At 43.3% G+C, this 72,089-nt stretch overlaps 1 protein-coding gene across 7 annotated transcripts; it reads right to left on the bottom strand.

Moving 5' to 3' along the window:
• Positions 1-9,287: 9,287 nt before the first annotated feature.
• On the bottom strand, positions 9,288-33,265 carry LOC140725211 (EEF1A lysine methyltransferase 3-like). 7 transcript variants are annotated; one of them, XM_073040360.1, is made up of 6 exons: positions 33,089-33,265; positions 32,621-32,770; positions 25,135-26,614; positions 15,609-15,903; positions 13,260-13,371; positions 9,288-9,769 (listed from the first exon to the last, which is right to left on the bottom strand). In XM_073040360.1, the coding sequence occupies exons 4-6, from the start codon at positions 15,777-15,779 to the stop codon at positions 9,357-9,359; spliced, it is 696 nt and encodes a 231-aa protein (XP_072896461.1). In that variant the 5' UTR covers positions 15,780-15,903; positions 25,135-26,614; positions 32,621-32,770; positions 33,089-33,265; the 3' UTR covers positions 9,288-9,356. The 7 variants fall into 7 exon arrangements, with proteins under 7 accessions (XP_072896461.1, XP_072896459.1, XP_072896460.1 ...); XM_073040358.1 differs by lacking the exons at positions 25,135-26,614; positions 32,621-32,770; XM_073040359.1 differs by lacking the exons at positions 25,135-26,614; positions 32,621-32,770; positions 33,089-33,265 and adding an exon at positions 17,845-19,751.
• Between the last annotated feature and the right edge of the window lie 38,824 nt (positions 33,266-72,089).

Below are 72,089 nucleotides of genomic sequence, written 5' to 3' on the forward strand. Positions count from 1 at the left end.
GCAATGTACCAATATTTAGCCAATGAAGAATGAGCAAGATGATAAATTTTAGTTTAGCTGCCATATTGCTTTCTGCCAGTGAGTGTAAAAAGTACATGAGTTTGTTAAAAAGTACAAATCTTATAAAAAGTATTATTTTAAAAAACAGTGCTTTTCAGCACCTTCCAACCCTGGTGGGATATTTGCACATTTCAAAGTGACCACCGTTTATTCTCATAAACTCCACAGCCATGGTTCAATGATTCAATGGTTCAATTTAAAATTAGAGTATATATATACATAGTGTACAAGCTGAAATTCTTACTCTTCACAGACATCCACATAACAGAAGAAAAACACGAAGAATGAGTGACAGAGAACAATAAAACCCCAAAGCCATCCTCCCCCTCCCATGCAGAAGCAGCAGCAAAGCATCACCCCTCCCTCACTTGTTCCAGCAAAAGCACCAATCTCCACCTCACCATCCACCAAGCAAGCAACAGGAAGTCCCCAAAGATAATGATTTGGAGTCCATTAAAAACTGCTGTCCTTTTCAACACGTCGACATCCCAGACAGGCTCTTTTTCTCTCACTAGCGAGGGAGAGAGAGGTATCACTTCTGCCACGATCACTGGGGAGACTAACAGCTTGCTGTTTTGATGTTACAATCTGTAGTGTTGCTTATTTCGACAGCAGTGTACATTGCTGTCTCGATGTTTCAGTCTCCAGCAGAACTTCAGTCAATGACACTGGCGAGATATCAGGTCATCCACAGGGCCACAGGACTGCACCCTGAAGGCACACATCTTCCAGGCTGCTCCTGGAGGTATTGATAACGCTAGGCTGCTCGGCAAGCTCCAAATGTGGGAACCCAGTGCCAGGAAGAACTGTGGTTTGAGTGCATCATAGACTCTGACAGGACCCTAGCCACCTTGGAAAAGAAAGAAAAGACATTAAAAGGAAGAAATGAAACTGTTTCACTGTTTCGTGATTTTCAGATTCTTTATCTGGTGATCTACTTTAACCAAATGGTTCACCCCCCCCCCCCCCCCGTGATCTAGTAATATAAATCTAATTGATGGCTCCATCAAACCATTTTGATTAAATCCTCAAAAAGCAGTCATAAGTGAAGGATATTTCATGCATATTTCACAGTTATGCAGTCTTAACATGTGTAGGTTGATTGCTGGAAGGGAGGAAGCACAGGTTCTGGTTTGCAGACCCTTAACTCAGCCCTGCCCAATGAACCAATCTTTCCCATTTCCTCGCCTTACTTGACAGGTTCTTGCCTGATACATTTCAGTGGTCCGAGTTTTAATATCCTGTGACCATCACAAACAAAAGAGTTGTGACATACCGCCATGAAATCCCACTGGTCTTGATGATGCACATGTCGTCCTTCAAAGATTTCAGGGAAGATCTAAGCAAGACAAAAAGTTCAGAGTTCAATTCCACCATGCACTGTAAGGTGACAGGAGATCTTCCTTGTGAAACGTCTGTGTTTCCTCCAGGTGCTCTTGATTCCTCCCACATTCTACAGATGTACCAGTTAGTAGGTTAATTGGTCATTGTAAATTTTTCCATGATTAGGTTAGGGTTAAAAATCGGGGGTTGCTCACAGTGCCACTTGAAGGGCCAGAAGGACTTGTTCCATGCTGTCTCTTCAAATAAAATAAAGACAATGGAATGACTGCCTACTCTTCCTAGCCTGACATTCAACCTTTATCTTGTTGACACATGGGGAACTACTGGGTCAACGCGCAACAGCTGAAAATTGTTGTCAGCTGTTCAGGTTTTAAAGTACAAGTTTGACTATCTTGGTGTGAAAAGGAACCATAGCTATTTCAAGTGACCTCAGTAGATACCTGGCAATCTTCCCCATACCATGTTTGAGCATTCTGCTGAAAGGAGACTGGAATAAATACACAAGTTGTGCTAAGGGTTTATATTACAATGAATATAATATGGGCTCCTGTCAAAAGTGTTTTTGACAAACATTTGTGATCAGTCACCAAGTCTATTAGGCTGTTATTCTACTTACACCTCTTTATATGAGCTGTCTCCCCTCTACTCTCTCAGTCCGGATTCAGGGTCCCAGCCCGAAACATTGACTGTTCATTTCGATCCATAAATGTTGCCTGACTGACCTGCTGAGTTCCTCCAGGAGTTTGTTACTTAGCTGCAGTTTTACATCTGGATTACCATGATCCAGAATTACATCTCTCACCTTTAAGTGCAGAGAGATAAAGGGAGGGAATGCAAAAGGCAATCAGATGTTAGACTGAGAAAAGCAAGGGAGGATGGCTTGAACATAAAAACTTAAGAAATAGGAGCATTGTGTCACCCCACTGTTCAATGTCACAGTTCATCGTTTACCTCAGTATCGCCCTCCGGGAGAAGAAAATTCATTCTCCTCTCTGCTGAATGGCTGATCCTTTATCTTGAATGTGTGACACCACAGGTTAGGTAGCACTTCACTGCTAACCAGTTCCTCCTAGAAAAAAGACTAGTTGTTTGTCAACTTACTGTTACGAATTTTGTTTGACATTAAAGTGAGATTTATTAAGTTAATCTAAGAAGATACTTAATTATCAGTAATGCCAACTGTGCTACTCTGAACCACATTGGAACATTGTTTCCATCTACTCTTGCTGTTGTCCCTTGACCACAGCCCTGCCTGTATGGAGATCCCAATCATCAACCCTCTGCAGTTACAGATATTGTGGAATTTGCATGGCTAATCACAAGTATCCACTCAATTATTCCTGCTTTTCCAAAGCTATATCCACACCCTATCCCCATGTCATTTTTCCTAAAGAGATCCAAACTCACAAAGAATCCTCCATATTCTTTTGCCCAATTCTTATAATTTGGTCTGTCTTGTCATTGTCCATCATCTTTCTTAAATACAAATATGCAGATTAGGAGAATGTGCAAAGAAATGGCAAATTCAATACAGTCTCGTGAAGTGTATGTTAATGAACCTTTGTAGAAGAAATGAAAGAGATGACTGTTTTCTAAATGGAGAGAAAATATAAAAATATGAGATGCAACAGGATTTGGGAGTCCTTGTGCAGGATTCCCCAAAGGTTAATTTGCAGGTTGAGTCAGTGGTGAGGAAGGAAAGTGCAATGTTAGCATTCATTTCAAGAGGAATAGAATATAAAAGTGAGGATGTAATCTGTAACTTTATAGAACACTGATAAGGCCTCACCAGTGACTGTAAGAGGAAGAAAATCAGAGAACAATAGAATGTTTCCCATTTCTCTTCTTATATTTGCCACACTTGGAAGTGTTCTGTGATTTTTGCTTCATGTCAAAATAACACTGTAATATCTAATATGATGTTGGAGCAGTGCTATGTAAAGATATTGAAGAAACTCACTGCAATCAAGCTGGTATAACCACTCTTGTAAGGACTTACTCTGTCCTGTATTTTAATGTTTAGTTTAGGTACCACAAGGAGCACTTAGCTCCAAAAGAAAGATAGCTGAGATAGATGGAGAGCAATCATCCCTGCCTCAGAACATTTCTGAAGAGTTTCTTCACATCAGTGCCCCAAGTCTAACCTTTTTCATCTCCTTCTATACTGATGAATGTTATCTACCTTTGGGTTAAAGAAGAGAATGTTCATTTATAATATTTTTTGATCATGAAACTCAAAATTGAAAGAGCCCATGACTGGATGCAAAGCCCAATTAACGGTCAGGTAATACTTCCAGCATACAGACATGAGGATACAATGTCAGAATGGATCAGGAACTCAATAGGGCAAGCTTCATAAATACTGTGGCTGTAAGAACTTACCAACACACATGTAACATATGAATTGTGTGTGTGTGATTGATTGTATGCTTCACTATTATCTTACAGTACTGTGCAACAGTCTTAGGTGTATATATAGATAGATAGATAGATAGATAGATAGATAGATAGATAGATAGATAGATAGATATAAAGAGAGCTTGGTTGCCGAAGAGCTTTGCACAGTACTGTAGTAATTTTACGTACTGCACTGTACTGCTGCTACCAAAAAAAATAAATTTCATGACATATATGAGTGATGATAAACCTGATTCTGATATGGGTCTCTACTGTGGACTGAAAGTGGGAAGGGGGTAGGAAGAGGGGAATCATGGTTGGGAAAAGGAGAAAGGAGAGGGGAGGGAGTGGGAAGCACCAGAGAGACATTCTGTAATGATCAATAAACCAGATGTTTGGAATCATTTGACCTTGCCTGGTGTCTCAGGGCTGGGTGAGTCTGCACCTGCACCACTCCCCGCCCTGACACTCTTTCTCCGCCACCTGTCCCACGGCGCTCCCCACTCACCATTCCCAATATCCTTTGCTCCTGCCAGATTTATAAACTCGTTTTCCACTCTACGTTGAAAAGTCTAGTACTGCGCACAAGCTTTTGGTACCCAAGCTATATACAGAATATGTGCCTCAAATGTTTGCACAGTACTGTTTATGTGCTCTAAGTGCTCTAATTTCAGTAGCTGGGGACTAAATTAAAATACAGACCAAAGAAAGATAATAATCTCTAGATTATTACCTGGATCATGTTCAAGGTGGCACAGGGTTAATAAGATCAGAGAGTTAAATGCATGGCTCAAAGGCTGGTGTGGGAGTAGTGGCTGGAATTTATGGGACATCAGCACCAGCACTGGTGAAGGAGGGAGTTGTTCTGATGGGACCAGGATTCTGGTGCATCACATAACTAGGGCTGTGGTAGGGCTTTAAACTTAATAATCAGTGGGGGGGGGGATTGAAAATTACTACAACAGCTTGGAAAAGTATGGATAAAGTAAAATAGAAGGAGCGTGTAGGAAAGGTTACTGCATTCTCCAGAATAATGACTAAGGCAAAGCTTTTAGAAAGAGATAAGAATTTAACTTCATCAGCACACTCAAACTGCTGGAGGAACTCAACAAGTCAAGCAGCATCTATGGAGGGAATAAACAGTCAGTGTTTTGGGCTGAGACCCTTCAACAGGTCTGCATTTTTCAATCAAAATTTAACTTCAGGCTCCATGGAGTCAAAATAAACAAGAAAGGTGGTGAATACAGGACTGAAGGTGTTACATTTTAATGTACACAGTTTATGAAATAAAGTAGGTGACTTTGTAGCGCAGTTAGAAATTGACAGGTAAGACATTGTGGACACCACACAGTCATGGTTGAAAGAGGATCCCAGCTGGGAGCTTAACATCTTTCGATACACATCGTATCGTGAGGACAGGCAGGTGGACAAAAGGGGTGGTGTGGCTTTATTAGTAAATTATGAATTCTAATCCATAGTAAGAAACAACAGAATCGAAGAGTCTAGAATCCTTGGGGCTGAGCTTAGAAACTACAAGTGTAAATATCCCTGATGGGAGTCAGGCCTCCAAACAGTACCCAGGATGTGGGGCACAAATTACAATGGAAGATAGAAAAGGTGAATTGAGAAAGTGAGGCTACAATGGCCATGGGGGGGCGGGGGTGGGTAGGGGAAAAATTCAATGTACAGGTAGAGCCGAAGGGTTTGTTTCTGTACTGTACTTCTCTAGAAAGAACCCTTAGGAGGTAGTGACCGTAATATGATAGAATTCACCCTGCAGTTTGTGAAGGTGAAGCTAAAATAGGATGTATCAGTTACTTTTGAGTAAAGTTAATACAGAGAGAGGAGCTGGCCAAAGTTGATTTGAAAGTGACACCAGCAGGGATGATGATAGATCAGCAATGGCTGGAGTTTGGGAACAAATCAAAAGACCACAGGATCAGTTTGTCCCAAAGAAGAAGCAGTATTGTAAAGGGAGGATAAAGCAACCGTGGCTGTCAAGAAAAGTCCAAGACAGTATAAAGCAAAAGAAAGGGCACACAATACAGCAGAAATTAGTGTGAAGCAAGGGGATTGGGAAGCTTTAAAAAACCATCAGAAGGCAACTAAAAAATCTATAAGGACAGGGTGGAGAGTCTGTAGAATTCATTGCTACTGATGGCTGTGGAAACTAAGACATTGGATACATTTAAAGCAGAAGTTGATAGGTTCTTGATAAAATCTCAAAGGTTACAGGGAGAAGGCAGGAGAGTACATTGAGAGGGAAAAATAAATCAGCCATAATCAAATTGCAGAGCAGTCTTGATGGATCAGATGGCCTAATTCTGATCCTATGTCATATAGTCCTATGGTTCGGCCATTAACAACTCACAAATGTTCATGCCATCTGCAAACTTACTAATCTCGCCTCTTCCATGCACATCCACACCATTTACGTATGTTATACACAATAAGGTGCAAGCATTGATACATGTTGGACTACACATGGGCACTCAACTGTAAAAACAATCCTCAACCATCACCCTCTGTATGTTATCGTGAAGCCAATTTTGGATCTTTTTTTAAGTTCCTCAAGATCCCATGCTTTGTCAAATCCGATGGGAAACCTTGACAAAGGCTTTAGCAAAGTCCATGTAAATCATATCTACAGCACCCTATCATTATGCATACTTTTTAATCACCTCCTCAAATAATTCAGTTAAATTAGTAAGCCAGCATCTGCCCTTGACAAAGCCTATCTCCAATTCGTCCTACCTCTAAAGTGATGATTACTTTTCTCCATCAGATGTTTACTCACAGGTCTATAGTTATCAGGCATCTCTATGCTGCCTTTTTTCAAAGAGCCATCATGTTTATAACCCCCAGTCATCTGATTTCTCACTTGTGGACAGTGAACAATTAAACATCTCTGCCAGAGTCCTAGCACTCTTTTACCTTGCCTCCTGTAGCAATTTGGCATAACTCACATCCACTCCTAGGAATTTATCTCTCTTTAAACCTACTTTTGCCATGAGTACCTCCTTTTTAAATGGAGATCTGCACTGGACTTTCACCTATCCCTTCACTAGTAACAACCTACGAAGTCTGCTTCCTTAATGAATACCATGAAAGGTATTGATAATGGTCCTTATCTATACCTCCTGGCTGCACACAAAGGATGCCTCTAGTTGTTCTTAATGGGACCAACATTTCCCTGGCATTTCTTTTTTTGCCCGTAATGAAATTCTTTGGATTTGCCTTAATCCTGTTTACAGTAATTTTTCATGACTCCACCTCCCCCCCCCCCGCTTACCTTCCTAATTTCCATTTCAAACATCCCCTATACGCCCCTTAGACTTAACTGCAAGTATACTTCTCAGTGGCAGCTAGCAATAACAAAATTATTTACATTGTCAGACCATTCCAGACCTTTTCTACAAACTAATGAAATCTTTGAAGGGAATATGACCTAGTGATTAGTGAAGTCCTGTGCTGGACTGCGCAAAGTTGGTTTATTCAAAGCCAATTTCACTTCAGTTGAGCAGAAAATGGGTAATTAATCATTATTTTATTTCATTCATTCCAAGCCTGTAAACATGATACACATGTTAGTATAACAATCAAAGTAAAATCAAATTTCACAGACAGGATTCACTGGATTCAATGTGGTCTAATCCAAACTCTTCAATATTACAATGACACACCAATGGCGGAAATAGGCTGGTTTGGAACTGAAAGAAGTTGCATTAATGTAGCGTCTTTCTCCACGTCCCAAAGTGCATTAACCACTAAAGAACTTTCAAAACATAGCCCTATTGGAAATCTGGCTGCCAGCTTCCCACAGATAGCTGTGAGCCACTAAATATACAATGTGGTTAGCAATGGATAAACGGAGGCACACCCACTTCTCCAAAGCACTGAGTTCACCTAAGATTACGGCTTGAATCCCAACACTGTCTCCTGGGACAGTGCTGTGCTCTTTCAGCGCTGTACTGGGGACACCAGCCCAGATGTTGTGTGCCAAGCTTCTGATTTTGTGACTTGTTAACAGAAGTGAGAGTTACCACAGCACTCACACTGACAAAACCATATCTGGGTGAAGGGTAAAAGGGGGTCACAGGAAATACAGTTGACAAGATTGTAATAAGAGGTCATAAATGTAACCTACAGAACACAATGTACTCTATGGTTAATCATTAAAGCTTATTGTCTTTCCTCAGGGCGATCACATTTCTAAAGTAATTAATTAAACACATTCTCGGCTAGGTGTCTTGAACCTGAAAGGACCTGACCATGTGTACTGACAACAGCTCTTTATCCAGGTCATTTTGACTGAACAGATGGACAACACTGAATACGTGCCCAGAGGTGGACGAGGGACTTGTCCTGGGGTGGTTTTCGGGTGAGCTGGCTATGCTTGTCAGTAGCAGGCATGTAGCTCAGCAAGGGAGTGGAAAATTGACTGGCAGTTGGTGCTTTTTTCTTGGGAGCCGACTTCAGGTCTGCATTGGTGCTTCGATCAGGTATGGACATCCAACCAGACCAGATATCAAGGTCTGGGTCGAATATTCCATAAATATCACCTGAAAGGGTAGGGAATGGAAAAAAATAATTTAACAGCCTCAGATCTGTCCAAGCAGAACTCCGTTCCCAAGTTTGTCTTTCTTAGTTTTTAATGCTTGGTTTATCTGGGTTTAAAATCATTCGTTAGCTAGTTAAATGTTTGGTTTGTTGGCAGGTTTGTGGGATTGTTAATAGTTCAGTCCATTGGTTGGTGATATCTTGCATGTAATATACAAGGGGTGATTGATAAGTTCATGGTTTAAGGTAGAGGGAGTCAGTTTTAGAAAACCTAGCACATTTATTTTTCAACATAGCCTCCTCCTACATTTATACACTTAGTCCAGTGGTCCTGGAGCATATGGATCTTGGACCTCCAGAAAGTGTCCACAGATGGGTGATTGATAAGTTTGTGGCCTAAGGTAGAAGGAAATGAGTTATTTACTTCAAACTTTCTGCGTAATCACTCAAAGAGTTGAACTACATGTGCATGTAATTAGAGACGTATAAGTCATTTCCTTCTACCTTGGGCCATGAACTTATCAATCACCCATCTGTAGACACTTTCTGGAGGTCCAAGATCTGTATGCTCCACGACCACTGGACTAAGTGTGTAAATGTAGTCAGGAACTATGTTGGAAAATAAATGTGCTAGGTTTTTTTTAAATTGACTCCTTCTACCTTAGGCCACGAACTTATAAATGACCCCTTGTGTTGCACTGCTGACATGCTGTATCAATAAAGTTTCAAGTGTACTCTTTATACAAGCTTTTTGTTCTGAAAATAATTAGATTTGCAGTTTGTCGCTCTTAGCTCTTGTGGGTCAAGGAGTATTTATGAAACATATGACGAAAGCAGCATTTTTTGTTCAAATACAATTTTAAATGATTAATAAGAACCGTTTCCACACACAAAAAAAGTTCCCAATAAATAAAGACCAATCACCCTACAGATTAACTGAATGTTTATTCAAGTTATAATGGCTCAATAATCTTCTGACTGGCAACTCCTTTTGCCTACGCAGGCACATCGTCACTGACAGTTGAATTCAATGTGCTTAACTTGTACACGCTGATTTCTTTATCCTCAACTCTGTGAACAAGTTGGCAGTTGTAGTACTGAGGCAAAAGCTCCTCATGGAAATAGATGGAGTGATTTCCTTTCCGTAACTTTGTTGAGAGGTAGATGATAGCTGTCCCTTTGGAGAAGTGTAGCAGAGTCTTTAATAGCAAAGGGTAAGTCAGGGAAGTATACACTATATCTGAGCCCAAGATAAAGTCATAGCTAGTTGGAAAGTTGACGTGATCCTTGCCCCAGTTTAGAGCACAGACTTTAGCTCGATGTCTGCAGTCTGAGGGGATATTGATGGAGATATTATATTCTATTTGGCTCAAGACGTCCTCTTTGTCTGTCATTGTAACTTCCCCACCTGACAAATAAATAATATGATATTATGCACCCTTGTAACAAACGTCAGGTTGAGCATCGATTTAGCAGAGGCAGAAAGGGACAACCCTTTACAAAACAAGCTAAAACTGTTTATCATTATACCCTAGCTACAGCCCAGATCATGATCTATTCTTTGTCAGCAGAATGGATGACCTCTGCTGATGTCAGTCTACCTTTCGCACAGACATTCACTGTATTCTTGTGTTTGCCATGGAAGTATGGAAGATTTATTCAAATTAAGATCTATGTTGCATGCACTGAGCATTCAGTTTCCTATACTCAGCCTATTGATTCAATACAAAGTCGATAAATATCTGCAAACAGAACAATGGAAAAGAGCAAGTGTGATAGCAAACCTGTTAACCATTCCAATGTTTGAGTGTTTCATGGTCTGGGCCTCTACTCACTGGGATTCAGAAGAATGATGGATGACCTCTTTGAAGCCCATCGAACGTTGAAAAGCCTCGGTAGAGTGGATGTGGTGAGGATGTTTCCTATGCTGGGGGAGTCTAAGACCAGAGGACACAGCCTCATAATAGAGGGTGTCCTTTTCGAACAGAGATGAGGAGGAATTTCTTTAGCCAGGGAGTGGTGATTCTGTGGCATTCATTGTCCTAGGTGGCTGTGGAGGTCAAATCATTGGGCATATTTAAGGCAGATGTTGATAGATTCTTGATTAGTCAGGGTATGAAGGGATATGGGGAGAAAGCTGGAGATTGGGGCTGAGAGAGAAATTGGATCAGCCATGATGAAATGGTAGAGAAAACTTGATGGGCCAAATGGCCTAGTTCTGTTCCTATATCTAATGGATGCAAAAGGCACAACAGTATACTTGCATGATCTTTAACTCTGGGGCAGTACAGTAGCGCAGCTAGCAGAACGGGTGCCTCACTGCATCAGGGACTAGAGTTCAATCCTGCCTTGGATGCTGCCTTAAGTGAGTTTGAATGTTCACCCTGTGATCATGTGGGTTTCTTCTAGTTGCTCTAGTTTCCTCCCACATCCCAAAGATGTGTGGGTTGGTGGCTTAATTGGCAGGATAATCTGAGAAGTGGTGGGTGTTGTCGAGAATATGGGGAGAGTAAAATATGGGATCAATATATGATTTATGTAAATGGGTGGTTGATGGTGAGCATTACCACAATGGGCTGAAGGACCTGTTTCCCTGCTTTCTCTCTATCCTTCTGTGAGGACGTGAATCTTGATTACAGGATCCGAGGATCAAGCTAAAACGATTATAGAGTTCTATTCCTGCTACCGTAAGCATACATAATAAATCTTACGCAAACTATCTTCTCTTGGCAGCATCCAGTTACTGCTTTAGTTCATCACTCGGGGGTTTTATTTCAGCAGGTGATAATGCCACAAAGTCCCTTGAATCTGCAGGAAGAACTAGCATTGGATGCATCTAATAAACTTGCTCAGATGGAAATTAAAAGGATTCAAGGCAAAATAAACTGAGATGGAATTGATCTCTGACCTTTTCTTGAAGATACTTGGGCAAATGTATTCTCTAGAGCTCAGCAACCCTCTGATCTTGAACATAGTGATAATATTTCAAATATTCACACTATAATTGGATTTAAGAATTTAACACCAGTCTATTCTGATTCAAGTAATTAAATTCCATGAGCTTGGTGTTGGATTCTCAGAATATGGAAAACAATTTATTTAAGTACTGATATAACCCCAGCTGTCCTTGTCACACATTTTTTAAAATAGGTTGCAACATAGAATTAATGCTGATGTAACTGATACCTGCTTACTTGAAAACTGGAATTCAAAGATGATCCAAAAGCAATTAAACCTTTCAAAGTTACATGAACCCTATCAGAGTTCTGCCGATATGTTCAACCAAACCAGCTGGTACTCTTGTTAAAAGATCACCTGTTGCTCAATTGGCTGGTGTGTGTGTTTGCAATGAAGACCCGTGTCAAAAAAGACTATATCATGACTCAGTCATTTCACTTCACCCCAACAAGTTCCTTGGGAGGTGGAGCTAATCTTCAGAACTAATGAAAAACTATTCAACCTGTGGTTATTGCACTCCACAAGAAACATCACCCAAACCTCAAAAGTTGAGCTTCAGTACACAGATGACTTACAATTTGTGCACCCTCAGAAGTCATTGTTGATCCATTCACTGAAGGATTCATAAGAACATAAGAAATACATAGAATCAGGAGCAAGCTACCTGGCCTCTTAGCTTTACTTCATCATTCTCTCAGATCATGACTGACCTTTAACCTGAGCTATTTACTAGCAATATCCCCATATGCATTGATTCTCCCGATGCCCATACATCAGTCAATAGCTGCTTTAATAGTACTCAAAAACTGAGCCTCGATGGCTTTCTGGGATAGAGAATCATTCTCTGAATAAAGACATCTTTCCTCATCTCAGTCCTTTACCTCATCAAACTCCTTGTTCTGAAATAGTGCCCCGATCCCAAACACCTCAGCTACAGGGAACATATGCCCACATCTAAGTGGAAATCAAACAATAGCAGATGCTCAAAATCTGAAACAGAAACAGAAAATGCTTCTCAATACACAGCAGATGAGACAGCATGCTTTGGAGTCTCCAATGTTCTCTACAACTTGAACTCAACTTTGTCCCTCTTTGTCAAACTAACTTTGTTTCCCTTTTCACAGATGCCACCTTACCTATGAGAGTTTCCAACATTTTCAGTTTTCCTTTCCTTTCATTGAGCCTGCCAAGCCTGTCAGAAGTTAATAAATTTCAATTACGTCTTCTCTTATTCTCTGAGAATACATTACTGGTCTACTCAGTCTCTTTTCGTACAGCAATCGCGCCGTCCCCTGGAACAATCTCATGAACATTCTCTGCACTCTCTCTATGGCAAGTAGATCCTTTATGTTTCTAAGAAGACCAAAGCTGTAAACATGGCTCTGTGCAACCGTAATAAAGATTTCTTCACTCCTATAACTAAATCACCTTTTTAAAAATACTAACATATCGCATGCCGTCCTAATCAATTGCTACACATACATGTTGGCCTGCAGAAACTTGTGTCACTGTACAGAGACAACATGCAAACTCCACACAAACAGCATAAGAGCTCCATTTGAACAGATGTCTACTGACCCCTGTGTGGCAGCACAATTGCTGCATAATTGTATCACCTATGATAAGGTTCTAACATAGAGGTTACACTTTCATACAGTTTTGGAGTGACATAATGTTACTAAAAATAACACTGACCTTGACAGTGGGATGAAATTCTGTCCATACTTAGAATGTATTTATGCTATATTTCAAATATTCCCCATCAGTATTGAGTGCAGATGAAACACACACAGTACAAGTCTTGGACTGGTCAATGGACAATGTTTAGCAGAATAAATACAGTCCAAAACATGCATATATATTGTGAATACACACAATGGCCACTGGCCAGATTATTTTTCAAATTAGCCACAGAGGTTCATTATCACCACATAGCTTACCAAGCAGGGCAGCGAGAATCCCCACGATTCCAGTGCCAGATCCGAGTTCAATCACCTTCTTCCCGGAAAAGTCGATCTTTTCCTGCTCAAAGTACTGGCAGAGAACCAGAGCCTAGGGAACAGGCCAAATGCAGTTATGAAAAGTGGTGCAAAAACTGTACTATCAACAAATAGTATGGCCAAGGAAGAGGGCATTACTGGAGCCATCCCCTTCAGAGAGGAAGAACACTTGGATTAGGAACCGTTCTTACCTTGTTAATCTCACAGCATTTCCCAGTGGATTTAGAACAACACAGGCCCACTTCAACTGAAGGCACTTTCGGCAGTGGGAAGGAGGGAAAGAGTGATGCACAAGAGAACAGCGTCACATCAGGACTAGGAGTAGAGAAGGGTTGCTGCAGTCATGGGACTTAAACACGTGGACTAACAATTTAACCTTAAGGGTGTAGTGGGTTGTTATGGACGACTGCAGCCAATGATGATGGGTTATATGGGGCCAGATTTCACAGCATTTAATGACAGCAAAACCATTATTACATTGCAGCTTATCAGAAAACTCTTTAAGTTGCTTTAATGGATCTAGACGGAATCGTTTATAACCTCCACCACTTCAGTCAAACTGTAATCACTTGAATTTTGTGAATTTTGATGATTTAACTACCATAGAAAACCACAAAAAATTCTGAAATTCCTCATCTTAAATGCATGCTCTAGCTAAGATTTTAATAACAGAGTATGTCCTAGTTATTTTTAGCAAACTAATTCACCCTTAGAATTTGTTCAAGTAACTTGCTTACATGGATATTTCAAAATATAGATCAATTTTAAATTACTTCTTGTAAGAAAGTTTATTATTCCCCCTGAGTCATGTGAATTCCTTACTGTTATTGGCTGATGACAGGTGCTGGACCCTAGGAATCTCAACAGCAACAGATACTGGGAAAAGGGAAGCAATTGTAATCTTGAGGGGAGCATTCAGAGTTCCACTGAACGTGTTGTCGCTGACAGCAAATTGAGACAGGCAACAGAATTTTAATAAAGAAGGATTGGTGAAGGACTGAAGGATCACAAGGAAAGAACTGAAAGTGAGGGTAGGAAAGAAGAGGAAATTTAGTTTGAGGTACATCAAAGTGCATTTAACAGAGTTCATGGTGCTAGATGTTAACATCGTGCATATGAAGAGAAAATTCTAGCCTGTACCCTTTTGCGCTGGATCACCTCAGTGGTATGAATGCTGGAAGCCAGACCACACAGCTGGTGAGGAATTTAGCTCATTTCATCCATTAATTGTATTTACATACATGCCCTGGAGCACAAGAATAGATCATGAGATGAAATATATGCAACAAGACAAACACCATCCAGATAGATGCTCAAAGGGTGTTGCAGGAGACGCCTGAGGTCCATAAGAATAAAGAATCATAATACCCCATAGACAGGATCAAAGGTGCCAATACTGAGATGCCAACTTTAGTTAAGGCAACTTAAGTGTCAAGTGAGGGGCTGACAGATTGGAGCTGGGAGGCGATTGCATGCTCAGAGACCATCGGGGAGTAATTGAGATTGGATTATCAGGGAGTAGTTTAGAGGATTGGTGAGCATTTTTAGGATGGTGATGATGAACTGATAATGCTTAAAGAGATGATCTATTTACACAGTCATGAAAAGAAGATCATAGGTTCTATTCTTAGTGTGCACTCAGTTCAATTAGGACCGGTACCCTTCTCCTGAATGTGTTCTGGCTAATGAAAAGGGAAAACAATGAGGTGGATTGTTCAACAAAAGATGGACACAGAAATTGCACACAGCAGGAAGCATAATCCTTGGGTCAATTCAATTAACACTTATTTCAGAAAAATGTTTTTTTCCATAAAGAATAATGATGTCTGAAATTTTCATCCAGAAGGGAATACTCAATGCATTAACTGACAATTTTCATGGAAGGTGTGATGTGTCTATTTAGTTTATGATGTTAAATGAATGGAGAAGTATGGGTTAAGTTACTGAAGAGCCACATTCTCATAAAATAGTGAATCATATCCTAGGTGTTGAATAGACTACCTGTTTAACTTGAATTGCTGGGAGATGGTCAGACAGAGGAAGAAAATGTGTAAACCCTTCTCTACAGTCATTTGAGCATAGGCAATATTACAAGGCAGGATATTAGCTCACTCTTGTCTCACATATAAACTGAGAGGAAGGCTCCAGACTCTATCCTCTATGAGAGAACTGAATCCGTTACAATAACGGAACATAGATACCTTTTTCAGAAACTATGCAAAGCTTTTCATTAATATCTTAAGCATGACAGTATCACTTTTCTCTTGTCCAACCCGTGGGCTGACTTACGGCTTCCCAGACAGAAGAAGAGAACCCCAAATTGCTGCCGAACTGTTGACTGATGTTTACAGTATATCCGCAGAATTTGAACTGCCTTTCCCTTCGAAGCGGTTTCAGAAGTAGGCTGTCAATCGTGAGACATTTGCTAACAGAATTCACTTGATGCTGGTTTCTTGCCATCTTCCCCAAAATTCCCCTGACACTTCCCTGATTTTTGGCTGTTCCATTCTGATCACCAGGGAGATCCTGGCCAGATGTCTTTTCCTCATTTGGATCATTTGGAGTTCCACCTATCTGAGCCTGCCTGATTGAAAAAGAAAGATTTTAAGAACTCTCACCTGGAACAAAGTGCTTACACAGAAAAAAAAAACATTGGTAGGAAAATATTAGCTAGTCTACAAAGTCTACTCCATTTTCGTGCTCATTGTTAGTGCCCAGTTCCATCCTCACCCATGTGAACAGTCATGTGAACTCTTGGAGAGGTCCAAAAGTGGCAGTACAAATAAATGCCTAAAATCAGTCCAAGAGAGCTATCGTTTCATCTACCTCATTATGTGGTATCATATCTGTCTCAGCTAAGAATGAGTTTGGATCTCGGCGGAAGGCATGCACAGTGCTAACAACTAAGCTTCTTCATGCATCTATGAGTGAAAAAGCACCAGGTGCCCTTACTTACCTGTATTCAAACCAAATTTAAAATTGCTCCCTACTCCTGAATGGCAAAGACATTCGCTTTTCAATAGTTATGCTAGTCTGTCCATTACAACCTTCTAGTAGAACATGAATAGATCTTATCATTGAGTGCCATTGTAGCGTAACAGTCAGCGACATTATTACAGCTTGGGGCATTACAGAGTTTGCAATTCAATTCTGGTGCCATTCTGTAAGGAGTCTGTACATCCTCCCCATGGAATGCGTGGGTTTACCCTGGGTGCTCCGGTTTCTTCTCACAGTCTAATGATGTACCAGGGAGGTTAATTTGGTCATTGTAAATTGTCCTTGATTTGGTTAGGAAAAATTGGCATTGTGGGGTTATTGGGGTGGTGTGGCTCAAAAGACCGGAAATGCCTACTTTTAGTAACTAACTAAACAAAAAATAAATAAATAACATTTTATTTATAATAAAGAAATAATATTTATCAATATTGCAATATTCTAATATTTTATTCATTGGAATTTTTGTAAGGATATTAAAACAAAACTGACAGAAATGTGACAAAGTGTCTTATATTGAAACAGAATGCTATTTTTAAAATATTATACTCTGTTTCTTTAGAATTACTAGTCAGGCATTTTTAGTGTTCTATGGACAATCAACAACAGAATGCTTTATGTTAAAATGAAAGAGGAATTCAAGAGAGCCAATAAATTAACAGGGAACAGGAAAAAGAAAATAATAAGAAACTACAAAGAGCAAGGTCTAGGGACTGAAGATCAGAGGGTCCTTATCAAAACAAGCCATGGGAGAAAGTGGGGAATCAACAAGTACAGAACTATAACCAGAACGTCCACAGGAAGTAAAGGTAGAAAGTTCAGACGATTCGGTTCCAGACTCTAGATCATCAAAGGCAGGTGAATGAGGATGAGAATGTCCAAAGAAGAGAGACCTAGTGACAAGTCAAATGCTCTGAAAGGATCAACCATCAGAGGAATGAGGAAGTCTGGGAGAAAAGAGGGATTGGGGTACACCAGAGAGGAGGGATGAGGGGGTGGTGTGAGAGTATGAAGTTCGGGTGCCAGGGAGTTGAAGGGTAGGATCTGAGGCTCCAAGGGCAAGATGAGAACTGCTGAGAAGAGAGTGGGAGAATCCAAGATGGGCAGATGGGAACCAGGAAAGTTCAGCAATGACTTTTAGGCAGAACAAATCTCTAAAGCATTCAGGAACACTTCTGCTCTGCCCAATAACCAAAACTTGATAAGGATTTCTTATGAATGTCCACAAATAGAGCAAGACTCTGTGGGCAATAAATTTAAGAGGGAGAACCCCCAGCTTGTACCATGCACATCACTTTATGTAGGTCATTCAAACAGCACCTACACTTACCAAGAGAGGTAATAACAAGAGAATAACTAGTTTTATTGCCCATCTCACATTGCGTTACTTCACAATTGAACTATTAAAATAATTAAATATACTGAGTTATTATTTCTTGGTGACAATAGCAGAATCTTCCTCTAATTGTCCCTGTTTCCAACTTCTGGTTCTTAAAGTGCCACCCTTGATTCCCAAATAAAGGTTTCTTACATGGGGAAGGTGAACTACCATAGGCCAATCATAAACACACGAGATTCTGCAGATGTTGCAAATCCAAAGCAATGCACACACAAAATGCTGGAGGAACTCAGCAGGTCAGGCAGCATCTGTGGAATACTACTCAGTCATCTGGTAAACCCAAGGGCAACTGTTTGTGTCAGATCCATTCTCCCATCTCATCGCTTATTTCCCACATGAGCAAAACTGACATCTCAGTTATGGAGACACATATGACAGAGTAGCTGTCATCTTCTGGTCCAACAATTCACATACCTGTGAATGAAGAATATTTCCATTATTTTTTTATGACATACGAACCAATTCAACCATTCTAACCTATGCTAGCTCCCAGAGCATTTCCAACTTTCTTTTCTCCCCACATTCCCATCAACAACACCCCCCCCCCCTCCCAATTCCTCTACCTAACCAGGCATTAGGAGCAATTTGCAGAAGCAGATTAAACCACCAACCAGCCCTTCTTTGGAAAGTAGGATGAAACCAGATCATCTTCAGGAAACCCACACAGACCCAGGAACAATGTGCAAACTTCACCCAGAGATCACCAGAGTTCAGAATCAAACCCAATTCACTGGCTTCGTGAGGCATGGTCTCTAATTGCTTTGACACTGTGCCTCCCAATTCTAATGCTGGAATCTCCAGCCAGAATATCCATCCCATTGTCACACACCCCTTTAAGCACTGCCAGAATCTTGAATTAGTTAAGTTCCAGTAAGTGTAAATAGTCTATTCATTTAACATAGCATAGCATTATATCCCCCAACCCAGCCATCAGGGTAGCAAACTAGGTAGATCAGTGACTCTCTGCTTCTCCTTCTGATGAGCCAACTCATAGTTGTGTTCCATGTATAACTTTAACAAAGCTCCATACAGTCAAAGTAAAATATATTTGTACTCTAGTCTCTTTGACATCATACAAATTTTTTTCCTAACACTACATTACAGCTTTCAAGATCCAGTGGTCAAAGTTGTGCAGGTTCCCCACCATTTACTAACTTTTCTACAGTAATAAAAACTTTATTCCTTTAACAAAAGGAAGTTACTTCACATTTCTGCACTTTATGTCCAATGACTTGCTCGCTCATATTATCAGTCCATATCCTTTCCCATTTAGTCGGCATTAGCAGCAAATGTGAGTGCTTTACACTTGATCTCTTCATCTAACTCATTAATATGAATCGCAAATAACTGAGACCTTCTGATCCAGTAATAGGCTGCCAACTTGTAATTATCAGTTTACTCCTCCTCTGTTTCTTTCATTAAGCAATCATCTATTCATTTCTAAGTAATATGTTTCTTCTGACTTTATGAGACCTTATATTGTGCAACAATTTTTCAAGTGGTGCCTTATCTGATGTTTTTAAACAATCTAAATGCACATCAACCACTGACTTTGTTATGTACCCTGGTTATTACCTCTTGTATCTCATTAAAAGGCAAGATTCTGACAAATTTTGACAGGATGGAAAGTTTATTTTCAGAGTTATATTAACTCTGTCCAATAATAGCATAATTTCCCAAAAGTCCTCTGTAACCACTTCCTTAATGGTGGATTTTTGCGAACTAATGCTAGCTTGACTGGCTGTAATGTTCCATTATCTTCTTCCCTTAAAAAATACCATTAGGTAAGTTTCCACAACATAATTTATAATGTATCTACCTGGTAAATCCTGCTGGGACTGACTTTCTCTGCATGAAACGTTCATCAGGTCTCTCCTGCTAAATCAATTGAGATTTCCAAACTGTACATACTCAAAGATAGTCATAACGATTTGACCAGGCTTGAAAACTGAATGAACCTGTACAAATTTAGCTCATTATCATACATTGAGGTCAGAGGGCTTCCCTTCCTCCACCATTAATGCTGCCCTCAATCGCATCTCTTCCATTTCACACATGTCTGCTCTTACCCCATCCTCCCACCACCCTATCAGGTATAGGGTTCCTCTTGTCCTCACCTACCACCCTCCGCGCCCAGCACATAATTCTCCAAAACTTCCACCACCTCCAACTGGATCCCACTACCAAGCACATCTTCCTCCTCACCTCACTTTCTGCTTTCCGCAGGGATCACTCCCTAAGCAACTCCCTTCTCCGTCTGTCCCTCCTCACTGGTCTCCCTCCTGGCACTTATTCTTGCAAGCAGGACAAGTGCTACACCTGCTCCTAAACCTTCCTCACTACCATTCAGAACCACAAACAGTCCTTCCGGGTGAGGTGATACTTCATCTGTGAGTCTGTTGGGGTCATATACTGTGCCTGGTGCTTCCGGCATGGCCTCCTGTCTATTGGTGAGACCCAATGTAGATCAGGAAACTGCTTCGCCATCTACGCTCCATCCGCCAGAACAAGCAAGATCTCCCAGTGGCCACCCAATTTAATTCCATTTCCCATTCCCATTCCAATATGTCCATCCATGCCCTCCTCCACTGTAGTGATAAGGCCACACTTAGGTTGGAGAAACAACCACTTATATTCCGTTTGGGTAGCTTCCAACCTGATGGCATGAACATTAATTTCTCAAACTTCTAGTAATGCCTCTCCCCTCTTCACCACTTCCCATCCCCTTTTCCCTCTCTCATGTTATTGTCTTGCATGCCTATCGCTTCTCTCTGGTGCTCCTCTTCCCCCCCCCCTCCTTTTTTTCTTGCTTCCATGGCCCTCTGTCTCTTTTTTTCTCTGTCAGCTTTTTTTCTCCAGTCCTTCCGAAGGGTTTTGGCTCAAAACGTTGACTGTGCTTTTTTCCGTAGATGCTGCCTGGCCTGCTGAGTTCCTGCAGCATTTTGTGTGCGTTGGTCAGAGGACCAGATACTTTTAAAATTTCATGTGTTTTTTTTCCAGCGCCCAAGATTAATTACCTGTTTAAGAGCACTGCTCTGACCTTTTGGCAATTACTTGAAATTTCCCTGAACTTGATTATCGGTGGTATTTTGCTTCCTTACTTCATCCTAAGTTCTTTGCGAGCAACCGGATGACTGGAGTATGTAATTTTGCTTTGAGGCAGTTTTGACTGCCTTGCTTGCAAGCTACGTTAGCTCAACTGATGGGAAAATGATTCAACACTCTTGACTACACAAAGGCAACGTATCTGAAAGTGATCACCTGTACTATCCCATTTTCCTGGTTTATACTCTGAGCAGAGTTTGGGATGAACTTCGATTAAAAGCAAATTTTACTGTTCAAATCTCAAAATATCAAGGCCTATGGCAATTATTCTTCATATCTGGAAACAGCAAACAGTCCAGTACGCATTGTTAGTATGCACAATTAACAATCTTGGATATACATCAATATGCTCAAGGTAATAGTTACTTTTCCCTGTATGAAAATGTAATTTCTTTCAAATGCTAATTCTATTGCTGCTGGCAGGAAACAACTTGCATTTGCCTTTAAAGCAATATATGCTTACAGACGTATAATTTTAAAAAAATGAAAGTTGTGAAGTAAGGAAATACTGTAGTGAAATGGTTAGGACCAGCTTAGTCAAAGTCACAACTATAAAAATGGCTTTAAAATATTGCAGGTAGATGAGAGAAAATAAATCTAATATCAAGAAATAACTAAATACTTAACATCTTTCATAGCCTCAATATGTCCCAAACCACTAGGTCTCAAAATATCACAAATGAGAAAATCTGCAGATGCTGGAAATCCAAGCAACACACACAAAATGCTGGAGGAACTCAGCAGGTCAGGCAGCATCTATGGAAAAGAGTACAGTCAACGCTTCGGGCTGAAACCCTTTGGCAGTTCTGGAGAGAGAAAGGTTAGGAATAGGTTTAAAAGGTGGGGGGAGGGGAGAGAGAAACACAAAGTGATTGGATTAGTGAAACCTGAAGGGGGAGGGTTGAAGTAAAGAGCTTGGAAGTTGGTAGGTGAAAGAGACAGAAGGCCATAGAAGAAAGATAAGGGGGAGAGGAGCACCAGAGGGAGTCAGTGGGCAGGCAAGGAGATAAGCTGAGAAAGAAAAAAGGGGATGGGAAATGACAAAACAAGGGGGAAGGGCATTACTGGAAGTTTGAGCAATCGGTTTTCATGCCATCAGGTTGGAGGCTACCCAAGCGGAATAAGGTGTTGTTCCTTCAATCTAAGTGTGGCCTCATCTTGACACTGGAGGCGGCCATAGCTAGACATACCTGAATGGGAATGGGAAGTGGAATTTAAATGGGTGACCAGTGGGAAATCCCGCTTTTTCTGGTGGACAAAGCGTAGGTGCTTGGCGAAGCTGTCTCCCAATTTATGTCAGGTCACACTGATACACAAGAGGCCACACTGGGTACACGAATACAGTATATGACACCAACAGACTCACAGGTGAAGTGTTGCCTCACATGGAAGGACTGTTTAGGGCCCTGAATGGTGGTGAGGGAGGAGGTGTAGGGGCAGGTGTAGCACCTGTTCCACTTGCAAGGATAATTGCCAGGAGGGAGATCATTGTGGAGGGATGAATGGACAAGAGAGTCACATAGGGAGAGATCCCTGCAGAAAGCAGAAAGCGGAGGGGTGTGGGTGTGGGGAGGGAAAGATGTGATTGGTGGTGGGATCCTATTGGAGACAGCAGAAGTTTCGGAGAATTATGTGCTGGACATGGAGGCTCTTGGGGTGGTAGGTGTGGACAAGATGAACCCTATCCCTGGTGGGGTGGTGGGAGAATGGAGTGAGGGCAGACCTGTGTGAAATAGAAGAGAAGCGGTTGAGGGCAGTGTTGATGTTGGAGGAAGGGAAGCCCCTTTCTTTGAAAAAGGAGGACATCTCCTTCATTCTGGAATGAAAAGCCTCATCCTGAAAGCAGATGTGGTGAAGATGGAGGAATTGAGAGAAGGGGGCAGCATTTTTACAAGTATCAGGGTGGAACGAGGTATACTCTAGGTAGCTGTAAGAGTCAGTAAGTTTATAATAGACATCAGTCTATAATAAATAAGCTGTCTCTAGAGATAGAGACAGTGAAATCGAGAAAGGGGAGGGTGGTGTCGGAAATGGACCAGGTGAATTTGAGGGCAGGGTGGAAGTTGGAGGGAAAGTGGATGAAATCGACGAGTTCAGCATGGGTGCAGGAAGCAGCACCAATGTAATTATTGATGTAGCGTAGGAAAAATGCGGGATGGTCACCAGCGTAGGCTTGGAACATAGACTCTTCCATGTAGCCGACAAACAGGCTGGCATAGCTGGAACCCATAAGAGTGCCCATGGGTACACTTTTTTGTTTGAAGGAAATGGGAGGGACCAAAGGTGAAATTATTGAGAATGAGGACATGTTCCAATAGACGAAGGAGCGAGGAAGTGGAGGAGAACTGGTTAGGACTGGTGTCCAGAAAGAAAGTGAGAGCTCTGAGGCCTTCCTGTTGGGGCAGGATCAAGCTGAAATAATGGGTCTACCTGGACAAGCAGGTTTGTGGATCTTGGGTAGGAGGTAGAAATGGGAGGTGAGGGGTACGGGAACTATGAGGTTGGTGGCGGTGGATAGGAGATCCCCAGAGTCAATAAAGTTGGTGATGGTATGGAAGACAATGGCTTGATGTTCCTTAATGGGGTCTTGTTCGAGGGGTAAGTAAGAGGAGGTCTCTGAGAGTTGGCACTAGGCCTCGGCAAGGTAGAGGTCAGTACACCAGACTGCTAAAGCACCTCCCTTATCTGTGGGTTTGATGGTGAGGTTAAGATTAATGCAGAGGGAGTGGAGAGCCGAACATTCGGAAGGAGTGAGGTTGGAATAAGAGAGAGGAGTGTTGGAGTCTAGACGGTTAATGTCCTATTGGCAGTTGGCAATGAAAAGGTTCTGTCAAGGTCCCTTCTGGCAATCACCCTCCTGGCTATTTACCTCAGGAATTGGGCCTCAATCCCCTCCTTTAGTTTCCAATCATTCCCAGGTTCTACTAACTACACACACCTGCTTTCCATCAGCAAATGCAGTATAAAAACCCTGTGACCACAACAAGGAGCTGCCAGTTTGTTGGTAGACTCCGGTGTGAGTAACTTTGTTTCATAGTCCTTAGGACTGCCAGTTCTAAGTCTAGCATTGCTCCTGGATACTGATTCCACACCCGCTATGTCAAGGACGCCTCATGATTCTGCCTCCGCGTCCGTGTTCTGCACTTGGGTTCATCCACCAACTCGCTCGTGTAACAGGTCCAGATCAGGCAGAAGACCAGGGCTGGGTGTCCAGGAAGAGGAGGAGGGCTGAAGATGATAGAAAGGGTCATCGGTACAGGATGGAGAGTTCTTGCCAAAGAAGTAGGCTCGGAGACAGAGGCAGCGGAAAAAAAGCTCAGTGTCGTGGCGGGCTCGGAACTCACTGAGGCATGGCTGCAGGGGAACAAATGTTCTGCCTCAGAGAGGGGAAGGGCAGAGGGGATGGTTGACAAAGGTGAGGCCTTACTGAGGACAGAACATTCTGCATCAGAGAGGGGAAGGTCAGAGGGGATGGTGAAAACCCGGCACAGATGAGAGCAGGGATTGGAGGGGGGACGAGGTTGGTAGTGCCTGAGGGAAGGGAAGTGTCTGGTGTTCAGGGATTGTGGGGTGAGAGGACGGTGGAGTCTCCAAGAAGCCAGGAGCTGGCGTTGGGACCTGAGAGAGGCGGGATTGCGGAGTGGCGGTGGGAGAAGGGGAGTCAGGGGTTCCAGAGGCATTTTGCGAAGACCCGGCCTGGAGGTCAAGGGCAGAGTTGGAGTTGAAGGTGTCCGAGATCGTTGATGGCGGTGGAGTCTGGGTTACCAGTCCGCTCTGGATTGTTAGAGCCGTTAAGGTCAGCAGCAGGGATCGTGGTCTGGAGACATCAGGGCTTACCGGCATTAGAGACAGCAGGTTCGGTGGTCTGGAGACATCAGGGCTTACCGGCATTAGAGACAGCAGGTTCGGTGGTCTGGAGACATCAGGGCTTACCGGCATTAGAGACAGCAGGTTCGGTGGTCTGGAGACATCAGGGCTTACCGGCATTAGAGACAGCAGGTTCGGTGGTCTGGAGACATCAGGGCTTACCGGCATTAGAGACAGCAGGTTCGGTGGTCTGGAGACATCAGGGCTTACCGGCATTAGAGACAGCAGGTTCGGTGGTCTGGAGACATCAGGGCTTGCCGGCATTAGAGACAGCAGGTTCGGTGGTCTGGAGACATCAGGGCTTGCCGGCATTAGAGACAGCAGGTTCGGTGGTCTGGAGACATCAGGGCTTGCCGGCATTAGAGACAGCAGTTTCGGTGGTCTGGAGACATCAGGGCTTGCCGGCATTAGAGACAGCAGGTTCGGTGGTCTGGAGACATCAGGGCTTACCAGCATTAGAGACAGCAGGTTCGGTGGTCTGGAGACATCAGGGCTTGCCGGCATTAGAGACAGCAGGTTCGGTGGTCTGGAGACATCAGGGCTTGCCGGCATTAGAGACAGCAGTTTCGGTGGTCTGGAGACATCAGGGCTTGCCGGCATTAGAGACAGCAGGTTCGGTGGTCTGGAGACATCAGGGCTTGCCGGCATTAGAGACAGCAGGTTCGTTGGTCTGGAGACATCAGGGCTTGCCGGCATTAGAGACAGCAGGTTCAGTGGTCTGAAGACAGGCGATCTTCTGATCCTTGCAGAACGTGAGAAAGCCAAAGAACCGGCGATTGAAAGCGTGGATCCGGCGGAGGATCAAGTCTATTACAGGCAGTGGAGAGAGAATCCGGTATTGTGATAGGGACACCGGGTACCTCCTCATGGTGGAAAGCGTGGCGTGAACGTGGTGGGAGAAGCAGTCAGTTGAATGTGAGTACCTGGGGTTTCAGAGGATCCAATTCGAGAAGCTTGAAAACGAATCTGGAAACCATGTGGTATGATCCGGTTGAGAAGACATGCTCCCAGAAAGGATCCATGGCTGTGGTAGCGGGTCTGAGTAAGCACGTGGTCAAAGAGCCGGAGAGCACAGAGGGCAAGCAGTGAGACAGGGTTTCACTGAACTCCCGTCAAAGGGAAGGTTTAAACTTCTTCAGGGTAGTCATCCTTCCGCAGTGTAGGAGTCCAATCACAAGCAAGAGAAAATCTGCAGATGCTGGAAATCTTAAAATATCCTCAAGGAGAAGTTACTGTTGTGATGTAGGAAAGGCAGTTGTTAACAGCCTCAGCTGAAATACAGGACCTCATTCAGCGTTAAGGTCTCTGGTCTAAGACATGATGGGTTTTTTGGTTCCCAAGAAGAGTTCTATCCACTGAGGCATGCTGAAGCATGGGACCTGTTTGATTAAGAATACGATTTGTGGTCTAAATAGGAAGGGCAGCACTAAGAGGTGACTGAGAGAAACAGAGACTTGGGGGGAGTAGGTTGTAAAGCTTGCAGCAAAGGACCATTGTGCTCACAGGCAGTTTAGAATTTAGAAATCAGTTATGTTGGGCACTAGTTCGGCCTGGGCTAGAATGCTGTCTGTATTCAGTTATGTTGCTGGCCAGTATACTTTGTTGGCTTACCTACTATGAAATAGAGGGAAGCTACTCAAACCATCAGTTTCCATGCCATCTCTCAACACAACAATCCCGTTTCCCTCTTATTTCTCCATGATCTTGCAATTTTCTCACAGCTTCAACCTCGAATCTTCTCCTGTTGCTTCCCTTTGCTGAGAGGTCATGTGGGGGAGCCAGTTAACCCTGCAGTATGGTTGTTGGACATGGGGGCAATTGGTGCACCTGGGGGAAACCCACACAGTACGAGGGAGAATGGCACACTGACAGCTCCAAGGTCGTCTTCAAACCTGGGTCACTGAAGCGGTGAGGCTAGTGTTCTGATTTGCTAAAATAAACATAGAGACATTTATCCAAAATGTTGCAGCAGGAAGCATTAATGCAAATGCTGGTGAGCAAATATGCAATTCAGCCATTCTGCCAAAGAGGGCCACAAATAATCTACTAAGTGACAAGCTAATGGCAACTGACCAAATATTCACTTCAATGCTGAACAGGTGCTGGACATATTCATAGACATGAACGATTTCTATTTTTGCCCGGAGTTTGGGTGACCTCTTAGCCATGGAAATATGTTGATTTATTTTCCTTTAAAAATACTTTGTTTTTATTCTCTGACTGGAACTAAAGCACAGCTCTCTTGATATGGTTATGAGCTGAAGTATTAGATTGTAATGAGATGCAACATTCCCATTCAATAATTTGTGGCACATTTTCTGGAGCTAGGGATCATATCTAAGCTGAAATGCGAAGGCATCTGAAAGTCATTAAAGCAGAAGGAATACTGGTGTTTTTTTTCTTCACTGAAAACATCAGCAGAGTCACATAAAAAGGTATCCCAGGTCATAAATTATTTTACCATTAATGTTGCCAATGAATGACAAGTACTGTAATATCAAATGCAACACCTTGGCTCAGATGGTAAGACATATACTATGGAAAAGGATCGAGCATTCATACAAACCCATGCTGCGTGCAGAATACTTTTCCTAGATCTGATTCACCTTTTGTTGGACTGTTTTGTGCTTGTTAGAATGAGCCTAATGGACTAATTCTGCTCCTATGTCTTATGGTTCTACATAATAGCCAGGAGAGCTTCAGAAACTTTCCTACTGATATTCAGTGCATAAACTTTAATGCTTTGAGACTGATTTGCAAGTCAGAGCAGAAGACTGTTCCCAAGGCCATTGTTATCATGAGACAGACTGCAGTCTATGTGTCAATGGACTTCTGTACTTCCAAATGTTACACAACAATTGCTGAAACACAATGTAAAAATAATTCCAATAGGGACACAAGATCACCACAAACCTTACCTGGAGGTTCAAGGGCTGCTTCATTGTTAAAGGTCGACCCTTACCTGCTGCTGCTGGAGAGACCAAAATGTCCATGTTCTGTCAGGCCCGTTGTTAACTTCCCCATATCCTGAATATCACAGCACAATCATGCCCCCCACCATCATTTGCCCTATACCACACAGTCCCCCTTCCCACCCACTAACATCCTCCTCTCACCACCTCCTTACATTTACCTTTCCAATTTGCTGTCATCTGGCCAACCAAACCTGCTTAATTCCCCTCCCCTGCTGCCATCATCCATCTCACCCAAACCCATTATCTGCCCAACACTACCCAATAAGCTCCATTGCCCCATCTCCACATCACTCCCTACCCATTAATTCCTTAAACCATTCCTGTTAGTTCACCCTTTCCCAAACTGCTTGAGAGTTCCTTTTCCAAGGTGTTTTAGAATCCACTCCACCCCCACAATGACATTGCCCTATAGTCTCCCTGCTTAAAAAAAAATCACAACCTCTATGAATTTTACTATCTAAACTGTTAGGACAGCAGATGAATGGTCTTGTGCTGGGTGCCTTGGTCATCACAGAGATTGGAGAGTATCTATGCCACAAACTACTAACACCCCTTTGCTGCAGGGGGCTGGAGTTCCACTTCATGGATCATTGGGATCTCTTCAGGGGAAGGTACAAAATGTTTAAAATGGACAACCTGAGTTACACCTGAACCTGAAGGGGACCAATATCCTCGTAGACAGGTTTGCTAGAGCTGGTCAGGAGGGCATGGGACCCAGACTGATAGGGCTGAGGATGGGATAGTTGGGTTACAAACAGAGGCTAGGTGTAGTGAGACTGCTAGCAAGGAGAGGCTGATGATATGGCAAAATTGTAGTGAATGAGAGGAGATACAATGTAAAAAGGGATAAAATCAAAAAGGATGATGAACACAGGACTGAAGATGTTTTATTTGAATGCACACAGTATTGTAGCACAGTTTCAGACTGGGATATATGATGCTGTAGGCATTGCTGAAGTACGGCAGAAAGAAGATTATAGCAGGGACCTCAACATCAAAGGATACACAATAGGACAGGCAGGTAGACGGGTGGGGGGGGTGGCTCTGTTGGTAAAAAATTATATCAAATCATTAGAAAGAGGTGACATAGGATTGGAAGGTATCGAATCATTGTGGGTAGAATTCAGAAACTGCAAGGGTAAAAAGACCCTGATGGGAGTTATATACAAACCTCCGAAAAGATGTGTTCTACAAATTATATATATCAGACTGCTGAAAAATTATGCTGGAGAGGTAGTAATATGCCAGAAGTTCGAGAGTATCAAGGGGCAGAAGTGTGTGAAGTTGCCATTACAAGGGGGATGATGCTTGGGAAACTGAAAGGTTGAAAGGGAGATAAGTCACCTGGACCAGATGGTGTACACCCCACGGTCTGAAAGAGGAGGCTGAAGAGATAGTGAAGGCATTTGTAATGAACTTGCAAGAATCAATGGATTCTGGCATGGTTCCAGAGGAAGTCTGACCTCAGTAGTTGGGAAGATGTTGGAGCTGATTGTCAAGAATGTGGCTTTGAGGTTCTTTGAGGCCCAAGATAAAATAGTCCAAAGAAATAACAAGCAGGATAGACAAAGGGGAATCAGTGGATGTTGCACACTTGGATTTCCAGCAGGCTTTTTTACAAAGTGCCACATATGAGGCTGCTTAACAAGTTAAGGGCCCAACCAGAAAAAGGTCCCTTTTATTCTCACTCTTTGCCTCCTGCCAGTCATCCAATCTTCTATCCATGCTAGTATCCTTCCTGTAATAGCATGGTCTCGTATCTTGCTGATCAGTCTCATATATAGCACCTTGTCAAAGGCCTTCTAAAAATCCAACTAAAACAACATCCACTGAGTCTCTTTTGTCTATTATGTTATTTTGTCAAAGATTCCAACAGATTTGTCAGGCAACCTTTTCTCTTAAGCAAACCATGCTGACTTTGTCCTATTTTATCATGTGCCTCCGTCCCTGAAACATCACCCTTAATAATGGACAAGCATCTGAAGTCAGGCTGACTGGCCTATAATCTCCTTTCTTCTGCCTCCCCCTCCCCACTTCTTAAGGGGTGAAGTGACATTTGCTATTTTCCAGTTCGTCAGAACCATTCCAAAATCTAGTGATTCTTCAAAGATCATTACTAACGCCTCCACAATCTCTTCAGCTTTGTCTTTCAGAACCCTGGCACGTAGTCCATCTTGTTCAGGTGGCTTATCTACCTTCAGACCTTTCAGCTTCCCAAGCACCTTCTCCTTAGTAATAGCAACTAGAATATCCTGTGACACGCTGAAATGTCTGGAATAATGGCGGTGACTTTCACAGTGAACACTGATGCAAAATACCCATTACTACCTCTCCAGCATCTTTTTCCAGTGATCCAGTATGTGGTCTCACCTCCCTTTTACTCTATATCTCTGAAAAAAAATTTTGGTATCCTCTTTGATTTTATTGGCTAGTTTCTCTTCATATTTCATCTTTCTCTCCTTACAGCATTTTTTGTTGTCTTCTATTGGTTTTTAAAAGCTTCTCAAATCTGGTTCATTTCACAACACCAAAACCAAGACTACAAGATCATCTATCTTATTCCGTATATGGTGTGCATTCAAATATAAGACCGTCAGTCCTGTATTCATCATACTTTTCAATTTTTCCATGTTACAATTCAACTCATCCTACTGACTGCAATTTTGCCCTATCGTCTGCCTGCCCTTTCTCACAGTCTCACAGCACACTGCATTTACTTGTGTACCAACTGCCCCATCCTCAGCCTATCACTGGGGTTCCCATCCCCCTGCCAACTTATTTTAACCCCTCCCCAACAGCTCTAGCAAACCTGCCCATAAATACATTGGTCCCCCTCTGGTTCTGGTGTAACCCGCCCTTTTGGTGCAGGTCATTTCTTTTCCAGAACAGATCTAATGATCTGGATATCTGAAATCATCCTGTTCTTATCCTCACTGGTATGTGGCACAGGCAACAATCCAGAGATTACTACCTTGGAGGACCTGATTTACAGCTTTCTACTTAACTCCCCATATTCTCTCTTCAAGACCTCCTCCCTTTTCCTACCCATGTTGTTGGTACCAATATGTACAACAACTTCTGGCTGCTCACCCTCCCCCTTAGAATACTGTGGACCTGATCCAAGACATCCCTGACCCTGGCATCTAAGAGGCCGGGTATCTTTTTCATTGTAAAAAGTACTACAGACATATAATCAGAAAAAGTTAAAAAAAGGTATTGTGGGTTTCATATACACTAAGAGAGGAGACATTGTATTGAGGATTAATTAAATGGCCAAGAAAGAAATTGTATTTTTGTTTCTACCTTCAGAGGAGAAAACACAAAAAAGCCTCCTTGGAGACAGTGGAGGGCAATATTTTTAGAGTCATAATTAAATGGTAGAGCAGAGGCAAGGGGCAAATGGCCAATCCCTACTTTTTTCCTCATCTTATGTTCCTATACTCCATGCAAAGGGCAATATGAACAAAAGAATTGTCTTCTATGATGTGCATTGGTCTGAAACATTAAGTTGCCCCAACTGACTCATGTATTGTCAAGCTCAGTCAGGAACAATCAGAGAAACCTTACAAATCATAACACCTACCCAAAAGCAGGGGGAGAATATTGCTCCAATTGCTGTCATACGCATAAGTTTCCTGATAGGTTTGTTCCAATTCTATTGTAGATTATCAATATGATGAATAGAATAGAATACATACTGTACAATCCAATAGAGATTATAGTTGCTGCTGAAGGCTAGGAAAATGGTTCAGTGCCAGGCTAATTTTTTAACCCTAATGCACTTACAAAGATGCAAGGGGAGATATCCACAATCCACACTTTACATGGACATTTGTCTAGAAGCATTCTGCTCTTTGGTAGCTCATGACACAAATTATTGTGTGCCATATACAATTTGCTTATGCTGCATTAAAGCAAAGAAACATTCTCTGTGTAGGTACAGCAGAAAGTATTCTCTCTGGATGCATAATGACTTGGTATGGCAACTACTCTACACATGACCACAAAAACCTGCAGTGTTGTGGTAATCTTCTCCTCTACGGACTCTGTCTTCACTTGTTTCTGCCTCAGAAAAGCAGTCAACATAATTAAAGACCCTACCCACCCGACCATCTCTTTCCGCCTTTTCCATTGGGCAGAAGAAACAAAATCCCAAAGGCTACTAGGCTCAAGAGTTTCTGCCACACAGTCATATGACTACTAAATGGTATTGCAATAATTTGGATTCCTGACCTCACAATCTGCAGTATCTTCTTATGAATTTGCACTTTATTGTTTACCTACACTACACTTTCTCGGTAGCTGTTACATTTTATTCTGCATTCTGATATTGTTTTACTGCACCTTGTCCTACTTCAGCATCCTGAGTAATTATCTACTCTGTATGAACCGAATGTAAGACAAGTTTTTCACTGTATCCCCACAAGTGACAATAATAAACCAATACCTACTCTAATGCCTACTCAGCTATGGGCTGACAGGATGGTTCCTTTCTTCTGCCAGAATTGGACAGGCCCGTGTTCTATCCTTGCTTTTCCTCTAATTGCCTGAAATGGCAATACAGTGTTTTAATTATTTGGCTTTGGGACAAAATACCAAGGTAGGTTTCCAACACAGGCCTTGTGTTGGGCTGAATCCCGTCAAGAGTGTAGAATGAATGAGGAGGGATATTCACCCGGCTGTGGGGAGGAGGAATGGGAGGGTGATGGTAGAACATAGAACACAGAGGGACAGGTGATTGCGTACAAGGAGCTGTGGGGCAGAGGGACAAGTTGGAGGGTAGAGGATGGTGAGCTAGGCTTTGACAAGATAGGGTAATGGTATCAGCAGGCGAGATGATGTGGGGGTTATGGCAGAATGAAGTAAAGGGTTCAGGTGGAGGGATGGGTTATGGGTGGTGATGGGATGGGGTAAAGGATGGTGGAACGGGGTAATTTGGAAGGGGGAATTAGATGGCTTACCAGTACTTATCACCGTAGAGCCGATATCCTGTTACCCTCTTTGAGTCACTAAGCAGATATAAAGGAGCGACACCGGAGACGATGAACACGTTCAGAACAGATCTTCCAGGAGTCAGTTGGAACGTGCTTGTCTAATAAAGCGGATTGTACCTGCTCCAGTGGAAAAAACACTTGCTACAGCATTGCAGCAAAGCCGGGTAACTTGTCTTTTAAATACATAACTTGCCCTCAGTTTGAGCTCCGCGTTCCCTCTAACCCGAAAGTTCGCCTCTCATCACCCCACTTCATTCATCTCTATTCAGTTTTAGTCGCTATACAATAACTCGTGAAATAATGTCGCATATGCCGAGCGTTGGATTGCAAAAGTCTACAGAGCCGAAGTTTAAACCCAGAGCAACTATTAATGTCAACGCAATGACACGCTGCTGAATAGCAGGAAAAGCCCGCGCGTCTATCTGCTTCATTTACCTCATATTGAAAATGGCGCGTTTAAATCAGATGAAGTATACTTAATCTCATCCAGAGTCAATTGATGCTGACTTTAGTTAATCCAGCAAAGTACCGCTTTCTAAAGATTTCACAGGTAAATGATGCAGTGCTGTGTCGATTCAGTACCCCACCGATCTTCTGTCTGCCGCCGCTTCTCGCAACGAGCCCCTGTTAAAGACCTCCTCCGCTATTTTTAGTGCACCTGTTAATGCATCCGAGCTAAATTCCAGCCCGTGCTATTTTCGTATGGTTATTAATCTGTTTAGTTCAAACTGGTTAATTACACTCAAGCGGGTTTGGCAGCAAGTTATCACCATTGCTTTGCCATTTCGTTGTAAATAACCCGGGGTTAAATCAGTGAAAGTTCTACCTTTCGCGTGGTTAGTCATTGTTCTTAATTAATTAACAAGACCTGCGTCGTACAGGGGAATTTGCCAATGCTTTCAAACGGCTCTCCAGTTGCAATATAGCGTTAAAGTTAAGGTCAATTTCTGCAGCATGGAATTGCTGGAGGTTCCCGGAAGATAAGGTTTCATGAAGATTTCAGTCTTCTGATGTTCCCAGACATTCCACTTAAAAAGCAGAAGTGACCCCTTCGAGAAAAAGATTAATCTCGTGGTGGGGAACTCAGTGCGGGCAGGGAACGTGGGAGACAGCCGGTTCTAGAAGACAGCGAAGGGCTGGGAACGGATTTTTTTGCCATGGGGAATAAGGACATTCGGAGAATACTTTTGCGTTGCAGCTGATGAAATGTAGATAAAAGTTTCAGTGCGTTCCATGAAATCTTCGAATCTGCGCTTTTATTGAGCGCTCAAATAATTAAATTTTGTTGGCATAGGCCCGTGAAAGAAATGAATATTGTGCAGACCCTAAAAGCTGTCTGTCATCTTCATACACACTGGAGAAATAATTTGGCGCTGAAGCATGTGCGTATCTGTACTAAGTCCATCCAGCAGTTAAACAGGGAATTCGAGCTAACCGCCGACCGCAGCAGCGAATATAAACAATTTTTAGCTTTGCTCTCTTTGATGTTTAAAACATGTGCACCGCGGCAGCTGCTGTTTTGTGTGGCAGTGGGTCAGTGAGCCGACTGGGATCGAACACGCTGTAATAAATCCACGTCATAAACTACAAAGGACATTGCTGTTTGCGGTCCGGCTTTTCAGTTTAACAGCTTTTCCTTTTGTGCTTGCTTTGGAAAGACTGTATAGGCTGAAAGGTTGAGGCTTTGATCGGTCCAATTCTTTCCCATTTCGTTGCTCAGGAGAAACAAAACATAACCTGCACTTCAATCTATTCGAACAAGTGTCCCTCCCTCCCATTTTATCGGTCTTTGTCTGAGTCAGAGTATTACAATGAGGTCTACAGTTAATTTATTCTGAGTGAATACCGAAATAACACGTTGTATATGGAGATGCTTTAATCTGAAATTTAGGGAACTGAGAACATTGTCGGTTAAAAAAAGGGGCAACTTTCCTATTTTCTCTCGGAAATTCCAAATAAGCAGGAAGCTATGCTGGGAACTTCACAACAGCGGGTTGGTTCCAGAAATGTTACTGGGGCATTGCTTTATGATACTTCCTCCTTAGCCACAGAATCCATCCAGTTCATGAAATATTTATCAGAGGTAGAAAGGATAAATGCTAGTTAGTTCAGATAAGCCCTGGAGTGGAAAGAGGGTGATATTTAAGGTCCATGCATTGAGCGTTTTGGTACATATTTCAGAATGGAGACTTTTCAGGCGGGCATAAAGTTAGAGGGTGGATTATTTACCTACAGTCTATCAATGTGCTAAAATTAGTGTACAGACAAAACAGTATTTTAAATCGGCAATGGAACATTAGCACAGAAACAGCAAACTGAAGATGCTGGAATCTGGAACAAAATATAAAATGCTGGAGGAACTCAGCCATCAAACAGTCCCTGTCAGTCAAAGGATGGTTGGCTTTTCCAGTTGAAATCCTATATCAGGAATGAGGCTTTGGAAGGAGATAGTCAACATAAAGAAGCAAGGGAGAAGAGTAGGTCAAGGGCTGGCAGATGATAGGTGAAACTACGTGGTGGGAATTGAGAGAGACAGGCTGGTGGGTGATAGCTGGGAAGTACCAAAGGGCAGTTTGTTTCCTTAAGAGTAGATGGAGCCAGATTTTGGGAAGGGAGGGTGGAAGTAGTAGAGGGGGATACAAAGTAATATGTGAGGAGTAGTGGGCAGAAGGAAATAGGTGAAGGAGAGGATAAGGTTCCAGGTACATAGGGTGTGGCTAATAGTTACATGGAAATGGAATGGTCTTTATCTAGTCATCAAGTCATGGAGCATATGCTGCAGTTGTACAGCACCCTCGTTAGATAGATTTGGAGAACTCTATTCGCTTCTGGATGCTGCATTTCTATGGAAAAGTGGAGAGGGGGGTAGATGTTGGGGAAGAAAAGTACATTTGTCCTGGAGTAAAAAGTGCACGGACTTAGGAAGGTCAGGATCTAAACTATAACCAGGAGATTATAACCAAAATGCTGAAGGAGAGGAAGTTGAAAGCTGATTTCATTGAGTAGGGGGTCAGTGACTTTCTTGGCTGGGTGGTGTGTTCAGATGCCAAAGATGTTGTTCTCGAACACTGCTTTATGCTCATCTCAAATATCAGCTTGCTACTGGAAGTGGAACCAGAGTATCTGCTATCAGGCTTGTTAAATACAATCCTCACTAGCTTTCATTGAGGGAATTTGCATTACTGTGGCTCATACCAAATATCCCTCTCAGTATCTATTTGGAAATATGAATAGGAATGGATATAAAGCATGCAGTAATAAACCTGCTCACCATTCAGAGAAAATAGAGTTGAAGTTGTATCACCACTTTCTCACATTGTTCCTACATCCTTTTATTTTCATATTATTCAAAAAATTGTCTACCTATCAACTGAATATGATGAAAGACTGAAATTACAAAACCTTGTGGAAAAGAGAATCTGTGTATGAAGGAAGTTCACCTCAGTCCAGCCTTAAATAGCTGCTTCTTATCTGAGACTCTGATTCCCAGTTCTAGCGTTCTCGGCCAGGGTAAAAATCCAACCCCCCCCCCCCCCCCCCAGCACCTATTCTGCCAAGCTCCTTATGAACTTTACACGTTTTAATGAAATATCCTCTCATTCCCTAAATTCTGGGACTCTAGGTGCAGTACTGTTTGAAGATAATCCACCTGTCTCAGGAACATACCTTTGAAGCAAATCAAACGTTTTTTAGGTAGGAAGATCTAAATTGTGTATTGTTTTGTAGATACAGTTTTACTTACATTAATGATGCAGTAAAAATTTCTTCACTCATACTACAATCCCTTTATAATAAAAACAGATGATAAATAAATTCAAGCACACATTTTAAAATCAGATGTAAACCAATCAGCTTCTCAAGCTTGCTCTACCATTCAATATCTAGTTGTAACTTCGCCATTATATTTCTCCTCTTCCTGAAAACTCTTTCAGATTCAGATTCCGATTCAGATTCAGTTTATTGTCATTTAGAAACCACAAATGCAATGCAGTTTAAAAATGAGACAACGTTCCTCCAGAATGATATCAACAAAGCACATGACAAAATACACTACACCAGAAAATCCACATAACGTTTGGCAATCCCCAATCCAGAGTTCGGAGAGGCTGCTGCGTATTAATATTGCACTGCCGTCTTAGTGCGTTCCCCGGAAAGGAGCTCCAAATCCACCACACAAAACAAGACCAAAAACTAAAGCTACAAGACCTGCACAAAACCACATAGTTACAACATATAGTTACAACAGTGCAAACAATACCATAATTTGATTAAAAAAGAACAGACCATGGGCACGATAAAAATAGTCCAAAGATGTTAAAAGACTATAAGTTCGAAAGAAACACCACACAGTTTTCACAAGTCCTCAGGGTCCCGATAGACTCGTCATCCCACGCCGGCGGCAGAAGGGAATACCCCCGCTATGGACTTCCATGGTGCCGCCTGACTCAGCCTCGCAGACACAGCACACACTGAAAGCGACCTGACCGCAGCAGACTCCGAGTCCGTTGGACCTCCGAGCCTCCGACCATCCCCTCTGGCACAGCTTCTCTGAGCACCATCCTCTGCCGAGCGCATTAAGACACCCCCGCCAATGGCCATCGGCAACGCGACCCCGAGGACTGGGGGCCTGTTCTTCCCAGCAGAGATCCGGACCTCACAGCAGCAGCAGCAACGAAGAAGGCTTTCCTGGAGATTTTCAGATGTTCCTCCGTGCTCCCACGTCCGTTTTTCATTAGATTAGGATTGCGCACGGCACCCCACTTAACAAATAACATATCAGCTCTGGAGTGGCCACTGCAAGCTGCGTAGCACCACCATCTTGATCATTGGTCTTAATGGATGACCCTTTATTTTTTTTAAACAGTGACCCCCTATTTTATACTAGAGCAACAGTCAAATGGCTCTGGGCGGATGGGTCTCGTCACCAAGGTTGGCAGCTCATCTAGGAGAAAGAAAACTCTAATCTCAAAATTCTGTTGCCTTTGCAGCTATACCCACTTATGGGGAAGGCTTTGGGGGTTAACCCCCAGGAAAAATCTGGAGCTGGAGTCCCCAAGGCAGTGCTACATTGAGTTCAATACTGACTGGCAACTCCTGCGATGCAGCAGGAGCCAAACTATATAGGGCTCTGCTGTTCCTTTGGATTCATCGGCTGCATGAAGAGGGGGATGCATGGGCAAAAACTTACTCTCCATATTGTAAACAAGATAAAATCTGCAGATGCTGAAAATCCAAGCCACACACCCAAAATGCAGCATTTCCTGATGAAGAGTCTCACCCCAAACTGTCCACTGTTTACTCTTTTCCATAGATGCACCCTGGCCTGCTGAGTTCTTCCAGCATTTTGTGTGTGTTGCTCTCCATATCATACTGTCCTGGCTTACATATAGCTAGGATGCAATATCCATGGTTGACCCTGACCAATGGAGGGACAGTCAAATGGCCCAGCACATTCATGCTGACCTTTTTGTCCATCTGCAATACCAGTTGCCCATATTCATATCCTTCCATGCCTTATCTATTTAAATATCTATTTAATAATGATTTGCATAATGATTGGCAGAGCACTATGCTCTTCACCATACATCTATAGAAGTTTGTCAAAGTTTTAAACATCATGTTGAATCTTCACAAAATTCTAAGGAAGTAGAGGCACTGCCATGCTCTCTTCATAATTGCACTTGCATGCTGGGCCCAGGACAGATCCTCTGAAATGATAAGCACGACCCTCTCTACCTCTGATCCCCCCCATGTGAACTGGTTCATGGACTCTGGTTTCCTCCTCCTTGGTTTTGCTGACAAGAGGTTGTTGTTGTGGCACCACTCAGCCAGATTTTCAATCTTCAATCCTATATGCTCATTCATCACCAACTTTGATTTGGCCAATAGCAGTGGTGTCATCGGCAAATTTAAATATGCCTTTGGAGCTGTGCTTAGCCTCACAGTCATAAATATAAAGCACATAGAGCAGGGTGCTAAGCACACATCCTGTGGTGCACCTGTGCTGATGGAAGTTATGGAGGAGACGTTGTTGCCAATCTGAACTGACTGGGTCTGCAAGTGAGGAAATGCAGGATCTAACTGTACAAGAAGGTATTGAGGCCAAGGTCTTGAAGTTTGTTGATTTGTTTTGAAGGGATATAGTATTGAATGCCAAGATGTAATCAATAATGAGCATCCTGATGTATGCCACTTTTTTGTCTAGATGTTCCAGCTTTGAGTGAAGAGCCAATGAAATGGCACCACCAGCCTCTCAAAGCATTTCATTACAATGGATGTAAGTGCTATTGGACAATAGTCATTGAGGTAGGTTATTATGTTCTTCTTAGACACTGTTATAATTTAGCCTGTTTGAAGCAGGTCTGTAAAAGTGAGAGGTTAAAGACCTCAGTGAACACTCCAGCCAGTTGATCAGCACAGGTCTTTAGTACTTGGCCAGATACCCCTTCTACGCTGGATGCTTTTTGTGGGCTCACCCCTCCTAAAAGATGCTCTCACATTAGCCTCAGAATCTGAAATCGTAGGGTCATTGGGAGCTGTGGGCAATAATGAAGGTTCCTTCAAAGTTCGACAGTCAAATCAAGCACAAAAGGCATGGAGCACACCTGGAAGCAAAGTCTTGTCGTCACCTCCGTCACTTGGTTCCCCTTTGTCTGAGGAAGTTGCATTCAAGCCCTCCCATGCTGTCGAGCTTCTTTCAGTGATTCAAGTTTAACTTGGAATTGCCTCTTCATCCCTGTAACTATGTTTCTGTAATGGCCACTAAATCTACTTATGTATTATGTATGTATGCATTTATATATTGCAATACAGTGCAGAATAGGCCCTTCTGGCCTTTCGAGCCACTCTGCTCAGTGATTCCCCCAATTTACTCCTCGCCTAATTACAGGATGATTTTAAATGACCAATTATCCTACCAGCCGGCACAACTTTGGACTGTAGGAGGAAACTGGAACACCCAGAGGAAACCCACAAAGTCACAGGGAGAACCTACAAACTCCTTACAGGCATTCTTTGAATAGGGGCTTACTCATTGGTTGACTCTTATATCTACGAATTTCAATGGAATTTTTTTTTTGCCTATGTAGCATAAAAGGCTGACTATGCAGCAATACCATCTTTTGACTCTCTTTCATTCCAATTAGTAGACCTCCAACACTTTCAACTCTTTGTTCTTACACTTAATAAAATGATTGTGAAGCAGTAAGTTTTGAGCCTTTTTCCTGACTGCCAAAAGAGCCTTGGATTACAACCATCAGAAACCAACACCTAAAAAAGCATCCAGATTATTTACCTTATCAATTCAAAATTTACAAGATTGATCATCAGGATTCTGATGGATATGTGTCTTTTGAGACAAGAAGACTAAGATATGAACTCATTGAAACATCCAAAGTTCTTACTGGGCTTGATAGGGCAGATGAAGGGTTAATATTTTCCCATGGTGGTGTGTAGAATCAGGGGTCAAAATAAGTTGCAAGATATTCAAGACCGAGATGAGATTTCTTCACCATGGGGGGGGGGGGGGGTACTGAATCTTTAGAATTCTCTACACATGGAGGCTTAGGCAATGAGAGAACCATAGAATTTTGCATTTTAGGGAACTCAAGGGACATAAAGTTAATGTAGGAAAGAGACTCCAGGTAAAAGACCAGCCATGGTCTCATTAACTGGTGGAGCAGTTGGGAATGGAGAATAGCTAAATTCTGTTTCTATTTCTTTCATTTTTGTACCAACAACTTGCTCTTAATGTCACTAAGTATCAACATTCACATATCCAATTGCAAACTTCAGATAATTAAATACAAAATATTAATAAGTTAGGCACAATTCAAAGTGGAACTTTGAACTGTTTATTGAAAATTGCACCCATCATCTCAAAAATGTCACAGCTCTACTCAGAGAGGGCATACTAGAGGGCTTATCCACTGTGGCAATTTGGGTGGAGTTCAAATACAAGAAAGATGCAATTATGCTGATGGGATTACTCTCACATGCCCTGCCCCTACTACCACCATAGCAATTGATAGGCAGAGAAACAGACGTGTTGAGTGATTATGGAAAGATACAGAAACAAGTTGTCAGAGTGAATGACTTCAACCTCCCATGTATTTATTGAATCTTCCTTAATACCAAATGCTTCCAGGGTGACATTTCTTCAGGGCACCCAAGAGGGGTTCTTGAAAAAGTCTGTGAGAGTTCAACTAGAGGAGAAATACATCCTTTTAGGAAATGGGTCAGACAGAGTGATAGTCCTGATAATAAGTAAACATTTTGGGAATAGTGATCGCACCTCAGTCTTTTAAGATAGTTATGAGTAAGGATAAAAATCAGATCTTGCAGGAAGGTACCAAATTACAAAAGGCAAATTATGTCAGGGTGAGTTAGGAACCAAAGGGCATTGACGGGAGCAGCTGTTGCTGGATATGTCCATGTCTGACTTCTGGGAGTTGTTTAAAGATAAGCTGATCAGAGTTCAGTATTAGCATGTTCCTTTAATGAGTTAACAAGGATGGTAAGGTAAGCGAATCTTGGATGAAACAAGAGATCCTAAATTTAGTCGGGAAGAAGAAAAAAACAAAGCATAGGAAATAATGTTTAGGGGGCTAATCAGGCTGGGTTCTTGTAGAATATAAAAATAGTTAGTAGAAATGCCAAAGTGACCATGAAATGCTGTTGATGAGCAGGGTCAAAAAGAACCTCAAGGCATACACTAAGAAAAAGAGGATAACTATGGAGAGAGTGGCTCCACCAAGGATAAAAGAAAATTTGTGCTTTGAGTCAGCACAAATGGATGAGGTACAAACAAGTACTTACTGCTGGTATTTATTGAAGAGAAGGATTTGGTGGATAAAGAAAGCAGGGGGTCATGCAATGGACTGGGGTATTGAGATTAAGGAGGAGGTAGTGCTGGGTCTTCTGAAAAGCATTAAGGTAGATAGGTTTGCAGAACCTGATTGCATACATCCCAGAATATTGAAAGCAGCAAATGGAGAAATTGCTGGGGTTTTGACAAACGTCTTTGTGTACCCAACAGGGGAGGTCCTGGAAGACTGGAGAGTAGTAAATGTTGTGGCTCTGTTTTGGAAAGAAAATTAGAATGATCCAGGTAATTATAGGTTAGTGAGCCTCAGGTCAGTGGTAGGGAAGCTATTGGAGAGGATGATGGAGAATAGTAATTATACATGTTTGCAAAGGCAAGACCTGCTTAGGTGCAGACAGCAAGTCTTTGTGTATGGTACATACATCATGCCTTGCAATGAGGTGACAAATGTGATTGATGAGGGCAAGACCATGGACATCATCTACATGGACTTTGGGGAGGCATTTGGAAAAGTCCCTCATGGTAGGTAGATTCCAAAAACATGAGGAAGTGCAAGCTGCAAGATCACAGTGGGTAGAGTGAAAGGTCAAGAGTTCACATTTCGTACAAGTGAACCATTCAATACAAGGTCTCCTTGAGGCTGATTGGCTGTTAGTCTAGTTGTGGATCTGTGACCAGTGGGGTTTCACAAGGATTGGTAATGGGACCTTTGGTGTTTGTGATATGTATCAATGATTTGGATAAGAATGCAGACTGATAGATTAGCAAGTTTGTAGATGACACCAGGATTGGTGGAATTGTGGACAGTATCAAAGAATACAGTGAGATATAGATCAGTTACAGATATGGGCAGAGAAGTTGCAGATGGAGTTTAATCCAGGCAAGGGTGAGGCTTTGCACTTTGAAAGGGAAAATGAATGGAAAAAATATACAGCTAATGTGGAAATTGTGGAGAGGGTGAAGAACAGGGATACAGAGATATTGCCTTTATTGGAACATATGCACTATAATAACAAATCTGGGTTTTTATCCTGTGAGCATCAGGGCTGAGGGGAGATCTAATAGAGGGTTTAAAATTATGAGAGACAGATTGGGTAGGCGATCTTTTCCCCAGGATGGAAATGTCAAATACAATAGGAAATGCTTTTAAAATTAAAGTTGAGATGTGAAAGTTTAAAGATGTGAGAAGCAAGTTGTGAATGTAAGCATGATACACAGGACATGGATATTTAATACAAGATTGGCACAACACTGTGGGCAGAATGGCTTGTGCAGTGCTGTACAATTTAATATTTTCTGTATGCAAACTAGAGACAAGAGACTGCAAAAACTGAAATCTGGAGCAACAAAACTACAGGAGGACCTAGAGTTTAACAGCAAGGTTGTAATGCTGAGGCTTTATAAAGAACCATGAGGACTCACTTTGAGTCATGAGAGCAGTTTTAGGCCCCTTATCCAAGGAAGGATGGGCTGACATTGGAGAGGTTTCAGAGGAGGTTCAGGAAAATGATTGCAGGAGTGAAAGGCTTACTATGAAGTGTGCTTGGTGGCTCTAGGCCTGTACTGTGATGAGTGTCCTTGACAAGGTTGGTTTGGACCCCAAAGGTGAAATATCTAGACAACTGGATTGACAACTGAGCACAAAACAAAACGCTAGACGACAATTTGGGTGGGCTCACGATTGAACACGGAGGCTTCTTCGTCTTCCTCTTCTATTTCCACCAGTTTAGATGCATCTAGGTGTATTAGTGCCCTCCACAGGATGTACAATTAATTACAGAATTTCAAGAAACTGAAATTCTCAAATATAAACTAGTCACACATAGAAACAGGATAATAAACTTTTCAATCAGATGGTGGTTCTCTTGGTGGCCAAACAAAGAACATGAAGGCTCTGTTCTGGAGCTCTTTAAATACTCACTTCTTGACAGCCAAAACATGATTGCCAATGAGCTGGACTGGTCCAAACCCTTAAGGGGGCCATGCGAGCTATCCATGCGAGTTAGAGCGTTTACCCCGGAAGCTGGTGCGGTTGAGTGCTTCTCGTAACAGAATTTCTGCCCCTGCCCCCCTACTGCTGATTCCTGATGGCCCGGATGCTCGGAGAGATGGCGATGGTGATCGTGGATGAGAACTGGATCTGAGATCCTCTTTCAGGCACCCAGCACCTTTGTTTGGGTCCAAATCCTTCCCAGACTGTGGGATATTGCTGAACCCCAAATAGTTCACGAGTCCAAAAGTCTTTTCATCGTGGAGACCTTTTTCTCATTGATAAACCTGCGTGGCAGCGGGGCTGATGGTACTGGGGCGAAGGAGCTGGTGCTGACAGGTTTTGATTTAGAGATGTGGAATTGATCTTTAGGGTCTTGGGGAACTGCAAGGTGCAAGCCACCGTGTTTATGTCTTATGACTTTGAAGGGTGAAATGAACTTGGGTGTCAACTTTCCAGACTCCACCCGGAGAGGCAAATTATGAGTGGACAGCCAGACCTGTTGCCCAGGCAACAGGTTTGCCTTCATCTCCACCTTCCAGAGAGAGGCCAGCCAGATCTCTTGACCCAATCCATTTCTGCTTCAGATCTTCGGCTGCAGGAACCCTAATCTCGACCTGCTGTTCCAGAAAGAGTGGCGGAGGATAAGCAAACTGGCACTCGAACGGTGACATCCCCTCCACAGAATACTGTAAGGTGTCGTGGGCGACCTCTTCCCACATCAGATGTTCACACTGTTCCTCAGGTGTTTGAGGCCAGGCATCGTAGGGTTTCTTGGTTGGTCCGCTCCATCTGGCCATTAGCCTCCAGGTGAAACCCAGAGGAAAGACTTGCTGTTGCCCCAATCAGCTTACAGAGTCCCCTCCAGAAATGTGATGCGAATTGTAGACCACGATCCGAGACAATGCCCACCTGGAATTCGCGGATATTGAAGACCTGGTCCTGGACAACTTCGGCCGTCCTCGCTGCAGAAGGTACCTTATCCAAGGCAGAGAACTTGGTGGATTTCGAAAATCGAGTGACATGACAGTCTTTCTGTTGGATGGTGGAAGACCCGTGACAAACTCCATGGAGACGCGACCCCTTGATGTTGCAGTCTCTTCCGCACCTTCCTTCGAGGATGACTCTTGAGGCTTCTCAAGTGAGAGACCTCAGACTCCCCTCCCTAGGTTCACAACTCATTCGTAGAAACTGGCCAGAGCAGTCAGTGTCCTTTCTGTAATCTGAGGCGACATTACAAATTGCACCCCACCGCCGAATGTGCTTTAAGGATCTGGGTATACCTGGCCGCTGCATTCCTTAGGCTTAGCTGCAAGTGTTCCACACTGCTCGGGCATCTCCTTGGTCTTCTCCTGAACCATCTGTAGTTGCTGTGGGGTCCCGACCAGACGGGGTTGAGACACGTACAGTGCCAGTAGCCGGGACCGGATTGTCTGTCCTTGCAGGCAGGACTAGGTCTCCAGAAGGCCTCAGCTTACCTTGACCAAAGCCTGCCCCTTGTTGGTCGCTGATCTAGGGGGAGTCTGGGGGTAGGAACTCCACGCAAGCATGCCCTCTTACAATGACTGGACCAAACAATGGTTCTCCTCTCGCTCCAGTCACGGATGGTTTATGTTGGGACTGCATGTCCTCCACATGATGCCCTATCCAATAGCGCAGTCTAATGCTGGACCTGGCCGGAACCTAGGAAGCCGCCGTCCAAGGCAGTTGCCGGCAGGGACTGGCTAAACCTTCGCAGCCGATGGGCGATCCCCAGTCCAAAACATTACCCGCAGCCCCAGAGTCCACAAAAGCCCTCACCTGCTTCTGTTTTTTTTTACCCCAGGTAATCTCCGCTTTCAGCACGAAACCAGAATCACTGGAATTGGGAGTAGTGGCTGCTATCGTCACAATTCTCCCGACGCTAGACTATCTTTGCTGTTCTCCCAAAGGCTGCAGATGGCCCGTCTCCCCACAATACTAGCAGTTCTGGCGTCGGGATCTCAGTGGTGGAAGATCCAGTGCAGCACATCTGCATGGGTTCGCCTAAATCCTGAACAGCGGACGGGCAGGTCATGGTCCGAGATTGGGTTGTGGGGGGCGGGGGGGGGGAGAGGGTGGTTTGGGGGGGGGCGGTTGAACTACAATACGTTAAAGCTGGGCTCGGATAGCCTTCTTCAACCTCGAATTAGTCCCAGTCGATTATCGGGACGAAGTCGATTAGAACCTCGTAGTCACCTGTTGACTCCCCTATGGCGAGCGATTCCTTCAGTTCGTCTCGGAGTCCTCGGCGGTGTAGAGTAGCCAAGGCCTCCGCGTTCCAGACATTCTCTTGGGCTAAGATCCGAAACTCAATACGGTAATTGGCCGCGGACCGACCACCGTGTCGAATCTTCATCAGACGGTTGTAACACCTTCCTCGTGGCGGCATTGAATTCCTCCGAATGCGAGCAGACCTCCGACCTTCGTTCCCAATGCCCGAAGGAAGCCCAGGCCAAGGCTTTCGCAGTTGGAAGTGATAATGAAGACACCTTTCCGCGCTCTGAAGGGAATTGGGACGGCTGGAGTTCCAACAGTAACGGGCATTGCCTGAGGAAGCCGTGGCAAGAGCCCGGGTGTCTCCGGGCTTGGAAGATGTACTGGTTCCGCAGAGCGAACGACTTGGCTCTCCCAAGCGACTCTGATTTCCCGCTTGCGAAATTTGACAAACTACTACCCGGAAGTCGTGTAACTCCAAGCTCTGTCTGGAAATCTCGCTGTGGCTGGCCACAGCGGACGAGAGACGCCATAGCCCGCTGAGTCTATGCTGGCTCAATCGTACCGTGATGAAAGTTCTTGACGAGGATGGTTTGGACCCAAATGCTGGACTATCCGAGACACGGACCGAGATACTGAATCGAGAACTGAGCACAAAACGAAACACTGGACTACATCTCTGATCGGGCTTAAATCTCCTTTAAAAGGACCGATCAGGTGCTCTTTAAATACTCCATTCTTGGCGTCCAGAACATGATTGCTAATTAGCGGAGCGACCCTGAACCCTAAAAGGAGCCACGCCAACTACTCCTACTCCGGAGAGTTAGTGCTTCTAAACCCCGAAAGCTGGTGTGGCTCGTGCATGCATTCTCTGGAATTCATAAGAATGAGGGGAGGGGAGGGGAGGGGAGGGGAGGGGAGGGGAGGGGATCTCATTGAATGGTCAAAGGTCTCAACAGAGTGGATGAGGAGAAGATGTTTCCCACTGTAGGGGAGTCCAAGACCCGAGGACAGCTTCAGGATAGAGGGACGTCCATTTAGAACGGAGATGAGGAGGAAGTTCTTTAGGCAGAGAGTGGCGAATCTGTGGAATTTGTTGCCATTGCTGGCTGTGGAGGCCGAATCATTGGGCAGGTTCTTGATTAGTCGGGGCACGAAGGGTTAGGGGGTGGGGGTGGGGGTGGGGGTGGGGGGGGGGGAGGCAGGAGATTGAAGCAGAGAGAGAAATGAATTGGCCATGATGAAATGGTGAATTAGAATCAATTGGTCATGATGAAATGGTGAATTAGAATCAATTGGCCAAATTGGCCTAATTCTGCTCCTGTAATTGATGGTTTTATGGACGTTAATGGATCAAGCAGCGTCAGAGGGAGGAAAGGAATTGTTGACATTTCGGGTTGTGAACCTGCATCAGCGCTGAGACGGAAGGAAGATTGCTGGTGTAAGGAGTGGAGGGTGAGGGTAAAGAATACTGGGCAAATGGAGCCGGGTCTGCCAGGGGGAGAGTGAAGAAGCGGGCAGCCACTTGAGTATGAAAAGTGGGAACACAAAGCATCTGAGTGGTGCAATATGATAAGGAAGGAGATGAACTAGTAAGGAAGAGATGTAGGCAGGGTATCTGTCAAAATGTGTGGATAGTAGGAATATGCAACTCTTCACAAGTATGTCAATGCCTTGTGTGCACAAACCTTATATTACTCCCGAATTGTTTTAATTTTGTCTGACTGGATGTAACTGGATAGTGTTAACTACCTATTCAAAGAGTCACCATATGCCCTTTTACAAGGTTATGTCAATACTAGGTGCAATAAGACTGTCTTACAAATTACAAAGCTTGTAAGGTTTATTCTCAGTCATTGCTGATGATTTGTTATCATCTTAGACTACACATGTACTATTGTGTACCACTCAACCAATATTACTACTGATGCAGTGGAACAGATGTGAATGTGACACAGTGCCCCACCACACTGTGGCATCGGCGATTTTAATTTTAGTGTGGTTGTTGGGTGTTTGGCCATGCAGACATGTGTGAGTAGAGTGTACAACAATGGGCTCAGCACACAGCCAAGTTCTGGATAATGGGAAGGAACAGCGGTTGTGCAACCTGACTGTTTCCTGGCTAACAGACCGCAAAGCCCAACATCCGGTTGAGCAGTGGTGTAATTAGATGGCTGAGAAGGATGACATCTCTTCTCATCTTTGGCCAAGCAGGGGGTCATAGAGACATGGAGTACTACAGCACAGGACACGGCATTTCAGCACAACTAGTCCGAGCTATCAAGCTATTTTTCTACCTAGTCCCACCGACCTGCATCAGGACAACAGCGCTCAGAACCCCTCCCGTCCGTGTACTCATCCGAACTTCTCTTAAATACTGAAACTGAATCCGCATCCACCACTTCCCCTGACAGCTCATTCCACATTCTCACCAACCCCTGAGTGTAGAAGCTCCCCCGCATGCTCCCTTTAAACATTTCACCTTTCACCCTTGACCCCTGACATCTAGTTGTAGTTCCACCTAACCTCTGAGGAAAATACGATACATACTCATAACTTTGTATACCTCTATCAAATCTTCCCTCATTCTCTCACACTCCAGGGGAAATTCTAACCTATTCAGCTTTTTTCCTATAGCTCGGGTCCTCAAGTACTAGTGTTATGTAGGATGAACAGCTCTGATGGGCAGAAGGGTGCAGAGTTGCCCATGTCCCCCCCCCCCACCCCCCGGGAGAATCACAAACAATTATTGTTGCTATGCTGCTCATGCGAGAGAGAGATGGAAAAGAAAACATGCAAGAACATCTGCTACAGATCAGAGAGAGATAAAAAAAGGGGAGAGAGACTTGTTGATTCACCGTATTATGACTTCTGAGAGGGTTATTTATCCTGTACCATTCTGTTCATTAAAATTCCTCAGTGGACAGCCGGAGTGGGCTGGTTTGATGGACACAGCAATTCAAAATTGGTTGACAACTGAGACCCCATGAGTAGGGATAAAAGTGAGGTCTGGGGAGACACCCCTCAGACACACCAGGAGGCACGCCAGTGGACACTGATTGAGTGTTGGAACCCACAAGAAAGGTGGGGGCTTCGAAGACCGAACCAGGAGGTCGGTCAGTAAGGCTATCAGTGTAAAAGCAGGGCCGGTGGGGACGTGTGTGTGTCCACTTATGCCAGGTGACGAGTCCACCACAGAAGAACGGTCTGGCTGAAGACCAGAGGGGTCATAACTGAATGACCACCATAACAACGATACGATGGATTAAGAAAGCAAAGGAAGGTTTGGCTGCTGTAGCTGTTACATATCTCTCTCTCTCCCTCTCCCTCTCCCTCTCCCTCTCCCTCTCCCTCTCCCTCTCCCTCTCCCTCTCCCTCTCCCTCTCCCTCTCCCTCTCCCTCTCCCCCTCTCTCTCTCTCTCTCTCTCTCTCTCTCTCTCTCCCTCTCCCTCTCTCTCTCCCTCTCTCTCTCTCCCTCTCTCCCTCTCCCTCTCCCTCTCCCCCTCTCTCTCTCTCCCTCTCCCTCTCCCTCCCTCCCCCCTCCTCCTCCTCCTCCTCCCCCCCCCATAACTACATCAGCACATATGAACTGAACTTTATACTTTTATATGACAATTCATTATCCCCTAGACACCGATAGAGCTTGTTTATTATTGCTTATTATTATTCCCACATTTTAGGTTTATTATTGCTAACGTGTATTATCTATATATTTGCATTATTGATATTAATTTGCGTATTTTATTAATAAACACTTTTGAATATAGTACCACCAGACTCCAACGGATTCTTCTTTCTCTGCTGGTTAGACACCCAGTTACGGGGTACGTAACACTAGCAACATCCTTGTAAATTTTCGCTGTACTCTTTTAATTTTGTTTTTAATCTGTCGTGGATAGTGTGGAGAGCCGTCAGAGGTTACAGCAGGACATTGATAAGATGCAAAACTGGGCTGAGAAGTGGCAGATAGACTTCAACCAGATAAGTGTGAGGTGGTTCATTTTGGTAGGTCAAATATGATGACAGTGACTTGATAGAGGTGTATAAAGTGATGAGAGGCATTGATCATGTGGATAATCAGAGGTTTTTTCCCAAGGCTGAAATGGCTATCACGAGAGGGCACAGTTTTAAGGTGCTTGGAAGTAGGTACAGAGGGATAAGTATTTTTATGCAGAGAGTGGTGAGTGAATGGAATGGGCTGCCAGTGATGGTGGTGGAGGCGGATACGATAGGGTCTTTTAAGAGACTCCCGGACAGGTATATGGAGCTCAGAAAAATAGAAGGCTATGGGTAACCCGAGGTAATTTCTCAGGTAAGGACATGTTCGGCACAGCTTTGTGGGCTGAAGGGCCTGTATTGTGCTGTAGGTTTCTCTATGTTTCTTATTGATATCTTTCTCGTAGATAGTTGGAACTTCGCACATTACTTCAAATCAGGACTCACTAATGTCTTCAACATGGCATCCAAACACCTGTACACACTATTTTTATTTATAAAGGCTAGTATACCAAAAACTCTCTTCACGACCCTATCTACCTGTGATGTCACTTTCAAGGAATTATGGATTTGTATTCTCAAATTCCTTTGTTCTACCATAATCTTCAGCGGCCGATCACTCACTGTACAAGTCCTATCTGGTTTGTTCACCCAAGGTGCAACACCCCACACTTGTCTACATTAAATCCCATCTCAGACAAGAGGAAGTCTGCAGATGCTGGAAATCCGAGCAACACACACAAAATGCTAGAGGAACTCAGCAGGCCAGGAAACATCTGTGGAAAAGAGTACAGTCGAAGTTTCGGGCTGAAATCCAACTGCCATTTTTCAACCCATTTTCCTAGCTGGTCCGGATCTTCCTGCAAGCATTGATAGCCCTCCCTCGCTGTCCCACTCCTCCCCCCATACCTGTTGTCATCCACAAATTTGCTTGATCCCGTTTATCACATTATCATCCAGATTGTTGATATAGGTGGCAAACAACAACACTGATCTCTGCAGTACATCACTAGTCAGAAGAGGCAACTCTCTACGACACTCTCTGTTTTCTCCCGCGCAGACAATGTCGAATCCAATTGAACACGCCCGGGTGTTTTGTTTCAGCCGCAAATTACACAACCACAGTACCTTATCCCATCTGTCACACTTTCACGCTATGACATAAAGACTCTTGACTCCGACCACATATTGCAAATACCAGGATTAACACTTTCTCTCTGGGGTCTGGTAAAGGGTTTATCCACTGAAACATTATTTTTCCTTCCACATGTGCTGCCTGATATACTTAGATATTTCATCATTTTCCATTTTCTATCTTTTTACCCCCTTCCCGCAATTCCGCCATCTAACCATTAACAACGTCCTTGTAACTATCCTAACATTTGGCTAATGGTTGACATTTAAGCTATTTAATTGCATCCAATCACGAGCATTCACTTGTTTAACTTCCCTCCACCTTACCTCCTACTGAAAATTTACTCGCATGTCTCTCTTACCTAATCTGAATAGGCACAGACTGAATGGAGAACTCGTTTCCCTTTCGAGCGCTGCCCATTGCCAACATTTTCTCTTTGGTTTTAGATTTCCAACATCTGCAATGTTAATTATTTTTCTTTTCAATTTGATGTTATTAGGAAGATAAGCTCGACATGTTAGGAGGAGAATAAAAATATTCTATTTCCAAACTGGAGGTCGTTAAGCAGATGCTCCAACGATAGCCGATGTCCCCGTCCATAGTTGCTCTACTTGCTCAATTCCTCCGGCATTTTGTGCGTGGCCCAACAAATGGGCACGTTTAATGTGGAATACCGCAAGTCCGGTCCATTGATTTATTGACGAGACTGAAGACAGGGGAGCTGCACGCCCTTGTTTTTCGCACGGACCAGACCTGCATGCCACGGCACCGCCTGTTTCAGCCACCCAGGGAGATGCCGAAAATGGTGTGGGAGAATCAGAAGGGCAGGAGACACACTGGCAGTACCTACTGAGTCCCCTCCATTCGCGCTGCTTTCTAGTGTTGGCTCGGTGAAGGAAAAACTGGATTGCGTTCATCTAAGGCTACATATCGGTTTGCTATTGTAACTATGTTTGCCAGGTACTGAGTGCTGCGTGTGGTTGTTCCGCACATTCGGCCCTGGAGGAATGTTATTTCATTTGGCTGAACACATGTATGATTGAATGATAATTAGACTTGAATTTGCATCGGTAACTCGCAGCGCATCGCACGGCCTTCTACTGTATGTTCATTTGCTTATCCATTGATAGAAAGGCAGGCACCGTTTGAAATGCACTTGATTCCGTGATAAATAAACGGCAAATACTGATTTCCACTGTTCCAAAATGAAGCGCGATCTTTAATTAGTACTTAGTTCTAAACTACCTGGTTTACCTTCATGAACAAAGATCCTACCTGCCGGCATAAACATCCAACTCACAGACCTCCGTTGATACCCCCTGCCCTTCCTTACCCCCCATCCCTATCTATTATTTTAATCTGGTTCTCTTTCTCTCTCTTTTTCCCCCCTCACTATAATCTCTCCCCAGCCCTACCTTTCTTTCGCTTTTATTTCCCATAATTCTCCACCTTCCCCCCCCTAGCCCATTTCCCTCCAGCCTATCACTTCCCAGCTCTCTACTTCATCCCCTCCCCCCCCACTTCTTATCCCCCCCTCGACCATCCCATGTTACTTCACTCCTGATGAAGGGTTTCGGCCCGAAACGTCGACACTACCTCCTCCCAATAGATGCTGTGGTTCTGCCAGCATTTTGTGTTTTTTACCACATTTGTTACTCTGCATTCATGCAGGACCTCGCGGGTTGCTGGTGAGGACACAGCTCTGTGCCAAACCGATCTCTTCACCTGCTGCTTTGACATCAACAATCAGAGTAGGCCCTTTGACGCACAATGTCTCTGCTGACCAATTCAAACTAATCCCATCTGTCTGCACATGGCCCTTATCTGTCCATCTCCTGCCCGTTCGTATTCTTTTCTAAAAGCCTCTTAAACATTGTTTGTTGTATCTGCAGATGTTGGAAATCCAAAGCAACGCACACAAAATGCTGCGAGAACTCAGGAGGGCAGGCAGCGTCCATGGAAATGAATAAATAGTCGGTGTTTTCAGGCCGGAACCCTTCTTCGGGACGGGTAAGCCAGAATTTATAAAAAAGTGAGGGCGGGAAAGGGAGGATAGTTGGAAGGTGACAGCCGAAACCAGGTGAGTATGATAGCTAAACGAGAGGAAGGAATCTGACAGGAGAGGAGAGTGAACCGTAGGAGAAAGGGAAGGAGGAGATCTAGAAGGAGGCGATGGGCAGGTGAGAAGAGGTAAGATGCCAGAGTGGGAGATAGAAGAGGGGGAAATTCTAAGCTACTCACGGATGGGAAAGGTTGTGGAACATGGATATTTGCTAACTGAGGCCTTTGAATCATTTCTGACGCTTTGAGAATTTGTATTGTGCTGGGCAATTTTGTAAAAATATTTTGCATCACGGTACCAAATTTAAAGTTCTAGCACAAAGTACAATCAGCCGTTAGAAGGAATGTTGGTGTTAACGGCAATACATTAAACACTTGTCGTTTTAGTTTCTAATCTTTGAACTTTTCACCCAAGTACAACTGAGAAGGCATGCAGCAGCAAAACTAAAAACAATGCAACCAACACTGTTGTTTAGGGCGCTTTATTGAAGTAACTGTTTTGGTAATTTTGCAGTGGCCCTATCTTATTCTGGCACGATCAATTGTCTGTGAGCTACTAGAAACTGTTTCCGTTCCGCTCTCTAGTTGTGAGTTCTCACCATGCAAGGAATGGCTGATCCCAGAGGCCCCGCTCGACTTGCGTGTAACTGTAGCCGAGCCGGGAATCGCCTGTTAATGATCATTGCACCCGCTGGAAATTAGCATCATAGGATGGCGGCGAGCGGTTCCCGGACATTTTGGCGTGCCTCCCGAGGATGCAAGTTAAGAGTGTTTTGTTTACGTACGTACTTACTGAGATACAGCGTGAAACAGGCTCTTCCGGCCCTCCGAGCCGTGCAGACCAGCAACCCTTGATTTAACCCTTGCCTAATCACAGGACAGTTTACAATGGCCAGTTAACCTACCAAGCGATACATCTTTGAAGGAAACCGGAGCACTCGGAGGGGACCCACGCGGTCACGGGAGAACGTACAAGCTCCTCACAGGACAGCGGCAGGAATTGAAGCTGGTGGCTGACACTGTAAAGCGTCGTGCTACCCTCTGCACCGCCGCACTTTTACTGTCTCATGCCTCGTTTCCTTCTTTTAGAAGGATATGCATTTTGAAGGAAATGCTGAAGGATGAGGCAATACAAATGAACGTCCAAGGAGCTACTGTTTTATTTAAAAATATTAACAATACATCTCTTTCCTCTGCAGGCGTATTTAGTTGAAATTAACTGAACCAGACTCTTGAAGGCAGCATGCCAGGGATGAGGTGGTTTGAGATAGTTGCCTAACTGCCTAGTTGCCTTGTAAGTTATCACTTGTAGCAATGGTTTCTTCTGACAATGTGAAAAGGAGAGTATGGCAATCCTTCAGCAAGAAGGGGATAAACCATTATGTTAGCAAGCTGAGCGAGAAACACCAGGCACGTTTAGAGGTACAGCAACTGCTATATCAATGGAACCTTAATCCCAGTTGAATCCAATAAGAACATGGACAGGAAAGGAATGGAGGGTTATGGGCTGAGTGCACGCCAGTGGGACTAGGTGAGAGTAAGTGTCGGCACAGACTAGAAAGGCCAAAATGGCCTGTTTCCATGCTGTAATTGTTATATGGTTATAAGAAATAGCAGCAGGAGTCGGCCAAATGGCTCTTCGAACCTGCTCCGCTATTCAATAAGATCATGGCTGATCTGACCATGGACTCATCTCCATCTACCTGCCTTTTCCCCATAACCCTTAATTCCCCTACTATGCAAAAATCTATCCAACCTTGTCTTAAATACATTTACTGAGGTAGCCTCCACTGCTTCATTGGGCAGAGAATTCCACAGATTCACCACTCTCTGGGAAAAGCAGTTCCTTCTCATCACCATCCTAAATTTACTCCCCAGAATCTTGAGACTATGGCCCCTAGATCTAGTCTTCTCTACTAGTGGAAACAACTTTCCTGCATCTATCTTCTCTATCCCTTTCATAATTTTATACATTTCTTTAAGATCGCCTCTCATCCTTCTGAATTTCAGTGAGTACAATCCCAGGAAACTCAATCTCTCGTCATAGTCTAACCTCTCATCTCTGGAATCAACCTGGTGAACCTCCTCTGCACTGCCTCCAAAGCCAGTGTATCCTTCCTCAATTAAGGAGACCAGAGCCTCATGCAGTACTTCAAAAGCAGCCTCACCAGTATGCTAAACAGTTGCAGCATAACCTCCCTGTTCTTAAATTCAATCCCTCTAGCAACGAAGGCCATTGCCTTCTTGATAGCCTGCTGCACCTGCAAACTAACCTTTTGTGATTCATGCACAAGCACCCCCAAGTCCTTCTGCACAGCAGCATGTTGCAATCTTTTACCATTTAAATGATAAACTGATTTTTCATTTTTCCTTCCAAAGTAGATGACTTTGCATTTACCAACATTGTACACCATCTGCCAGACCCTTGCCCACTCACTTAACTTATCTATATCTCTCTACAGACTCTCCGTATCCGCCACACAATTTGCTTTTCCACTCAATTTAGCGTCATCAGCAAACTTGGATACACTACACTTGGTCCCCTCTTCCAGATCGTTAATGTATATCATGAACAGTTGTGGGCCCAGCACCGACCCCTGTGGCACACCACTCACCACTGATTGCCAACCAGAGAAACACCCATGTATCACAACTCTCTGCTTTCTAATGGTTAACCAATTTGCTAATAGATGATCCCCAACTCTATGCATCCTTATCTTATGGATACGTCTTTTATATGGCACCTTAGTGAACGCCTTCTGTAAATCTGAGTAAATAACATCCATCTGTTCCCCTCTATTCACTGCACTCGTTACATCCTCAAAGACCACTGGTAAGTTTGTCAAACAGGACCTGACTTTGCTGAACCCATGCTGCATCTGCATGATGGATCCATTTCTTTCCAGATGCCTTGCTGTACCTTCTTTAATGATAGCTTCTCCCCAACAATAAATGTCAAACTACACCCTATCCTCATTATATGCGTCTTCAGACAATGTGGTTTCACAGTTATGCATCAAACCTATTTCTACAAACCTCTTTATATGCGTCCAAAACTCAGTTATGCGAGGCTGTTGGGATGAGAAGCACCGCTTTCCTGCCAATCCAAGTCATGTACGCACACCTCACAGTCTCACTTCTGCCAGTCTTGCATTGGTTTTGAAAGCATGTGGATGTGCAATCTTGTGCTCTTAAACTTTTGTTGTTATTAACTACGGTGCACTGATTTTGTGCTTGAAATATTTAACTATGCCTCCTAAGCATCCTATGTCAAGTCCTGGGCCATCAGCCAAGCAGCAGAGAACCGCTTTAACACTTGACAAAAAGTTGGAAATTATAAGCAGAGCCACATCAAGTGAAGGTAACACAGCTCTGGGAGGCTACTTTAGCCTGGGTGAGTCCACGATCGGGAATATAAAGAAAAATGCTGAGAAAATAAAAAGTGCAGTGATTGATTCATCACAAGTGTCTTCAGAGATTGTAACCAAATTGCGTAACCCGATTATGACAAAAATGGAGAAAATGTTGAGTTTGTACATTGACCATGAAACAAAGAAAATAACAACACTCAGTTCTGATCATCTTCGTGTGAAAGCTTTGGAAATTTATGGTCGCCTTTGTTCAGAGGCTAGTGAGGAAGTGTCAAGTGATATTGCTAGCTTTAATGCAAGTAGGGGATGGTTTGCTAAGTTTGTTAATCATGGCAGGCTTCACAACTTAGCTGTACATGTACAACTTAGTGCTGACCATGAAGCTGCTGAATGCTACCCCTTGCAGTTGTGAGCTATGACAGCTGAGTTAGGTATGACACCAAAGCAGGTGTTTAATGCAGACAAGACAGGGCTTTTTGGAAGTGTATACGCAGACACACTTATATAAGTAAGGATGAAAAGACTTTCTATGATTTATTACGTTGAAAATTACCTTAAATTGGTTAAATATAATACAAATGTTGCCTTGTGGTACTGCTTTTGTGTCGTATTGGTATGAAAATGTGAATAAATTACAGATAAAACATATTTAGGAAGCCCTCTGGAACGCATCCCTATTTTCTCCATTTAAATAATTATTCACATTATTCGTTTCCATACTATGCGTTGACTGCGAGGAATGTATCCCACGCATAAAACGATGATAGGATGTACCTGCCTTTTGCCAACATTCTTTTTTGACCCTGGCGTGATATTCACCTTCTTCCAATCCACCAGGACCTGCCAAGAGTCCAGATAATTTTGGTAAATTATCACTAAAGCCTCAGCCACTGCCATGTCTTTCAATACCCTGGGATACATTCTATCAGGATCAGGGGACTTGTCTATCATTAGTCACACAAGTTTGCTCAGCACTACCACTTTAGTGATAGCTATTGTATCGAGGGCCTTGCCTCCCATTGCGTTCATATTATCTCTCATTGGCATGTTAGATGTGTCCTCCACCATGAGGACCAACACAAGATAGTGATTCAATGCCTCGGCCATTTCCTCATTACCCAATAACAATTCCCCTTTCAGATCCTCTAAGGGAAGTATATTCATTTTAGTCACCCCTTTCCACTTTATATAATTATAAAAGCTTTTACTACCAGGTATTATCCATTTTTATATTTTGTGCTAGTTTATTTTCATAATCTATTCTCCATTTCTTTATTGGTCACTAGTGGTTCTTTGTTGCTTTTATTAAGTTTTCCCAATCTTCTGATTTCCCACTACACTTGACCACTTTGAATGCATGAGCATTTATTCCGATGCCTTCCTTTATTTCCTTCGTTATCCATGACTGGCTCTCCCCACCTTACTGTCCTTACTTTCAACTGGAATAGACTTTTATTGAGCACCGTGAAAAATCTTTGAAAGTCTTCCACTGTTCATCAACCGTCTCAGCATATAGCCTGTGGCCCCAATCTACCCTATCCTCTCCTCCCTCATCTCATTGTAGTCTCCATTGTTTAGGCATAATACACTGATTTTAGATCAAACTATTGCACTCTCCATTTGTATAAGAAACTCCTTCATACTGTGATCAGTCTTTGCAAGAGGATCCCTAACTACAAGATTGCTAATTTTGCCTGTCTCATTGCACAGTGCTAGATCCAAGATGGCATGTTCCCTTGTAGTGTCAGTAATATGCTGTTCAAGAAAGTTATCACATGTGCTTTCTATGAAGTCCTCCTCAAGACTGACTCGACCAACTTGATTCACCCAAGCTATGTGTAAGTTAAAGTCCCCCACAATAACTGCAATTCCATTCTTGCATGGCTCAGACGTTTCTTGGTTTATTGCCTGTGCCACTGTAATGTTATATTCAGTGGCCAATAGACTACTCCCACCAGCGATATTTTTCTCTTTACTATTACTAATTTCTACCCAGATGGATTCAACATTCTACTCCTTAGATCTTATGTTGTTTCTCACTATTGCTCTGATCTCATCCTTAATTAAGAATGCTACCCCACCTCCCTTTCCTTCCTGCCTATTCTTCTGAATTAGGTGATATCCTTGGTTATTTAATTCCCAGTCCTCTCCACCCTGCAGCCACTTTTCTGTAATTGCCACTGAATCATATCCCTTTACATTGATGTGTGCCGCAAGTTCACTGACCTTCTTATGGATACTACGGACATTCAGATAAAGTGCCCTTAAACTCATTGTGCCTTTAAAATCTAGTAATCTTTGTCCCTTGTACACTTGATTTTTTGATACTCCATCCTTACTTTTCTCTTTTTTAACTTTTGCTTTTACTTTATCTTTATCCACACTTTTCTCTTTTATTTTATCCATGTGTCTTCTATCTAGTGAACCTACCCACTGCTATTTAGTTTAAAGCCCTATCCACAACCCTAGTTATGTGATTCGCCAGGATCCATGCCCCATCACAGTTCAGGTGAAGCCCATCCCAATGGAACCACTCCCTCCTTCTCCAATACTGGTGCCAGTTTCCCATGAATTCAAACTTACTTCTCCTACACCAATCCTTAAGCCACATATTTAACTCTTCAATCTTCTTAACCCTGTGCCAAATTGCACATAGCTCAGGTAGTAATCCAGAGATGAGCACCTTTTTGGTTTGCTTTATTAATATAGTCCCTAGCTGTTCAAAATCCATCAGCAGAAACTCTTTCCTCATTCTACCTATGTTGTTGATACCCACATGGACCATGACAACTGAATCTTTCCCCTCCCACTGCAAATTCCTCTTTAGGATGGATAAGATGTCCCAAATACAAGCACAGGCAGGCAACACTGCCTTCGGGATGCTCTATCCCTGCAACAGAGAACTTGTCTATTCCCCTGACTATACTGTCCCCAATTACTCTTCTCTCCCCCCTCTTGAATGGCTTCCTGAACCATGGAGGGTTTTGAAATGTGCTGTCAACTGAACTGTTGTCATGTTCATTTTTAAAATTTGCTTTGATGTCACCAAAGCTATCGAATAAATTGATGTTAAGATAAAATTGCCTTTAGATTAGTCTAAGGGAAATGAACTGTAATTATTTGTGTTGCCTCTCAGTTCTAGTTATCCATTTTTCTACAAATGGCCCCAACAGTTTTCAGACACTAATCTTGCTCCCTTTTTTTTTCTTCAGCAAGCCATCTCGGGGGTCGGAAGAGAGTGGCACTGAGGAAAAGAAAATTGACTCAAAAGTGGGTGACAGAGATATAGTTGTTCGAACAGTTTTATAGAAATTGAATATTTCAGCTCAAGCAGAGGACACTGCAGTGGTTCTTCATGGTCCATGGTACTCTAGTAGGAAGAGGGGGACTCCATTTAACTCATCGTGCCTGCTTCAAAACTCACTTTTTCACCTTAATGTCCGTGTCCCTGATGCATAAAAATCAAAGAGTTTGAGTCTGAGGGGTCTTAGAGATGGAAAAGTGCCAATGTTGCAATTTGGAAATAAAAGTAGAAAATTATAAAAATACTCCCCAAGCCAGGTGGCATCTTCAGAGAAAGAAGCAGAGATAACGATTCAGCTAGATACTATTGGGATTTTAATTGCAGAATCATCTGGGATGAGAAGTTCAGATGCTCAGCATTGTTCTTCCAGGACATTTTGCAAAACTTGCAATGAGCCAGTTATTGTTAGTGTGACATCCCAAATCTGTTTGTGCCATGAGTAACTTATCAACTCCCTACGTCATGACAAATGAAGGTACAGGATTTCTTTGAGAGCTAGCGTAGAGGTGATAGGCTGAAAGAGGTCTTTCATTGTGGTAAGTGAATATGGAACTCAAACAGCTCCAATTTAGCAGCAGCAAAATTAATCGTTTGAGTCGCTCATTTACCTGAATTATCTGCACCCCCAGGCATTTACAACAAATTAAAACGATTTCAAAATTTGCAGTAACGTAAACTGGTATGATAAATTACATAAATCTATGCCAGAGAGATTACAAAGCGTGTATTTTAGAATTGCTTTTTTAGGCATTGAAAAATAACCTGTGAGTTTATCAACTAATTGTTTTAATAACCAAAATTAACTTGTAGAAACACGCACCCGTACTCTGCTCTGCGTCTGTTGCAGGGACTGGTAAGAGCTTCTACATTATAGGAAAGATGTACAGTATAGAAAAGACGGCACTCGAGATTCACCAAAACGTTGCTATCTCTAGAAATTTGCAACTCGTGTTGCTCTCTTCGGGGAAAAAATAATCTGGTGTGTGTGTGGCGGGGGAGCACGAAGGCGGGGGGTGGGGGGGGGGTTGAATTATTATTTCCAAGTGTCAGAGACTCGAGTTCAATGCAGACCTCGGGTGCTGTCCATGTTGTTCTCCCGATAACTGCGTGGGTCTCCTCCTGCTGCAGTACCTATTCGAGTCTGCTAGAGGACGCTAGATGCTTGGATCCCAATACCTGAAAGACCAAGGCAGAATCTCTCGCCGCATTTAACCGCCTAGATCCGCGGGACGTGGATTGGGCTAGGTGTTGCAATTCTTTCTCGGCTACCGCAGAAACGACATGCAGCACATCCTCTTGTACCGTGGAAGAAACCCAAAACGGAACCTGCACATTTTGCAACTCAGAAATAAACACAATTGCTGAATAGGGCAGCCAGCATCAGTAGAACAGAAACGGTGTTTTTTTTTAGCTCGAAGATCCTTCTTCGAAACAGAAGCACGGGTACCTACCATTCGGCTTCACACTTGCATGAAAGCAGGGCTTCAATAGCTCCCAAAGATAAATAAATGTTAGCAATTTCCATTTCACATGAAGAAGAGTAAACACAAGAGATTCTGTAGATGTTAAAAATACAGAGCAATACACACAAAATTGCTGGAAGAGCTCAGCAGGTCAGGCAACATCTATGGAGAGGAATAAAACTGTCCAGGCTTGTTTTCCTTTTTCTTGTTAAGTTTAATGCCGGTTTGCAGTCCAATATAAGGTGCATTACCGCCATCTGCTGAGGTGGAGTGTGAAGCCAAGAGACAGGAAGTATACCCATCAATTTCTGCCCCCCCCCCCCGCCTCCAAAGAAAACCTCAAATAATGTCAAAAAGTCTAATGCTTTTCGGAAAGTCAAATATTCACTTTTGTGCATTACCATAGCAGTGATATCCTAACAAACTTTCCATGTTAAGCCGTCTCTGTCCCAAAGATCTCAATTTAGCAACTAGATATTCCCTTTGCAGCTCATTGGAACCGCATTCAAACAACTGATGCTGCACCGTTTCTTCACAAGTGCACTCTCTGCAAATGCCCGTATCATGCATATTAATTCTGAACAAGGAATTATTCAACCTAATATGTCCAATCTGTAAACGTCTATGCTTAACTTCTTCCTTCCTCTTCTCCCAGTTGTGATCCCACCATCCTCTGAATTTTATATACATGTTGTACCTTTTTTCCTTATCCCAACTTTGTTGTCACAATGATTGAATAGACTTTTTAATTATGTTTTTCACCACCACCCCTCATGCAAAGGCACCACTATATTTATACCTTTTATTTTAAATGATTGCTTGGTAAGAATGTCTGCCACCTCCTTTCCTTCAACCCCAACATGGGCAGCAACCCATATGAAATGCATACACAGATCTAGACCCTGAATCCTCAATAGATGTCCAATCTCACGAAGAATGCCTGGCCTACAGATTCAAATACCTGTTTTAATAGATGTCAAGACCGATAATGAATCAGAGCTCAGAAGTACATCATCAGGGCATACTTCTTCCACCCTTTCCAAGACTACAATGATAGCAACCATCTCAGACGTGAATAGTGATAACTTGTCTGACAATCTTTCCTTAAGTATATTTAACAACCCAACATTTTGTGCACATTCATTTCCCATCCACCCAAGCCTGAAGACTTTATGAATACAGTGTGCCCAGCACACTACTAATGTTGCCAATACTGGGTGACTAACTTTATGTTGTCGTGGTTTTTCGTGCTTTTCAAATGACCAGGAGACGCAGAAAATTCTTCAAGAAGGGTTAAACTTTAATTTGCAAATCAAAGTTGAGACAGTCATTGAGCTAGTCGCTGAATGCCTCCCGATTCTCGGATACAGCCGCTTTTTAAAGCAAACCTGGTTTAGCTGCATTAACATATCCAAGCGGTGCATATCACAGTTACTATTGTTTTTACCTATTGACTTATTCGGTCTAATCGACTATATAGTTTTAATTATACAGCAGACCTGTTCAAAGCAAAATATCCCTACATATTGTCTCTACATTGCTTTATTGTGCAGTCGACAAGTTCAAAGCAAAATATCCCTGAGTAACTTTTCATTAACACATATTGTCTCTACATTCAATTGGATACCTGATTAGCATATATTGACACATCACTGTCCTTTAGCATTTCACACAGTTTTGGTTACACAGCAACTTCACAGCTGGCGACCGCTTTCAGGAGGCATTAAGTTTTATACTCCATAATATTCATATTCTCCAATATTCCATAATAGTCATATTCTCCAATATATCCCCCCTTTGAGACCCCGCCGGGTCTCACACTCACACGGAGAGAAGACTAAGAGTCTGCGCACAAAAGCCCCAATGAGCTCAAGCACTTATTCGCCGAGACCTCAAAGTGTTCTCTCCCTGCCACACTGGGCCATTGAGCCAAAAACCTGTCCCTTTGTATCTGAGACAGGGAAAAAGACTCAAACGCCCTTACAATCTACTCCCACACTGTCATTCTGCTCCAGGTCATCCTGCAGGTGTTGTAGGCTGTAACGATACATTATCGGTGTTTCTGTCTCCACTACGCTAGCTTCGGCAATCGTCACGAGCATCGGAAACTGCTTGGTTGCAGCACGCACTACAAGAGACTTGAGACAAGGAAGAAGACAGCACAGCACAAGCGCACAGCTCAACAATACAATACTGACAGTTATTGCTACTTTAGTCATCCATGCTCCCCATCCTCCGAGTCTGCTTTCTAGCCAATCAAAGAACTGATGTCCGAACCCTGCATTTTGTTTGACCTCCGTCCGCAGATTCCTTAACTTATTCATTGCTCTGGTGAAAGACCCTTCTGGGCTAGTATTGTTCGGTATGAAAGTGCAGCATTGGTCTCCAAACATTACACACACACACCCCCTTTCTCTGCCAACAGCCAATCCAGTACCTGTCTGTTTTGCCACGCCACCCTGCTAGTTGCATCCAGTTGTTGCCCTAAGGCCTCCAGTGCATCATCGGTGTAGTTGATGAATCTCTGTTGATTGTAGTATATATAGTTTATCCATTCAACATTTTTGCTTACCCCTATCACAGGTATGATAGCTTCCCAGCCTGCAGCAACCTCATTTCGTGCCTTGAATTCATTAGGTATGCCTCTTGGCTGCCCTATACTGTCAATCCGGACTGTCGGATCCGGGTCATATTTTCTCTTCTGCCGTAGCAGAGTCTGTTGCTCGGGGAAGTTAGCATTGGGCTGTACTTCAGGGGACATTATAACTTCCTGAAGCAGTCTAAAACCTCTCTGCTTCCACACTGCCCCGAACAAATGGCATACTCCGTGAGCATATGCTGAATCAGTATAGATGTCTACTGTCTCACCTTCCATCATTTCACACGCAGCTGTCAAAGCTTTGAGTTCTGCTAGTTGGGCGGAACACGGTTGGGGACAGGACTCCATCCGAATAATCTTATAGCTCGACTGATCCTGTTGCACTACTGAGAACCCTGCATGATTTCCATCATAATCCCTATAACAAGAGCCGTCTACGAACAGAACCTGTTTATCTATCTCCTCTAGTGGTTCTGACCGTAGATCTGCTCTCAATTTGGCAAATGCCATCGTTTTCCCTACACAATCATGGGGTTCTCCTTCATAGTCTAAAGGGATAAAATCGGCTATATTACTAGTAGTGCATCTCTGTATAGTTATGTCAGGAAATGTCAATAACATCTGATACGCTGCTATCCTGGCTGGCGTCAGCACAAATTTCCCTCTTTCCAGCAGTTCTGCTACTTTGTGGTGTGTGTACAGAGTTACGGGATAGCCCAGGGTTACCGATGATGCCTTTTCATACGCATAGTACAGCGCCGCCAATCCCTGATAACAGGGTGGGTACCCCTGAGCCACTTCATCTAGTCTCGTACTATAGTATGCTATCGGCTGCTTTGCTTTTCCTGTGCCTGCCTCTTGTGTTAGAACCGCTGTAACATAACCCTCCTGTCGATTGGATACATACAGATAAAAAACCTTCTCGTAATTGGGCAAAGCTAATGCTGGTGCTGACTGCAATTCCTGCTTAATAGTATTGAAAGCTATCTCCGCCTCTCCAGTCCACTGTAAGCCGTTCTTCAAAGTTGTATGTCCTGCTTCTTTCATTATCTTTCTTAAAGGTGCCACAATCTCGGCATACTCTCCTATCCAATCTGAGCTGTACCCAGCCATTCCCAAAAATGTCATCATCTGCCCTACAGTCTGGGGTTTTGGGGCCTTAGCTATTGCCTCAATCTGCTCCGGTGCTATCGCCTTCACTCCCTTGGATATTACCCTGCCTAAGTATTCCACTTGCTGCATGCAGAATTGCAGTTTCTTTTTGGATACCTTATGTCCTCCGTGCGCTAGCTTCTCTAACAGAGTTACAGTGTCCTGCTTACACTGTTCCTCGCTGTGGGAGCAAATCAATAGGTCATCCACATATTGTAGCAATGTACTTCCCAATGGCATGCCCTCTAGGTCCGCCTTCAATACCTGATTAAAAATGTGTGGTGAATGTTTAAATCCTTGCGGCAGTCTGGTATAGGTATACTGGGCGCCTCTGTAGGTGAATGCAAACAAATACTGACATTGTTCAGCCAGAGGAATGCTGAAGAAAGCCGAACATAAATCGATCACTGAAAAGTAACTTGCTTCTGGTGGAACATTAGTCAAAAGCGTGTGTGGGTTAGGGACTACCGCTGGCCAGTCCTCTACCACATCGTTTACCGCTCGAAAATCATGCACCAATCTCCACTTAGATTTATCTGCTTTCAATACCGGCAACAACGGGGTATTGCATGGACTTTGTGTTCTTTTGAGTACTCCTATTTCCAGTAACCCCTGCACTGTCGACGATATTCCTTCTTCCGCTTCTGGTCTTAGTGGGTATTGCGGTCTCCTGGGTGGGATTGCTCCTCTCTTTAGCTTTATTTCCACCGGACTAGCTGTTTTTATTCTCCCTACGTCCGCGTCATGCTGCGACCACAGAATAGGCGGCAACTCATCTAACCCCTTATCTTTCTGCTGGCCTCTTTCTTTTCCCAGCACGGGCATGTGTGGTTGGGGAGTTATTTCGACCTCTCTCACTATCCCTACCATATCTACACTTACCATTATTTTAATACAATTGTTGTCTTCTGATATCCACACCTCTGGCGTGATTTTCCTCCACACTGTTACGGTTTCAGCACTCTTAACTAAAGGTCCTAAGTCTTTAGACCGATATCCCTTATTTATCAACAACGTTACGTGGGGCGCCGCCTCCGGTATCCTGTACCATTTTTCTAAAAAGGTGTTCCACTTAACTTGTAAAGCTGCCCCTTGCTTTCCAATTATCACAGCTTCCCCTTGTAGGTGCTGCTGGGTACATGCCTCCAGGTGCCATCGCTCCTCTAACTCCCTGTTCTGAGTCTCGTCAAAAATCACTGTACAATGCAGCTCAGATTTGGGCATTACAGCCCTGGGTAGTATAGCCTGCACGCCCTTTTTCCATCTTTCCCAGGTTTCCTGAATCTGGTCTGCGATGTCTCCTATCCAAAAGACATTAGCCTTCTTGTCTTCTTGCACTACCAATTGAGCCCCTGTTCTTTTCACACTCAGCCCATTTCTGGTGCATTCTAATTTTAATTCCAGTTGCAACAAGGCATCTCTGCCTAACAAATTAACTGGAGTCCCTTTAAATACTAGTACTGGCAAAACAATTTCTTTATTTCCCATTCTCAACCGCACTGGAGCCGTGCACTGTGTTAACTGTGTTTTCCCCGAGAACCCTACCGTCTTAATAAACTTTCCTGACATGGGAAGGTGAAGGGCATACTGTGGCTGTACGCAAGTGTACGTGGCTCCAGTATCTATCATCATTGGTGTCAGTTGCCCTTCTAACATAACCTGAACAATGGGTTCCTCCTCTGCCTCCCTTGTTATCATTGGGTAATGTCCCTTCCCACTCAAGTTCTCGGGGCACCCCTAATACCTCGCATAGGGGTTCACAGGTCCGCTTGGGCCGGTGGGGGCTAGTCCTTTGCTAAACTTTAGTTCCCTTCTTATCGGTTCCTGCTGGTGTGTGACAGGCCATGGTATAAACGGACAATCTCTTCTCATGTGACCTGGCTGATTACATTCCCAGCACAATCTCTCTACCTCTCTTTCCCACTGTCTTCTCATCGGTCTCCCTTGCCCATAGCTCCTCTGTCCCCCTCCTTGGGGCTTCCAGTCCTGTCTGGGCTGTTTGAATTTAGTTTGTTCCTGATGGAACATTTGTGAGGATGCTCCCTCAAAGTTAATTATTGGCATGGGGTTTTCCAGCCCTTGTCTTACAGTATGATCAGCCCCTCCATATAGCAGTGCTTTGTCCAGTGCGATGGCTGTACTCGAACCGGTGGTTGTTGGCAGCATCTTTTTATTTTTCTCTTTTTCCTTCTTTTTGAGTTCTTCGAGCTGCATTTGTGTTAACTTTCTTTGCACCTCTTCCTGCTGCTCGGCCAACCTTTGTTTGTCTTTCCGGTATTTCTCAACGGCATGGACTACGTGGTCGCTAAATTCTTGCGGGGTCTTTGACGTTAGCCCAACCACCTCCTCCAGTTTGGATTTTACTTGTGGCGGCATTGCGTCCAAAATGCTATGTCGGAACAGTGAGGTCATAAATAAGTTATTCTCCACCTCTTGCTCAGTCTCCAGTCTCCACCTTTTCAACTGGTTTTCTACGTAGGCTGCTGGGTTTTCAGTGGATCCCCTTTTAAGGCTTTGGGGTCCACTTTGGGTGGATAAAGCTTTCTGAGGGCCTGCCATACCCTCTGCCTCACTCTGTCAAACCCATCTCCATCAGTTCTTGGGTCGTTCGAGTTTACTATGCCAGCCATTTCCCATAGTTCGTTAAATTTGGAGGTTCCCATCAACCTTATCAACAGTGCCTTCAAATCTCCCATAGCCAATAATCGTCCTGCTGTTTCTTCCTCAAAGGCTCTAATCCATTTCCCTGCTCCTTCATGTAAATTGGGCAGAGTGTTTTTCAGCCCTTCTAGGTCCTGGGATCCCCAAGGGATATACTGCACTTGTCCTGATCCTTTAACTAACAACGGCATCATTCTTCTTCCTCCTTCCCACCTGCCCTGGCTTTCCTCCTCCCCTGACTCCCCATCTGTCTCAGGGTATGTCTTTACTGCCTCCCACACAAATGTCTCCGGGGTTCTGCTCTTCCCTCGGTCTCCCTTTGGAGTCCTTCCTTTCTGTCTTGATTCAATGCCTGGTTGGCCCCTTGAATACTTTTCACATCTCTCCTGGTAATCCCATTTTTGTAATTTATGTGACTCTCTCTCTACTCCCGCGGGCCGCTCCCCTACTGCCTCCTTCTGTCCTTCTAGGCTTCCGCTCCTTACCTCTTCCCCATAAATTCTAGCATCCTCTCTCTCTCCACTTAACTCTTGCTCCTCCAATGAGTTATTTTCTCTAGTCTGTTTACTCCTATGGTATAATCGATACTCCTCATATTCCTTCGCCTCCCTCAAGTATTTCATCCATTCAATCTGTTCTTGCATTTCTCTCTGTACCTGTTCTATCTTTATCTTTTCTGCCTGTATGTCCTGCCATATCGCCGCTTTTTCCTTCTCATATTGGTTTTTTTCCTCCTCATTATCCCAAACCTGTACTTCTCCCTGCATGTTTACTGTTCCCGTTAGCAGGGGGCACTGCTTAGGGGTTCCTTCCTCATTATAGGGAGGGGGTTTTTCTGTTTCTTTCGCATCTGGGTACGGAGCTGAAGCCAGCTTCTCACTATACCTTTCTCTCTCTCTCTCTCTCTCTCTCTCTCTCTCTCTCTCTCTCTCTCTCTCTCTACCAGGCTGTTTCTCCAGCACCTCTGAATCTTTCTCACTTGCAATCAATATTCTACCTGTCCTCCTCAGCCTTTCTCCCTCCGTTCTAACGAGTTTTAGCACTTCCATTTCTTGTTCTCTTTTTTGCCCCCTTTTCTTAGATTTATCTTTTGATTTGTACTTTTTAGTTAGTTCCTCCATCTCTTCGCACAAACTTACATCAAATGTTCCTTCTTTTGGCCACTTTGTGACCAGGTTTTTGGTTCTTTTTTCCCATTTTTCTGAAGTTTTTGTGATCTCGTTTTGAAAAAATGGGAATTTTTTGCTCAGAATCTCTACTGCTGTTATGTTATGTTATGTCATGTTATTCTCTCTTGTTAATGTACTTTTGTCCCTACTCTATTCTAACACCTCGCCCGAGCAGACCCTTCTTCTCTTAAGGCGGTAACCGCGAGGACTTTCTTCCCTAACTCTATTCTAACACCTCGCCCGAGCAGACCCTTCTTCTCTTAAGGCGGTAACCGCGAGGACTTTCTTCTTAACGTACTAACTTATTCGTACTTACCCTCACTGCAGTGTTCTTGAGCAATCCTCTGAGCCTCCTCCGTTGACCCCAAATTCTGCCAGATTCTTTGGACCGGAGAGACCCTTTGGCAGCGGTTCCACACTTCCGAGACTCCAAGACCTCCTCAAAGCCAACAGAATTCTTAGTCCAAATTGTCGCAAAAAAAAAAGCGCTTTCCTTTTGTTTTGGGTGCACCCTTAATTCTGTTAGCTTTGTGGGGGCCCCTAGAGGACCGGGAAGCGTTCCCAATCTGCCGTTTCCCTTCTGCGGGTCTCTGCCCGATCCTGTTCGTGACGCCAATTATGTCGCGGTTTTTCGTGCTTTTCAAATGACCAGGAGACGCAGAAAATTCTTCAAGAAGGGTTAAACTTTAATTTGCAAATCAAAGTTGAGACAGTCATTGAGCTAGTCGCTGAATGCCTCCCGATTCTCGGATACAGCCGCTTTTTAAAGCAAACCTGGTTTAGCTGCATTAACATATCCAAGCGGTGCATATCACAGTTACTATTGTTTTTACCTATTGACTTATTCGGTCTAATCGACTATATAGTTTTAATTATACAGCAGACCTGTTCAAAGCAAAATATCCCTACATATTGTCTCTACATTGCTTTATTATGCAGTCGACAAGTTCAAAGCAAAATATCCCTGAGTAACTTTTCATTAACACATATTGTCTCTACATTCAATTGGATACCTGATTAGCATATATTGACACATCACTGTCCTTTAGCATTTCACACAGTTTTGGTTACACAGCAACTTCACAGCTGGCGACCGCTTTCAGGAGGCATTAAGTTTTATACTCCATAATATTCATATTCTCCAATATTCCATAATAGTCATATTCTCCAATAATGTCCTCTTACATTAACCCAGTAAACCATTTCTAACTGTAGCCTGTGTAGTTGTAAAGGTACTTCACCCATTTCTACAGGCAATGCTGAAACTGGGGATGATTTAATAGAACTACAACATAATCTCGATGTTTGACTTTATCTAGGGGCTGGTAAGCCTGACCCATAAGCAACACATCAATAATCAAAGATAGATCTGATTAGAACAATATATATTTGTTTAAGTACCCCCTACTCTGACCCAATCATGCCCAACGAAGCACCTGAGCACATTAAGGGCTCTTGTACACTTTTCTAGGATTTTATTCACATGCACCTTCCATGTTAGCCTTGTGTTCAACTACATACCTAGAAAATTCACTGATGATGCTTGTTTAAAAACTGTACCTTATAACTTGATCAATTGTGGGTGTAATGTTTCTTTATATAAAAAAACAAATAACTTGAGTCTTTGTAACAGAAAATTTAACTCCCCACTGTCTTCCCCAGTCCTCTACTGCATGATTAGCTGCCTACATTTTCCTAACTAAATCAATTATATTCCTGCCTCTCTTTCACACCGCGCCATCATTAGCATATAACGTTGGAAATGTCCGAGCCAACATTTACAAAACTATAATTAATCATAAAATTCATAAAATTAAAAACAATTTTGAGTCCATTTGTCTATCTTATACTCCTTCGAGAATGTTGTTCCAACCCTAACTTGTATCTTCCTATCACATAAAAAATTGAATTCAAATGAATATTCTACCATCTATGCAAGCGGAACAAGTACCTGCCCCTATACCTCCCCTCTCACTACCATTCCGGGCCCCAAAAAGTTCTTCCAGGTGAGGTGATATTTCACTTTTAAGCCTATTGGGCTCGTCCACTGTATCCGATACTTCCGGTGTAGCCTCTTGTATATTTGTGAGACCAGACATAGTTTGGGAGATCGTTTCAGCGAGCACCTGCGCTCTGAACAGCAGGAAAAGAGGGATCTCCCAGTGGCCACCCATTTCAATTCCACTTCCCATTCCCATTCCAACATGTCAGTCCACGGTCTCTTCTACTGCCATGATGAAGCCACACTCAGGTTGGAGGAGCAACACCTTATATTCCGTCTGGTTAGCCTCTAACCTGATAGCATGAAAATCAATTTCTCGAACTTCCGGTGATTACCCCGCCCCCTTTTGCCCTCTTTACCATTCCCCCATTCCCGTTTCCCTCTCTCACCTTATCTCCTCACCTGCCCATCACCTTCCTCTAGTGTTCCTCCCCCTTCTACCCTCTCCTATCAGATTCCCCGTCCTCCAGCCTTTTATCTCTTTTACCAGTCACCTTCCCAGCTCTCTACTTAACCTCTTCCCCCTCCCAGTTTCACCTATCACCTACCACTTGGTACTTCTTCCTGCACTTTCTTCATCAATTATCTCAGTCCTGATGGAGGGTCTCGGCCTGAGGAGTCGACCGTTTACTCTTTTCCATAGATTCAACCTGGCCTGCTGCGTTCCTCCAGCATTGTGTGTGTGTGTGTGTGTGTGTGTGTGTGTGTGTGTGTGTGTGTGTGTGTGTGTGTGTGTGTGTGTGTGTGTGTGTGTGTGTGTGTGGATGTGTGTGTGTGTGTGTGTGTGTGTGTGTGTGTGTTGCATTCTACCACCTTTTCCCATCTTTTCCAGTTTAAGCAGCAATCTTTGTATCCATAACATATGATATGTTTCTCCACATCAGAGAAAACTGCTACCACTGATTCTTTATTAACGTGGGCCTTACGAATATCAGATTCCAAACTTAACACCAAGTCCGTAGTCATTCTCCCTTTTCGAAATCCGAAGTGGTACACAGCTGGTTTTCCATTCCTTTCCATAAACTGAAAGCCCAGCTGTAAGCATTCGTTCCATTATCTTACATACACGTGAGTTGAGCGAAATAGGTCTTTTACTAGAAGGATATAATTGATCTTTACCAGGTCTCATTATAGGGATACCAACCGCTAACTTCCAGGAAGCAGAAAATCGCCCTTTAGCTAATCTTGTAATAAAGAATTTCAAAACCAGCGCAAGTTTTGAACAGGATAACTGTGTAAACACATTAAAACAAATATCATCTTTCCCTGGTGATGTCTGATCAGCACTATTAATATCCCTTTTAAGTTCAGACAGTGTAAATTCGATATCCAAGCAGGAGCTGCAACATTCTTTTTTCTCGGCAATCTAAGGATTGCTTACCAAGACTGATTTTCTATTAGTCCTTTCTTTCCTTAAGTTAATCGAACTATGTACACTGACATATGTTTTCCTAATCATTCGCTTTTTCTTCAG

The sequence above is a fragment of the Hemitrygon akajei genome, chromosome 3, assembly GCF_048418815.1.
Source record: "Hemitrygon akajei chromosome 3, sHemAka1.3, whole genome shotgun sequence".
NCBI classification, from domain to species: Eukaryota; Metazoa; Chordata; class Chondrichthyes; order Myliobatiformes; family Dasyatidae; genus Hemitrygon; species Hemitrygon akajei.

Excerpts from the sequence above, each read along its gene's own strand:
- LOC140725211 (XM_073040357.1), bottom strand. The coding sequence starts at position 25,380 with ATGCCGGCAAGCCCTGATGTCTCCAGACCAACGAACCTGCTGTCTCTA.